At 41.8% G+C, this 72,089-nt stretch overlaps 2 protein-coding genes across 2 annotated transcripts; both read right to left on the reverse strand.

Moving 5' to 3' along the window:
- Positions 1-21,031: 21,031 nt before the first annotated feature.
- Positions 21,032-49,677, reverse strand: LOC118588638 (hepatitis A virus cellular receptor 1 homolog). The gene is made up of 6 exons (XM_036195210.1): positions 49,626-49,677; positions 39,690-39,747; positions 37,235-37,567; positions 31,643-31,712; positions 31,461-31,552; positions 21,032-21,165 (listed from the first exon to the last, which is right to left on the reverse strand). Exons 2-6 carry the CDS (start codon positions 39,736-39,738, stop codon positions 21,032-21,034), a joined length of 678 nt encoding a protein of 225 aa, XP_036051103.1. The 5' UTR covers positions 39,739-39,747; positions 49,626-49,677.
- LOC118590135 (T-cell immunoglobulin and mucin domain-containing protein 2-like) lies at positions 24,255-29,146 on the reverse strand. The gene is made up of 4 exons (XM_036198008.1): positions 29,077-29,146; positions 28,386-28,718; positions 24,487-24,564; positions 24,255-24,346 (listed from the first exon to the last, which is right to left on the reverse strand). The coding sequence occupies exons 1-4, from the start codon at positions 29,144-29,146 to the stop codon at positions 24,255-24,257; spliced, it is 573 nt and encodes a 190-aa protein (XP_036053901.1).
- Positions 49,678-72,089: the final 22,412 nt, after the last annotated feature.

A 72,089-nucleotide genomic window follows, 5' to 3' on the forward strand; every position in this document is an offset into this window, starting at 1 on the left:
TTTGGCTTTCTTCCTGGGAACTTCTATGTGCAGTCAAGGGGCACGAGGTACACTTTGCTGATTTACAAAAGGAACTTTTGAAATTATTGTGAAGAACCCAGAAAAATTCACCTGTTGAATTTTCTCATCCCCCATTTCCTTGTATAATTACAATAAAAGACTGGGGTTGAGTCAGATCAAGAGAAGGCAGAGAAAATGCACATCTCCAGATCTGACAAGACTCATCAGCTTGCAACAACTTGTGTGTCTGAGTCTTTTCTTGTACCTACCAGATATACCTGCCCTTTGAGACCCTTGAAACTGCTGATCCTTGTTTCCCAGCATCTTCAGATCCAATATCTGGATTTCAACATTTGTTTCTTAATTGGCATAAACTGTAAAAGCATGAGTAAGCCTACCTAGTACTTCATTAACTCCACTTCTAGTCAGAAGATTCCATGACTTCCTCTCAGAGAGGAAAGTGTTCCCTGTTACCAGTCTTAAAGGTAGCAATGGCTTTCATGAAGCCTCCATGGCTCAGCATCTTCAGGCCTGGGCCCTGCACCATTCACAGTAACAGCCCTGCACTGAGAAGAGATCAGAAAACTAATGCTGCCACTCCAGTGAAGCAATGACTTTGATGGACATTTTGAAAACCTTACTTCTTTCTTAGAAGACAACTTCAGAACATACAAAACCAACATGAGACACAACTATTTTACATTTTGACGCATAGTTGCTTTAGAGTTCTATTGAGAAAGGATCCTGTACTTGGGCATTCACTGTCTCACACTGTTGGCTCTCTTCTCCTTCTCCTTCTCCTTCTTCTTCTCCTAAGATTTATTTATTTATTATGTATACAATGTTCTGCCTGTATGTCTACAGGCCAGAAGAGGGCACCAGATCTCATTACAGATGGTTGTGAGCCACCATGTGGTTGCTGGGAATTGAACTCAGGTCCTCTGGAAGAACAGTCAGTGCTCTTAACCTCTGAGCCATCTCTTCAGCCCTGTTGGCTCCCTTCTTGACACATGCTCACTCTCACTGAGGCATCTTACAGGGTGTCCTATGGACTACTTGCTCATAAAATGAATGGAACAGTTTTTTAAAATTTTATTTTATTAAGATTTATTTATTTATTATGTATACAGTATTCTGCCCGCATGTGTTCCTGCAGGCCAGAAGAGGGCACCAGATCTCATTACAGGTGGTTGCTGGGAATTGAACTGGGACCTATAGAAGAACAGTAAGTGCTCTTAACCATTGAGCCATCTCTCCAACCGTGAGCAGACAGTTGTAGTTAACAGCTTTCCAGGTTCCCAATGGAAACCTTCTCCACATTCTGCAATTCAACTGAGGCCTACCGTGGAGTAAGCACCTTGCTGATAGCTTGAAATCCTTTTATTTTCTGTCTTTACCTGCTTGAGAAAAATACTTGAGTCCTTCTCAACTACTAAAATTTGAGCTGTAGTTCCCTGTAGAATCCACACTGTGAAGATCCCACAGGGAGACTGTGTGTTATGCCCAGATCATGGGGACCCCCAAAAGACCACCACAGAGACTGAATCCCAAATATAAAAGCAAAGAGCCTTTATTCTCCTCAAGCTCTGAGCTTGGTCTCTCTGTCTGTCTAACGCAGAGGTGAGAGCAGAGAGCCCAAAGCTCAAGTGGTGTAGAGTTTTTATCAGCAGAGGTTGAGGTGAGGGGTAGTCAAAGTTCAGGACCCTGATTGGTTGACAATTGTCTAGGGGGTATCTGTAAAACAAAAATAGGCATGTGCTTGACTCAAGGACATCTGGCCACCTTATCTAATGGTTGGAATGTTTGGGATGTCAGGTATTTCCTCATCCCTGGGCGGATCCATGGGTGGTATCAGTTTAAGACTTTTTCTGGATCTGAGTGTTCCTGCCAGTAACTCTACCACAGAAGCTGTGTCTAGGCCCCTGAGCCCTCCACATGTGGAAGGATGGAAAGTTGAAGTTCAAGAGGCAGAAGTAGTATAAATTCTCTCTGGTCCCCTCAGTAGCCATTTCCTACCAACCTCTGCATCTCAGCTAACATCCTTGTGACAATCAGGAGCAACCTCTGGAATGTACTGCTTCATTTTCACACAGCTAGCTCCTGTCCCCAAAGCTAGGAGTTTTAGAAGACCTGAAATCTATAGAAAAGATTTCCGGCCAAGCTGTTGTGGCACACTGCTATGGGCCATAAAAAAATATATGAAGTAGGAATTCAGCAGATTATGACAAAGCTGTACCTGGAAGAGTTAAGAACTCTTCCAGAAGATAAAGCCAAGGCTCCAGGAGTCTTGGTGATATTCACTTTTGAATATTGGCCTTTCCTGCTATGAATTTCTTGTATACTATTGTAGCTTTTCCATCATTCACTGGGCACAATTTCCCCTATAATTAAAGTATTTGTATAACTTTCTCCAACTATGCTAACAATAGACACAGTCAAAAATCCCCAATTTCAGGCCTTTCTGTAATTAATGTCATTAGCAGCACCCAGCCAGGATCATTGGAGGACCCTTGCCAAGGTCTTATCTGTAGTTTTAGATCTACTTTTTAACAGTTAACTCAGAACTACAGGGTTTCTACTTACAGGTACATCAAGTTGTGACTCAGGCTGCCTAGGCACTGATTGCATTCCCTGCCCTGCCTGAAAACGGCAGTAGCCAAGACAGCTTGGACAGATAAGGGACCAAAAGAAAATAAGGCAGTTTTCTTTTCTTTTTTTCTTAAATATTTATTTATCTATTACATATACAATGTTCTGTCTGCATACATTCCTACACCCCAGAAGAGGGAACCAGATCTCATTATAGATGGTTATGAACCTCCACATGATTGCTGGGAATTGAACTCAGGACATCTGGAAGAGCTGCCAATGCTCTTAACCTCTGAGCCATCTCTCTAGCCCAGCAGTTTTATTTTCACTTCTCACTGGTGGACTCCTAACACTTTACCTAGCCACTTCTAAGAATATAGTTTGAGCACATAAATCCCCTTTTCTTAGCCCTTAGTTGATTCATTTCCCTATTAGTCACCTCCCTTTTGAGTTGCAGATGATGGCTGGAAATTACTGCTCTTTTTTTGTTTGTTTGTTTTTCGAGACAGGGTTTCTCTGTGTAGCTTTGCACCTTTCCTGGAACTCGCTTTGTAGACCAGGCTGGCCTCGAACTCACAGAGATCCTCCTGCCTCTGCCTCCCCAAGTGCTGGAATTAAAGGTGTGCACCACTACTGCCCAGCAATTACTGCTCTTTTGTGTGGATCTTATTGCCCCTCCTTTTGATCCTGAGGAAATTCCAGCCTGGTGACCTTGTCTTAGCCAGAGCATTGCTATTGCATGGGTATATAAGTGTAAATCTCAGAGACTAGAGAGAGAACTAGATTGGAGAAGAACTAGATTAGAGAACTAGAAGAATGAGAAAGAGGATGAGGAAGAGCCAGGTGGGGAAGAACAAGATAAGAAAGAAGGAGATGGGAAAGTAGTAGATGGATGAGAACCTAGATGGGGCCTAACTAGATGAAGGAATTATTATGATAGTACTTAGGGAGAACAGCAGAAAAAATGTAGAGCGAATCAGGCAAGAAAGGAGCTAAATAAGAAAGCAGAATAGAAGCTGTGTAGACAGAGAAATGACCCAGAAGACTAAAGAAAATGGACTAAAGAGTTTCATGTACGTAGATTCATTTCATATCTTCTAAGATTAGATTATCAGCTGGTTGTAGATTCTTCCACAGGTCCTAGGAGAAGGCTGTCGAGGGGCTGGACCCCAATAGACTTTGTTATCACACACCTTTAATCCACAGCCTGCAGAGGCAGGCTGATCTCTGAGGGTTTGAGGCCAGCCTGATCTACATATCAAGTTACAGAACAACCAGGGCTACACAGAGAAGCTCTGTCTCAAAACCACACAATCAATCAATCAATCAATCAATCTCTCTCTCTCTCTCTCTCTCTCTCTCTCTCTCTCTCTCTCTCACTCACACACACACACACACACACACACACACACACATACAGAGAGAGAGAGAGAGAGAGAGAGAGAGAGAGAGAGAGAGAGAGAGAGAGAGATTCTGTGTTCTACTGTGTCCCATCTGCCTGATGGTTCCACCAGTATACTTAGTAAATGTGTTGATTTATGATTTCTTTTTGTTTGGGGACTATAAAAAATTATGTAACCTCTTCCTCAGTGGAACATGATGTTCATGATAAAGTAACCTATCTATACACCATATACTAACCTATACATGATAAACTAACCATGTTCTGAGCCTTGGTCACTCCAATTTGGGTCATAGTAATCCCTTATTTCCTTTGGCATAAGAGCAGCATTTTTCTAACTTTTAGAAATTACATTTAAATAATTGTGTCAGGCAGTGGATGAGCATACTAGGGACACACATCATTAGAGGACAACTATGTGGAATAGGTTCTCTCCTTCTATAACGCCAGTTTGGGGGTTGAACTCAGGTCTCCAGGATTGGTGATAAGAGCCTTTATCTACTGTGTCATCGTCTCCTGGGATCAAGGGCTGCATTTCGCACAGTCAAAAGCTAGTAGAACAAATGTTACGGCGGCTTACCCAGAATTAAAACATGCCTCTTTCATAGGAAAGACAAAATACTCCAACACTAGTTTTTCTGTGATCTATGACCAGGCCAAATCCCAATAGAAGAAGCTTTTCTGAAAAGATTTTTATTTAGGGGTTGGCGATTTAGCTCAGTGGTAGAGCATTTGCCTATCAAGTGCAAGGCCCTGGGTTCGATTCTCAGCTAAAAAAAAAAAAGATTTTTATTTAAATGCAGTTATTAATAAACTAAGTATGGGGGAGTATGATTCAACACAATAGGGATGTAAAATACTCAGAATTGTGCAAGCAAGTTACACGGGTATCTGAGCAACTAACAAATAAATTCACAAACAATGAGACAGAAGGTAAATGTGTAATCAGACCATGTCATGTCCCTCTGACAACCTCACCTCAGCTCTCTCAAGGAGCAGGGAACCCAATTCTTTAGCCAGTGTTTTGACAAAGTCCCTGCCTAGGGCTCAGATTTGCTTTCCTGACTCCTGTCCCACAGCCTTGTGGGTTTTCTTTCCAATTCATCCTGAAGGTCTGCCCATGGGGTGTTCTGTCTTGGCTCTTGTTCCTTAACCCCACAGACAGTTTTAGCTTTTTCTCATTTCCTACTGATCTCTGGTTAAAAGCCTGGGACATTTCCCCTGGATCACCTGCAGTCTAAAGCAGCCATCCTGCCCATCTCCCGGATCTCAGTTGCTCATGACTATCACGTCCTTGTGTCCTGAACATCCATCCGTGTGGCTGTGATGACCTGGTCTCTGCATCTCTTCCCTCCTGGCCAGTGCCACCAAGTAGAAGCTTTGTTGTTTTTCTTTGTTTTAGCAGAGCTAACAAGAATTTATTAAGGAAAAGTGAAAAGGAGCTCCCAAGAGTAGAAAAGCCCCAAATGAGGAATACTGAAATATTCTAGAAGACCCCCTCCTTTTATTTGAGACAAGGTTCCCCCTTCCCTCACTCCTTCTCTGTCTGTCTGTCTCATACAATATATATATACACACTATATATACATATACAAAATATACATATGTATACACACTATATACATACTCTATCTATCTATCTATCTATCTATCTATCTATCTTGCCAGAAACTCACAAAAAGTTCACGTTAAAACTCATGACAATCTTCCTGCTTCCACCTCCAGAATGCTGAGATTACAGGTGTGTGCCACCATGTCCGCTCATCAATAGAACCTTCTCTGATGAAGGTGTCATTTTGTCTGTGCTCTGTACAGTATTGTAGCCTATTTTAGCTCCTAAAATGTGGCTAGTACAAGTAAGTAAAAAATTTTTTTGAGATAGGGTCTCCATATATACCCTTGGCTGTATGAGAACTCACTATGTAGACTAGGCTGGCCTCAAACTCACAGAGATCTTTTGCTTCTGCCTCCTCAAGTATTGAGATTAAAGTTGTGTGCCATCACACCCAGCTAGATTGATTAAATTTTTTAAAGATTCATTTTTATTATTTCTTAAATTATATATGTCTCTGTGTGGCTATGAGCACCTGGCAAGTACCTGCTGAGTCCAAAGACATCAGATCCCCTAGAACTGGCATTACAGGCAGTTCTGAGCCACCTGATGTAGATGGTAGGAACTGATGATACATCCTCTAGAGGAGCTGTACATGTACTCTTACCTGCTGACTCATCTCTCCAGCCTCCAGTTGAGTAAGCTTTCCTTTATTTTTCCAACTAATTTGATTTTAATTATTAAAATATTACACATGACTACAGTGCTGGATGGTACCCAAGTATAGGTTATATATTCCTTTGAGGCAATTTAAGTGTCCATAGAAGAGATGAACAAATGGAAATGTAAGGATATGGAGAGATGACTTCATCATTCAGGGTTAGCAGGGTAAGAGGTTAGGAGGCAATCTCTTAAAAATTGACATGTGAGAGTCAGGTATGATGGGTCATATCTGTGAGACCAGCACTCATAAGACTGAGGCAGGAGGGTTGCCATGAGTTTAAGGGCAGCCTGGTTTACATAGCAAGTTTCAAGCTAGACAAGTTTATGGAGTAAGACCCTATCAATAAAGGAAAAAGCAAAATGTGGTACAGTTCTGTAATCCCAGCACTGGAGAGGCTGAGGCAGAAAGACTGGCAATTCTGAGCTAGCCTGGGCTATAAAAGATGAAAAATACAAAGAAGCAAAACCAAAGCAAGTGACAGGAGAGGCTAAGAGCTTAAGGGAGACAGGTGAAGGGCAGAAGGTATCAGAAATGAGGATGAAGGATGAAGATGGGAGCTGAGGAGCTGAGGCATTAAATACGCACAAATCCTTAGGGGTGTTTTCCCCACACTAGCCTATGGCCTTCCACAAACCAGCCAATGTGCCCTAATGCTCACAGAGGACATAACCCAGGGGAATTTCTTACTAATTACTTATTACTCCTGTCATAAACTCTCTACCACTGTCTGTGAATTGTGCAGCCATGGCACTCATGTGAAGGAGAAAACGACTATCAGAGGTGTTTCTCCCCTTCCACCATTATGAGGATTCCAGGATCAAACTCTGGTGTCTGGTTGGCCAAGCACCTTGATCCCCAAGCCTTGTCAGGATGATGGAGGTTTTCTTTGTTAACTAGAGGTTTGCAGTCTTCCTGAGTCACTACATTTTAGGGTCAGCTTTGGCATCCTCTGAAGGTTACTAATCACTTGCAGGGAAATACTGTATGATGACAGGACTCAGGTATGAGACCAGGAGTCCCAGTCTCTTACTAAAGAGCTTCATTTGTGGGAATGTGGGGATAGCACACAGCCAAAACCACCCCAACTTAGTCTCTGCTGCCCTCTCTGAAATAGTTTAACTGCTTCAATTCATGTTATTTTCACCAAAGAAAGACTCTATTGGCCCCCTGAACTACTAGGTACTAACTGAATCACTCCATTGTTCCTCAACCCTGCCACTTTTTTCTCAGGCCTCTATCCATAACCTGAAATCCCCTCCAAATGGTCTCCTAATGTCCCATAGCCCCCTGCTAACCAGCTTACCATGTAAGCCAGCCATTTTTCTTCACTTCCTACTCACATTAGAATGCTAATATTGAGACTGGAGAGATGGATCACAAAAGAAAGTCTACCACTCTTGCAGAACACCTGTGTATGGCTCCAGCACCACCCTCAGGTGGGTCACAGCCACCCTTAACTCCAGCTCCAGAGAATCTGACAGTTGAGAAGGCTTCTGTATTCACATGAACATATCCATACAGGCACACACATGTACACATAATTTAAAATAAATATGAAATCAGAAAGGTAGATAGATAAAACTATAAGATATTCATGTTTACTATAGCAAACACTACCAGAATACTAAATGTTTACTGATTTTACATTTATTGCATAGCTACAATGAATTATATATAATTCTAGGAATTTTGTATATATTTGGGAATTAAAGACCCCTGATCTCATGATGCTTGTATTTTTTGTTTGTTTGATTTGAGACAGGGTTTCTCTGTGTAGCTTTGTGCCTTTCCTGGAACTCACTTTGTAGACCAGGCTGGCCTCAAACTCACAGAGATCCACCTGGCTCTGCCTCCTGAGTGCTGGGATTAAAGGTATGTGCCACTACCGACCGGCATGAAGCTTGTATTTACGTTGAAAAGTAATATGTTAAGAAAAACATTACAAAATGTAATTCAGCAGGTAGCTCAGAGAGGTTAAAGAGTTCATCCTCAGTCACACAGGAGGGCTGCAGACAGACAGCAGTCTTAACCATCTTCCTCTTGGATGAACACGTGAACAAAGGGGAAAGACACAGACAGCAGACAGCAAGCTGCAACAGCTTTAGTGTAGGGTGGAGGAGTGGGTACAATTTTAACTTGGTTTGCCAGGTGACATGGACTTTCTAATGCTTTCCCAGAGAAGGTGGGATGTGAGCAAAGCTGAAGAAGATGAGGCCAGCCAGAGAGAGAGAGAGAGAGAGAGAGAGAGAGAGAGAGAGAGAGAGAGAAAGAGAGCTGTCACAGGAGAAGAAAGAGGGAGGGCAAAGGTCCAGATGCAGGAGAGTGCCTGTGGCAGGGGAGAGGGCAGGGAGGGACAGCAATGCACAGGATCAAGGGGCAGGCTGGGTATGGGACTCAGGAGATACTTCTTGAGGACTCTCCTAATCACAAGGACACAGTCATTGCTCTGGTTTAGGGGTGACAGGACCTGGTGCCCTCTGGGGACTGCTCTGACTGCTAGGCAAACAAACAAGGACACCTTAGGGTCCATGGCAGGAATTCAGTGTGGAAGAGACAACAGAAGACAACATGATTAATGAAACCAAGACACTCATGTCTGTGTGCCCAGAAGGCAGAGCAAACTGGGCTTCCTGTAGGCTGGCAGTCTAAAGAGGATGAGATTCTCTGGCCTGAGCTGTGTATGATGGGAGGGTCTGTCAGCAGAGAAGGAGGAGATGCTCCCACCTCAGGGTTTGGAGAGGATATTCTGGGTTTCAGTCATGTTCAATGTGAAATATTTGGGACCACATAGAGGAGGAAGGTCTGGGATAAACATACACTTTGGAGTAACAGGCTTAGAAATGGCAGTTGATAGGCAGAAGCCTGAACTAGGTAGGTATACTAGGGAAAACCTGTGCTGATAGAGAATGCCTTTACTGAGGCTGTTCAGGTGTTTTTGTGTGCTGAGGCAAGGCCGTGGGTATGGCCTTCTTTCAAAGAGGAAACAGAGAAGACATGTCCACACACAGGCAGAATCAGCTCAAAGAGCAAGAGCATAAAGACAAGGAGGGCCTGAAAGTCAAGGTTAAACCATGGCAAAGGCACTGGCAATGATCCCAAGTCAGCGCTGCAAAGGTCAGGGTAAGGTTGGTCCAGAGGAACTGGCACCTGCAGGGCCGGTGACTTTCCCATTTTGGAGACATCAGTGAAAATGGATATAAGGAAACAGAAAACAAGGCAACAGCAGGAAACCCAGAACTAAGGGTCTGTGGACTCAAGCTCTCTCCTCTCTACACAGCAGATGTCTACGCAGCTGGACATGAGCTCAAGATCCCTAAGACTGTGAATTTGACTGAGTAGAAGAGCATCCTGATGGGGTAGGGATAGAATGCTGATGGTCAGAGTTATCTCAAGGTATCTTTGAATAGCTATTAGATATTAAGCTCTGCTTCTAGCAATCTAGCATTAGATAAAGCTTGAAATGCAGGCTGGGTTGCCTTCAGCTGGCTCCACCCACTCTGAGGCTGGGAAGGCATTAATTGCAATGTCTTATTATCAGAAATCTCTGTGCCTTGCTGTAACACCCACATTGTGACCCATCAGTGTGGTTGGTTGGTTTTTTATTTATTTACTAATTTTTATATTTACTAAATACAAAATGTGGTACATATACACAATGGACTCCTACTCAGCAGAGAAAAAACAATGACAGCATAAAATTTGCAGGCAAATAAATGGAACTAGAAAATATCATCTTGAGTGAGGTAACCCAGACCCAGAAGGACAAACATTTTATGTACTAACTGTTGGTTAAGTGGTGGCGCTTGTGGCCATGCTGACGAAAGAGAGTGCTGGATATATTGGTGATGTAAGAATCATGAGCCATGGTTAACTTTCTATAGCTTTATTGGAAGAGAGAGAGAGAGAGAGAGAGAGAGAGAGAGAGAGAGAGAGAGACCATCTGGAGGGGAGAGAATATGGAAGGAGAAAGTGGGGAAAGTAGAGGAGACAGACAGGGCACGCCCGATTTTTAGGCTGGTAAGCCGTCACAGGCTAGTGTTGTAATTAAGGACATAATTCTTACATCCCAGACTTCCACTTATTATAAAAAAAAAAAGCAGGTAGATGGGAATAGGGGCATCATTTCTCTCAAAAGCTGCTTCCAGCTGACTATTGGACATCGGTTGGCTCTTGGGGGAATGGGGAAAGGAAGTCTTCTGAGGTAGACAGGCGTTGTGGGATACTGTCTGCCATCTGTTGTTCTGGAAACATGTATCCCTCTTGGCTGTGCCTGGGAAACTTCTGTCTGACAAGATGCTGGTGACACAGAAAAAAAGCTTAGAGAGAAAAGAATCATTATTATTTTATGTTGACATTTATCTGGGGTAGATCCAGCCTGTCAAGATGGATTTTGAAACATGTTAGGCTTTATCAGAGACAGATTATTTTAAAGTACCTGTTTCCTTTACTAGTTCAGCATCCAGGAGACAGGTGATCAAGTGTTAAAAGCATCTCATAGTAATAGATGTTTATATTAAAGTCTTTTTTTTTTGTAGCACCCAGACACTTTTGGGTCTGGGGGTATAAATACCTTTTAGCTGTTACAGTTTCTTACTTAATGATCTCTGGACTCCGGTTCTGTGATGGTCCTGTACCATTAGCTGAACAGTGACTTAGAACAGGGAACTGGGAAGAGAAAAACTTGTGGTGCATGAGAACTTACATTTTTTGAATTAGGGACAAGGCAAAGATCAGGACCCTGTCTGTGTGCATGTGAAAAACACAGGCAGCAGATCTGGAGTGAGGCAATGAGCTCTTATCTTAGCTGGAAATCTTTTCCCATTAAATAACTCTGAAAGTTCAATTAAATCTGGTGAGGTGGGTAAGGCTGTCCTTTGTACCCGACAATAGAGAAAGAAGAGGTGACATCCCCAGACTCCCAGGACCAAGTCAGTGGCTCTGGTGTCCAGAAGGAAAGAATCAGATCGCTTCCCTGTTGTGTTCTGGGTTCCCTGTCATGTCTGTAGGCAAGCCTAGGTCAGCTGGAGGTCTTAGCTTAATGTACCCATGTGTCTTAGTGCCTGGGTGCAGTCAGCTGACTGGTTATCTTTCTAGGCGGAACTTTAACAAGTCTGTTGATGGCCTGGCAGGGCCCTCGCTAGCCCATAGCCTTTTTTTCTCACTTGAAACAGGGACCCAACAGCTTTTGGGAGTCAGTGAGTGTCAGCACTTGGTGATTTTGTTTTGGGGCTTTTATCTCTTCCCTGGAACACCTTAAATGTTGCAGATGACTCTTTTGCCTGTGGGGTCAGGAGCCTTACTCTCCAGATGCTTAAGTTAGTCAGGGAGGTCTGGGGAACAGGAGATGGATTTTACTCGTGTCCTGGACATTTTTCTGATGATTATTGGCTTAAGGACAGCTTTTGGAAGATCTGCCAGGAGGCAGACTATAAACCGATCCTTTTGGAAGACTTGCCTGAGGCTATAAGCTGATTTTTGGCTTAAGAGCCATCCTGACTATTATAAACTTATATATATGGATCTTAGTCACTATCAGATCCATCTGTGCTTCTCAAGGTGTTTGAGAATGAGTGGGTAGAGTTAAGGTGAGTTAGGGCAAGTCAGTAGAAGCCCAAGCCCACCCATTTGAGCCTGCACACTGCCAGCAGAAGTCAGACAGAAAAGGTTGCACGTGACAGAGGCAGAAATGGGGAGGGAGAAGAGTTCAGAGCTTTAGCGCAAAGCTTGGGGATAAAGTAGCTCTTTTATTTGCCTGTTCGCTGGCAGAAGTTTCTGCAAAGCTGTTATGCAGCCTGATTTACTGGTACCTGCCCCTTTGTCCCACGGCTGTTGCCCATTTGCTGGCAGAAGTTCTTGCAAAGCTGTTATGTGGCCAGATTTATCAGTATCTGCCAATGTAAGTGGTAAATGTATCTGCCCCTTTGTGCCATGGCTGTAGCCGAGAGAAAAATAAAAAATTAAAATAACAAACCGGGATCAGACTCCAATCTCAGGCGTCCCCCAAGTTAGCCATTCTCTTCATCAAGGGATGCTAAAAGCTGTGGCTGTGCTGCAGTTGGTCCACCTGGTAGATGCGAGACAGCATTGATCCCCTTGTCAGGAGTGAAAATGTGCCTGCCCGTTGCCAGCGCAGCCCAAGACAACCCCCGGGGTGCCCGTTGCAAAGAATATAGCTCAGACTACTGCTGTGAGAACTGCGGACTCGCTCACTGTGGTCAAGAATTATGGCAGTAGCAGTAGTGGTAGCTGTATGGGGGTCCAGCGGAGGCGAGGGACACATGCGCTCGCAGTCTCAAAGTCTTGTTGGATGGAGGAGGCGGCGGCACGCTGCAGCAGGTCCTTGGTGATCTATCTGAGTCTAATGGCATCAGATGTTGGTTAAGCAGCAGCACTCGTGGCTGCAGCCAGCAACCATGCCAAGAAAAGAGAGAGCTGGATGTATTGGTGACAGAACAATCACGAACCATGGTTACATTTCTAGAGCTTTATTGGGAGAGAGAGGGGGGGAAGGGGGAGGGGGAGGGGGGAGGGAGGGAGAGAGCGAGAAACTTTGCGGAGGGGAGAGAATATGGAAGGAGAGAGTGTGGAAAGAGAGGGCACAGAAAGGGCATGCCCGCTTTTTAGACTGAGATGCTGTTGCAGGCTGGTGACATAATTAAGGACATAATCCTTACACTAACTCATAAGTGGATTCTAGATATAAAGCAAAGAACAATCAGACTGCAACCCACAGAACCAGGGAGGCAACATAGCAGTGGAGACCCTAGGATGACTGTGGCTTATAATAAGTTTTGGTTTTACTCAATTACAGGGCAAGCCTCAGTGAAAGATTTCTTTGTTAGGATAACAGTGTTGTACTGTATCATGCTGATGATAGAAAAATAAAATAAAATAAAATGAAAAGAAATCTCTTTGCCTGGCTGTAACTCCCACCTTGTGACCCACCAGTGTGGTTGGTTGTTTTTTTAATTTAGTTATTTTTGTAGCATCTTACCTTACCTTGTCTCAAAATAAAGTGGGAAATACGTTTGAGAGACCAGATTTCGAGGTCAGTGGCAGAGAGACCCTGGTTTCCGTCTCTGGCACACAGAAAACATCAAAGAACCAACTATGGTGGCACATGTCTTTACTCCACAACAGGGAGACAGAGGCTCACAGTTCTGAGATCCAGGCCAGCAAGAGGTACATATAAACAAATAGATAAACCTAGAAGAGAGAAGGAAGCTCATATAAACTTTTCCATTGTGGAGTGTCACTCACGGTGAATTGATGTCCCAAAGCCATGATCATTCAAATTTGGATCATAATCAACTAGACAAGAGCCCACAATTTTATATAGCCAGAGTTTGAAAACACACACACACACATACACACACACACACACACACACACGCACACACACACACGCACACACACACGGAAAGAGACAGGTAGAGTAGCAGGCCGTGATCAAAAAGGTTTGGTTTTTTTCATCTTTTTCTATATTTTGTTTTTTTGGTTTGGTTTGGTTTTTTGTTTTTCGAGAAGAGTTTCTCTGTGTAGTCCTGGCTGGCTGTCCTGGACTGTAGACCAGGCTGGCCTTGAACTCACAGAGATCTGTATGCCTCTGCCTCCTGAGTGCTGGGATAAAACCACCACCATCTGACGAGTTTTGTGATTTTTGTACAAACTCTCCAGTAGCCCACACAAAAGCACAGTTGATTTTGATCCCCTCCTCCTCCCTCTGTCTCCCAGGGACTGGGATTTGCCAAGCTACTGGGATTAGATTTTTAATGATAGAATGAACAGTATAGATGCCGGGGGAACAGTCCAGCTGGTAGACAGCTTGTCTAGGGAGCAGGAAGCCCTAAGTTTGATCTTCCTCATCAGATGAACTAGGCCTGGAGGTGTATGTCAGTAATCATAGCAGCTGGGAAGGGGAAGGCAGGAAATTCAAGGTCCTATGAGTGTGCACATGGTAAGGTGGAGATGTCTGGCCAAAATGAACTAGTGAACTTGAAAAAAAAATGGCAAGGCAGTTTTGGAAGTGAAGAAACAACAGTTTTTATTAGTGAAAGTGCACACAGCTAAGTCAGACAACTACTCAACATCTCATCTTCTTTTCTCTCACATTTATGCACACAGCTCGCAGAGAAGGACTGCTTCTGTTGCTTCATAAGATGTGCGAAGTTTCACAAAGTTCAAATGCTTGTCCAGAATGGCATGAAGGAGCCACACACTTTTCATCCCAGGTCTTTGGGATGCAGAGGCACAAGATCTTTGTGAGATTGAGGCGAGCCTCGGGTACATAGATACAGAGTTCCAGCCAAGCTGGGGCTACACTGTGAGACACTATTCTAAAAATAAAAAAAGTATAATTGTTAAGTATTGTAATGAGCTAGTCCACAGCAGATTATGGGTAACAGAATCAATATTATCTTCAAAGTTCAAGATTAAAAGAAAATTCAAGCCAGGTGGTGGTGGTGCACGCCTTTAATCCCAGCACTTGGGAGGCAGAGGCAGGCAGAGCTCTGTGAGTTTGAGGCCAGCCTGGGCCACAGAGTGAGTTTCAGGAAAGACACAAAGCTACACTGAGAAACCCTGTCTCGAAAAACCAAAAAAAGAACAAAGAAAATTCAAGGCTGGGTGGTGGTGGCACATGCTCTCATATGGGCTGTAGTCAGGGCTTACTCACACTGACATAGAAATTAATACGCTTACTCACACTGACATAGAAATTAATACGCTCTTGAAAATCTTCTCTTGTCAACAAACGTAACAAATATACCAGCACAGCAGCCTTTGTTAACTCTAGCAAACCAAATATTTCCTTGATTGTCACACACTGATCCACTATGAAAAATGCTTTGTGTTTATGAAATAAATTTAAATCTGAAGACAGGTATAAATTTACAACTCTAAATGAAACCAGTGATAATTCCAAACTCAGTCACTCTTGGAACAGGACTTCCTTCAGGCAGAGAGCCTGGATCCTGCTCCCCCCTTCCCCCTTCATTTCTGCATTGTCTCCTTCCAGCACCTAATTCAGAGTCCAGTGAGTGAGGACAGGACACTGAGCACCAAGTCAGACTGCAGTGGAAACAGCACTGATGAACTCAGTCCTTGTCCACTATCTTCTTCCCTGATGTCTGCCTGGTCCATTCTCACCATGGCAACCTCTCCTGACATGGAACACCCATCCCTATCCTAAGATCAACCACATCATAATGCATCGTATTTCCAGAGCACTGAGAAAGCACAGCCAACTCTAATGGTGACGTTAGAGTTCCTTCTGTTTATCTGTCAGGAAATTAAAATCAGCATGTGCCCATGACTTTACCCCTTGGGGAGGGAGGGGAAGTGACATTTCCAATTACAATATGATAGATAAAACATGATCATGAAATGCTTCTAAATTCAGGATGCCCCTCCCACCTGTGCTCACTTTTTTTTTTTTTAATTTTCAGTCCCATTTCTTTCTTAATAGTTTCAGTAATCAAGGCACGATTTTATTTCCTTTATTACAGATGCTGTATTGACTAGAGGAACAACAAAAGACTAAAAAGTTCATGTTTCAGAGAAAGCACTGTAGTGTGTGGAGAGACTGAGGCAGTGTGAACATAAGAATTAAGATGATGTTAACAGGGAGTTTGAGTACAAACAGCTGAGGGTTGCCCTCTCCATCACTGCTGCATGAACCGACACAGAAAATAGCCCTGGAGCTGTAAAGGGTGTTTGCACTGTCCAATCTGGTTATTGTCTTTCCAATCTCAGGCAGAAGGCTGGTAGAGGGCCACTGGGAATCATTCTGTAGGTTAAGGGACTGTCTTCAGTTATATAGACACTGTCTTCAGCTCTGGACCGCACATCTGCTGTGTTTTGCAAAGCTCCATTCTTAGCGATACTGAATGCTACCACTGCAAAGAGAGATGTTGAAGAAAGAACAAGGGGTCACCTTTCAGATCTGAGCAGAACTTTCATTTATGATGTATGCTCAGGACTCCAGGAGCCCTGATCACAAAAAGTATAACAGTGAACAAAACCACATAGGTCCCTTTTATGAATTCATAGAAAAGTGTGGTTTTTTGAGACAGGGTTTCTCTGTGTAGCTTTGTGCCTTTCCTAGAACTCACTCTGAAGACCAGACTGACCTCGAACTCACAGAGATCCGCCTGCTTCTGCCTCCCGAGTGCTGGAAAAGTTTGTTTAATAGGCATCAGAATAATATAAATTATTTTTTTAAAAGCTCATATTGGAATTTTTCAAGATACTAATATAATAAAACACAAAATGGGAGACTTAGAGAGACAGATATCTAGGCATCAAACCAAGGTACCTAATCAGGTTGTACATTTTGGAACTGGGCTAGGCACTGGACAACTTGAGTACTTTCTTTGCCCTGTGACACTTTAGAAAAGGTTAGGAGAGTTTTTGACCTGAGTGAGATTCTTGGAGCCCTTGGAAAGGCAGAAGGAAAGAGCCAGCTCTATGGTGCTCTCCTCTGACCTCCACAGGTGCCATGGAACCTGAACACACACACACACACACACACACACACACACACACACACACACAATAGTACAAAGTTTTCTTTAGTGAAAAAGAAAGTGTCTTGAAACCTGCGTAGCATCTAAATCCTCTGACATTAAACATGGAGTAGAAAAACATGTCAAGTAACAAAGCAGTGTCTTTTCACTGTAGCTGCTGGTCTGTGGCACAATTTCAAAGACTACTCTATGACACACATTCACAGACGTCACAAGCACACCAGCATCAGACACTGGACTGAAAGGAATTTGTAGAGAGCACTGCAGGTGTTCACAGCTGGCCCATACCAGCAGCTGTGGGAGGGGCATCACCTGCAGAGCTCATCCTGTGCCCCTGTTAGTCAGGGTAGGCACAGTGGACTGACATTTGAGCTTCTAGGACTCACAGAGGGGCAAACCAGAGAAGAAAACAGAGGAACTCATGGATGATGTTTTGACACAGTGTTGTTCTGTCATTTATGCACAGCGGCCATTTCTACACTGAAATGCAGAACCAACGTGAGCATCTCCAGTCGGCCACATAAGGAACGTGCCTGTTTTGAGAATTAAGCAAAACAAGAGAGATCCAGCTCCACTCTGCCTAGGACAGTCACACGTGTAGAGAGATAATGTAGGTTCAGGACAATCATGAGTCAATGTGATAAAACTGACAGAGAAAATAATGAGCGAATTCCCAGAGTGTATTCTGTAGTAGTTAGTTTGGTTTGTGGCTTTCTTTATTGCTTTCAATTTATTTATTTATATGTCATTTATTTAGTCATTCATTCATTTATTTGTTCATTCATTCATTCATTTGGTTTTTGTCAGTGTTTCACTATGTTGCCCAGGCTGTACTATAACTTACTACATAGACCCTCCTGGCTTGGACTCATAGAGACTCGCCTGTCTCTGTCTGCTGAGTTGGATTTAAGGTGTGAGCCTCCACACCTGGTGTTCTTTACTTAGTTTTAGATAGACTGTTGCTAGAAGTCTGGGCTGCACATTAACTGACAGTACTCCTGCCTTGGCTTACTGAGTGTGGAGATAACAGGTGTGTGCCAGCTCCCCCAACTCCTCCCTCTTCTTTATGTGTTGTGTTTTCTCCAGTATTTTCTTTCATATTAAGTGATTAAAACAGTTCCATTACATGCCCAGCAGTCTCAGAAATGATCTTCCTCTAAATCTTCTGCTCCTTTGTGGCTTTCTGGAACACTCCACTCCCTAACACTGTCATGCCCACCATACTTGCTTAAAAGCACTTAAAAGGACCTGTCTACTAGCTTATATGCTCTGTGATATACTTCATAAGTTTTTAATAGAATAGGAACTCAGTGAGAGAAAACACTGAGGAAACAAGAGTGGATCGAATCAACTCCTTCAACACCGGCTCCAGGAAGCAAAGCTTACGCCTCAGGGACTACCTATAAGAGATGAGGACCAAGGGCCTTCTGTTCCTGTCCTACTGTAAATGCAGGAAATACGGAATGCAGAAAATATCCATGTGAAATGAGGACAACAAGAAAGGGACTCATTGAACTTTACTTTGGGATCCAATGTATAGAACGGAGCCCAAGCATTGTGGAACACACTGTAATCCCAGCACAAAAGAGTCTGAGGTAGGAGTGTTCTGAGTTCCAGGCCATTCTGAACCACATAATAAGACCATGCCTCAAATCAATAAACCAATCAACAAATCAAGGCAAAGAGATTTCTGGTCATAAAATGCTGCATTTAGTGCTTTCCCAGCCTCAGAGTGGGTGGAGCCAGCTGAAGCCAACCCAGCCTGCATTTCAAGCTTTATCTAATACTAGATTGCTAGAAGCTGAGCCTAGTAGGCTGAGGCAGGAAGTTTGTGAATTTGAGGCCATCCTGAGGTATGAAATAAGATGATGTCTCAAAGGAGGGGGCAGTTATGGTGGGATTCACTTCTTTTATTTCAGTTCCTGAAACAGAGGCAGGAGGGTCAGGAGTTCAGGGTCATCCTCAGCTATGCAGTAAGTTCAAGGCCAGTTGGACTACATGAGACTGTCTCAAAAAACAAACAAAAGAAACTTACCTTTAGCCTTCATATGTATGTTTTGACTGTCAATAGCTATAAAAGCACTAATTAGGCCATTTGGCCCTATATAGATCTCAACCTTGTCTTGAGGGTTTTAATGATGCTGGGTGGTTTTGGGCAGTTCAAACCCAGGGCCTTGCACATGCTAACAAGGCCTCTGCTGCTTCCAACAGCCAAATAATCCTCACAACCCATCTGGCTTTTCTCTAACCTCAACCACCATTTCTCCTGCAGTGCTTACACATACTAAAACAAATATTGCTTTATCCTGGAGCCAAAAGAGAAAAATCCTATTGATGATTTCCCTCTGCTATTTGTAAAGAAAGACCTCTGACAAGAATCCTGGAAGCAGAGGGCCTTAGATTATTCTTAGAAAGTCTAGAAAAATCATGCAAAATTGAGAATGTCTAAGACCTTAATACCTAATGTGGAGGTTTGTGTGTGGGACAAAATATCACCAGTGGGCTCTCTAGAGAATGGTCAGTGGGTAGAAAACTAGTATTAGGAGACTGTAAATATACATCTTGAATTCAAACATCCTTTGTAAGTGTTTGAAATATAAACCATATATAAATATAAATATCAGAAACCAACTCTTAATTTTTTTATTTTTATATATTTATTAATTTATTTATATACAGTTTTTGAGACAAGGTCTCACTATGTAACCCAAGTGGCCTAATGGTCCAGGATGGCCTCAAACTTCTGATATTTGTTATAACTTCCAGAATCCTAAGAATAAGGAAGATACCACTATAAGTGACTCCTATTTCTTTCTTCTTCTTTTTTTTGAGCTGAGGATAGAACCCAGGGCCTTGTGCTTGCTAGGCAAGTGCTCTTCTGAGCTAAATCCTCAACCCCCTTTCTTCTTTTTTTAATGCAAATATCTGTGAACTAGTTTTACAAACAAAATATTTAAATACCAATTGTTTCCCAGAAGATATACAAATGAACATGGCTAATAAATTAGAAAGGAATATACTTACAGTGTAATTATTCTAAAAGTCCTCTGAGGATGTCAAAGTGTCCTTCCAAATCTGCTCAACAAGAGAGAAAATTAATTATAATTACAAGAATTTAGATCTTTTTCTGCATTGTAAATATTACCCACAAGGCCAATGATTCTTATACCATGTAAGGGTTAATACTGAATATGGCAGGAGACACACTGGACAGCATGTTTTGAACATCATATATTTGAAGTACATTTGAAATATCTATTTTATAACAAGGAATCTATTGTTTTCATTGTTTCTCTGTGTCTATGTATGAAACATGAATTCCTATTTCCACCTATATCAGACATATATAACGTTTGTAACATCCTGACAAGGAGCCCTTCACTGCATTTTACAGATGAAGCAGCAGACATCAGATGACTCCATATTTCTACTTTTATCAAATGACAGACATCTCTGCCGGCAAAGAACACACAGTGCCACACAGATTGGGAACACTACAGGTCTATAGGAGTCCCCAACTACTGCTAAAACAGCCCTGCCCAGCAGAATAAGGTTGGAGGACTCACAGCCCTTCTCATTTTCACATTACTGTGCATACATGTTACTCATTGTGAGAGCTCTTCCATGGAGCCAAAGGCAACATCTACAGTCTAGACTCTGTTGTTTGACTTAGGCCCTTAGTAAGACCTTCCAGGAATAATCATGTGGAACCTGGTATTTCTAACACCTCTCTCCTATTCCTGAATGTAAGAAATATCCCTCAGAAATCTACATCACAACATTGTCTGTAGAAGAAAATTATTCAAATATATTTGCTGTAATTACTTCTTGGAGCAGGATTCAAAACAAACAGAAGCAGGAGAGATGAAGTATTTCTTAGCAATCTCCAGAGACCTGACTTGAGATTCACCACATCACATGTATACTCAGGTAAAGAAACCTAAGTGCTCTTCATGGAGAAGACCATAGTGTGCCTCAGTGTTCTCTATTCCTTCCCTAAGCATCTCTCTTCATAATGACCTGGTGCTTAGGATCTGAGTTAAATATCTTCATCACACCATCACGTTGACTGTCCCTGACATTCTTTTCTTCTGAGAAGCCTCACATCTTAGATTGGCCTGAATGGAGGAGCTTATGGAGGCAGGGACCAACTGAGGATGCTATGTGTGTAGAATGGAGCTGTGTCTCTGTCCCTGCCACCACTGACAATGTGAGATCTGTAATGTTGCAGAGGGTGCCTATTCTTCACCAGCTTCATCAAGATCTGGACCTTCCAAGGGGATAAGGGAGGAGACCTTGTTACCTGCAAGAGGATAGGATGTGGTTTCTGTCACCTCAGCTGTTGTCAGATGTGGATAAATCGTAGTGGGTTCTGGAATGAGAACAACGCAAGAACTGTTTCAGCTTTGGAGTTTGCCCACCAAGGAAATAGAAACAAAACTCACTGCCACCTTCCCCAGTGCCTCCCCGGCCTCTAAGCAGGAATGGCTCCTTCCTACCCATTTCTGCCTCAGCTGACTCCTCTGAGAAATGTATCCAAAGATGGGCACTGTCTGAGCAAGTGATCTGTGTCCTAATATTCTGGACAGCTTTATCAGGATTCAGAATTATCTCACACTTCCCAGTCTAGACTCCTGAACTCCTCTGACACATACAGTCAATATCAACACATGGAGGATCGAACACTCAGTTAAGATCACAATTTATCAAGACAAGGGTCATTTCACCTTCTAGGAGTGGGACCTGGAAGTTTCTCACTACCCTCATACTGCAGGCCTTAGTCAGCCTCAGATTATCCATGATTCTTTCCATGGAGATGAGCTCTCTGAACAACATGGAAAAGATGGATCATTTCATCACTGACTTCTTCTCAAGGTACTGTGGATATCGCTCTGTGTAAATAAAGTTCTGATTGGCCAGTGGCCAGGGAAGTATAGGCGGGACAAGAGAGAAGAGGATTCTGGGAGGTGGAAGGCTGGGTGGGAGGAGACACCGCCAGCCGCCATGAGAAACAACATGTAAAGACACTGGTAAACCACAAGCCACGTGGCAAAGTATAGACTAACAGAAATGGGTTAATTTAAGAGTAAGATCTAGATAATGGTAGGCCTGAGCTAATGGCCAAACAGTTTAATAATATAAGTGTCTGTATGATTATTTTATACATGGGTTGTGGGACCATGGGAGCTTGGTGGAACCTGGAGAGAAGCTCTCCAACTACATCAAGGTAGCAGCATCACTCTGGTGATGAATCCTACTCTGCAGCCTGCTTTGTGCTATGGAATCCTTCTCTCTCTCCTCTTTGTCTCTGTCTCTGTCTTAAATTTATTTACTTACTGGTTGGCAATTGGTTGAATGACTGATTGAGACAAGGTCTCCTTTCCTCCACCCATTCCTGTACTAAGAGTGACTTCCTGTGTTTTCTGACTCATCTTCATCCTCTAAATGCTTCCCCTTTCAGAACAAGGGAGGATCTTGGAGTAAGTTGGTTGTGGCCAGACAGGAATACCTAAACCTGGGCTTCTCATGACCTGTCAGAGTCTTTCTGGATCCCCTACCTCACTACAACCTGATCCTTACACTTGATCAACACCCTCCTGTTCTGCACTACTGTCCTGTTTTTTCCTGACACTCAAACATGTGAGAGGATGTGACTGTCCTTCTGAACTAATGATAGGACAACACAAATGTCAGACAGTCACAGGTTGCCCAATTCAGTTCTTGGTAAAAGGCATCATGAGCTTAAATTCCTTCCCTAGCCTGGGTCACTTTTTCCTTGTTCTTATAACCTCACATCCTTTATTCCATGAATAGTATCTGGGACAAGTGGGATGAGCACCCGAGGTGGATGTGAGGATGTGTGTCCTTTCTGCAGTAGCCAGGGTGTTTGCCCTCTCCTTACAGGACAGTCAACCCTCAACTGCAATTCTTTAGGAAATCAACATTAGAAACATAAGATTATATAAGAAAACCCCCAAGAGGTGATATGGACTCCTGGATCAATTCTTCTAAATCTCAGTTTTCCATGAAGTCAATAACCTGTCCATGTTCTCCAAACTCAGTTTATGAGCCTGTCCTCTGAAGTGGGCAGAAACTAAATGTTGAAAAGTTCTGTCGATCCTGAGAGATCTCACAGTTCTTCAGTGTGTGCAGCTGCCTGGAACAGAGGGTTGTTCTCACAAATCTGTGCTCTAAAATCCCAGTTATAAGCTAGAGCTCTCTGCACACTTGGTGTGTATCTCAGTCCTTCAGAGTCCTCCTGCTTGAAAGTACCCGAAGGCCAATGAGAGGACAGGGAAATAAATACTCCCATCAGATTACTGACACAACAAAAAGGCTATGTGGCTTCTTCTCTTGTCAGAATCCAGCCCTCACTAAAGGATTGGACAGATTTTAGGAAGCTTTGAGGACCCTCTCACAGCTAGCTTTTCACTCCTAGATGTAGAATATTAGCACCTAAACTTGCCTTCAGGATGGCAAACTTTTTTGCATTTGTAAGTCAAGTTACTACCCACTAATATTAACTGTACTTGTAGTAAATTTGAATGAAGTATGAACTACATGGCCTCACTCAAAAGCATGAGCATGTTAAATCATTTCCTAAAGCCTTTGAATTCCATGAGTGTTTTTTCTTTTCATTCCTATAAAGGACCTATATTGTACTTTTCATGCTACATGAATAAATTGAGAAAACCTTAAAGTAAACTTGACAAGTCATCCATTGTCTCTTTAAAAGGGTGGTGTTTGGATGGCTTTCCAGTGAGGATGTGCAAACAGTACAAACCCTCCAAACATCCATGCTCATGACAGAGGTATGAGCCTGGCATCAGAAGAACCAGCTTTGAACCCAAGTGAACAGGGACAGAGTCTAAGCCACTTTCTGTCTTCATAACTTCCACCATGAGCTTTCTGACTCTGTCAGTTCCTGTCACTATAAAATAGGGACAGGTCAAAGTTATATAGGACATAAATGTCTGAGTATTAAACTCTGTATGCATGCTGTTTGGTGCTCATGAAATGCTAAATGATAGCCTCCCTGATTTATGGCCTAAGCTGGATGGCCCAATTTCAGGATGGATGTAAGTGGTCAAGAGTCTCCCTACCCTGACCCTAGTTCTAAGTCAGTCATTAGTTTTTCATCTGATGGACATGTCCAGCGAGACTAGATTCCTACCATCCTCATGAGCTATCCTAGATCAATGATCCACCTAAGCCTGGCTAGTAGTGAATCCTTGGGGAGTCTGATATAGAGAGATGGATGTCATCCATGTTCAAGTTCTTGCACAGCAGAGGGTGAATGTAACTTATGACCGGGAAATTATAGACTTTGTGAAGCTGTTTTTGGGCTCAACTGAGAACTCTTCACCTATATTATGCTTCTGACCTGACTCAGTGTCTGTGTCCTACGACTCTCATGAGAAGGACTCTGGGTCCTGAACCACAATGGGTAGTAACTGTGAGTTATCTATGTATTGGTGTTGGAGGAATACAGGTGGAGACTCGGGGTGATATGGGTACATGGGTGAGTCTTGTTGAAATAGTCATGGTTATTCCTGTAGTTGTGTGTCTTCCTGGATTGTGGGTCTACCTGAAGTAGTGGAACTTTCTGAAGTTCTTGGTCTTGCTGTAGTCATGGGTCTTGCTGTAGTTGTGGGTCTTGCTGTAGTTGTGGGTCTTGCTGTAGTTGTGGGACTTCCAATAGTTGTGGGTCTTCCTGTAGTTGTGGGTCTTCCTGTAGCTGTGGGTCTTGTTGGAGGACTTGTCGAAATTTCTGGATTTGAAAATCAAAATAAACAAGGATCAGTCAAGCAAGAATAGGCAAGTGCTTCTGTTATAGCACCCATGGCAGGCTGTCCCCAGAGAGGCTCCTCCTGAACTTTTGTTCTTTGTCATTGACCAACTAGGACTGGGCAGGACCAATAGGAGGCAGCTGCACTTATCACATGGAGTTGAGCACAGAGCCTATGTTCCTAAGGACACACTGTACAAAATGACAGGTGTCAATCCTCAGATGTCTAAGCATAGCTGTGAGACTGTGAGGTTATGAGGGCCTGATACTGCTCTCAGTGGTGCCTGACTTCACCCACATTTCAGGCCTAGCATGTTCATTTCAGTCAGTCCCCAGAGGACACAACATACAGCCCTGCATCTTAGCATTCAGATCCCACACAAACCCCAATTAAATGAGATTTGCACAATTGGGTAGAGAGTGGACATTGTCTATGGTGCCTTCCAATGTAAGACAGACCAAGTGAATACCCCTTATCCAAAAATGCTTGGCATAGTTTGAAAATTTAAATCTTGTGTAAGTATTTGGAATATTTGCATATAGATAGTATCTTATGAGTAGGGCTCAGGTATAAACATGGATTGATGTAGCATTCATATAATTATACTTTATGTATATAGCTTAAATGATAACTTTAAAAAATGTGGATAATTCTGTACATACTTTCATGACGTTGAGTTTTCAAGGTCAATTATCAAGTCTATGCTCAAAAGGTTCCAGATTTTGGAGCACTGTAGACTTGGAATGTTAGGATTAGGCAGGTTCAACCTAGAATTTCTAAGTCAATGGCATCCAAAGTGCTGTAAGGATCCAAACAGCTACTGATGGTCTCAGTGTGCAGAGTTCCTAGACAGGAGCTAAGGCACAGTGGTGCTGGGATCAAACAGTCATCCAGGATTCATACTGTCTGTGTCAGCAGACACATGTGTTCCCTGTAAGTAATCTCCTTTGATCTTGACTGTGCTGACTACAAAATAAATCCTCAGCAATGAGGAAAAATTGCTTTGAAAACCCTTCTTTTCCTTGAATACAATGTAGTCTCTTAATATAGTGTGTGTTCACCTTGAAATAAAAAAAAAAAAAAAACTATAGTGTTCCCACTATGTGTAGGGAAGTAGTGGGAGTATAGCATCCCTCTAAAATTCAATACTATAATTTATTCATTTATTTGTGTGTTTGTGGAATGTCACAAATGTGGATGCCAGGGAATAACTTTTCAGAGTCTCTTCTCTCCTCCCACCATGTAGGCCCAGGGTTGAACTTAGGTCATTAAGTATAACAGTGGGTGACTTTTCCCACTGAGCCATCTCACAGGCCCTCAAACCTCTTTTATGTAAAGGGTCAGATGAAAGGAATTTTGTTTCAGGGACATAAAAACAGGTGTCCAGGAGCAAGCACTCGTGTCAATCAATCTGAAAGTCACTGCTGACAACTGAGCAAGGAGTGGGTGTGGCTGTGCTGCGATAGAACTATTCCCAGCAGCAGGGGTCTGTTTATAACCTGGTCTGGTTAGTTTGCTGGTCCAGTCTAATGTGTGGGCAGAGGCCTGAGCACAGTACATACCCTGAGAGTATACATCTCTGAGGTAGAGAAAAGCTATCTAATCAGACCAGCCTGATATACAAAGCAAGGCCCAGTATCAAAAATAATAAATCAGTCAATCAATAAACAGAGATCCAGAAAATTGATTCAATGGGTAGAGGCCCTTGCCTTGCAAACCTGGTCAGTAGACTTACATCCCTAGAACTCACATAAAATCATAAAGAGAGTACCAAGCCCAGGAGTTTTCCCTCTGGCAAATTCATCATTGTATGCAATCCCACCATATGCACATCATTTACACACAGTCACACAGTAATAAATGCAGTTTAAAAATCCAATAATTGGGTTGGGGATTTAGCTCAGTGGTAGAGCATTTGCTTAGCAAGCACAAGGCCTTGGGTGCGATCCTCAGCTCAAAAAAAAAAAATTCCAGTTAAACACAAAAATAAATGAATGGATGGATGTATAACAAAATCTAGAAGCTGAAAGACTACAGAATGTTCTTACTTAAAAAATATACAGACTGATTATTTCTAGTATATCCTTTATTGATTACTACCATCTGTGTGAGCCCTTAAATATAAAGAGATTAGGAACAATTCCAGAAGCCATGAAGTCCTCATGAGCCTACTGTTTTAGTCAGTGAAAAAAAAATTGAGGAGGCAGAGGAAGGGGGAGCTCTGTAGGTTTAAGACCAATCTGGTTTACAGAACAAGTTCCAGAATAGCCAGGACTACACAGAAAAGTGTGGGTTAAAAAAACAACAACAACCAACAACAACAACAACAAACAAAACAACAACAATAACAGAAAAAAAGAAAGGATTGAAGGAAGAAAGAAAGAAAGAAAGAAAGAAAGAAAGAAAAATGAACAAAGAAACAAACAAAGAAATAATGAAAATGTAATGATTCCAGAATGGAGTTTTCATAAACTTCTGTGAAAACATGAGATACACCCTTTGACCAAATCCCACAGTTTGAATAGGTCAAGCTCTACCTTACTGCCGCTCTCTGACATAGGTTGAGTCTGTCTGCTACGTGCCCTAAAAGCAGCCCTTGATTTATGGACCTAATCAACATCTGGCTGTTTGATACTCTCTGTCACTTATGTTATGGTGAACTAAATCACATGATAAGAAACTTTTTTTCTGAATGAACAAAAAGAAATAAAAGGAAGACGGTAGAGAAGATGATTTATTGTAGCTATGAGGGTGAAAACTGACAGAGGCATCCAGAAGGATCCAGAGTGAACATGACCAGCAAACTGAACTCTCCAATTAAGGAGAGGGGAAACCAAGGAGCCAAGAGTGGGAGCCAAGAGGTCAAGAACCCAAAGGGGCCTGTCTAGCCAAAATGATTGGGTTACATAGTGAAGAACAGTTCGGGGAGGGGCAGCACAGCCCAGTTTCTGGGACTGAGAATTTAGAGAGAGGATGGGGTGTGCCAGGTACTGGCCTTGCTGAGAGAAGAGCAGCCAGTGTCTGCTTTGATATGTTAACAAGCACCTTAGTTAGCCTTCATCCTGAGACCTAGCACCTAACACCTCCACCACTAAAACATGTAACAAGTCAGACTTTCTCCTTGCTCTGGAGACCAGCCTGAGACTCCTGAGGGAGAATGCTGGGAGGATAATTCTGCAGGTTGCTCTCTGAAGAGGATCCTCTGTAGCTCCATCATTCTATTCATGATCTCTCTCTCTCTCTCTCTCTCTCTCTCTCTCTCTCTCTCTCTCTCTTTCTCCCTCTCTCTGTAGCTCTCTCACATTCTGCTCTTAATGAAACTCCTCTCAGAGTTGTAAAGGGAAGCCCCTGTTTCCTTGGAAGCCTCCCTATAAAGGGACGAACCTCATAGATGGTATTGTTGCTGTCTAATGCTCTCCCTCCCAGCCGGAGGGCTGATCTCATCCTTGAGGCCTCCTCATTGTAATAAGCTCATTGGAGGGAATTGTATGTCAGTGTCATTTATGGACTAGCAGCTGCTGCTCATCTGTTACTACATGGCTCAGTGACAGAGAACAGGTGTTGGAGGGAACCTGCTTCTATATGGACATTTCTAGTGTGCAGGCAACAAATTGTGTGACAAGATATCAGAACTATTTCAAAGGCTCCAGGCAGGGAAGACAGGGAGCAGAACTCTCCACCTATACACAAATATATTTATAGCAACTTTTGATTTCCTTCTTAGAGGGAAAACAGAAAATATTAGCACACAGAGGACTAGGGTCACTTGAAGAAATAAACAAAGGAAATAAAGAAAACTTACCTGGTTTAATTTCCAAGGAATAGGTCACATAACGGAAAGATCCAGGGATCTCCACTATACAACAATATGGACCACTGTCACTCTGAAGAGCATTCTCTATTGTCAAGGACACGTTTCCTCCTGAAATATGACCCTTTAGCTGGTATCGGCTCTTCCTCTGATAGGAGACTTGATATCCATTGGTCCAGATAAGGGTTCTAGCACAATAAACAGATTTACATTCGCCAAGGCCCCAGCATGCAGTAGTGTTTCCCCCATTTGTTGAGTAAGTACATGGCAGTGTCACAGGGTGACCCACCACACCTTCCACTACTGGGTAAGAACCCAGAGCACCTGTGATGGATGAAAGAAGAGAGGGAGAAGAAATGGAGAATTAGTACGAACATTTTCTTAAAATTTTGTTCATATTTCTTTTCAGAAAAATTAAGATAGGGGGTATACAACTGGAATTTAATTTAGGGTATTATGAAAGTGAGGCAAGTGCTGTCCACTGAACTATAGCCCTAGTGTGAGGGCCTTGACTAGACTTTACAGGCTCTACCTTAGGGAAAGGGCCACCATCTCAGACCACCTGCTGTACTCAGTTCCATGAAGGACCTCAGGAATGTGGCTCTGAAGATATCTAGATAATCCTGCTGAGTAGTCCAGAGAATCCTGTTCAGCTTTCTGTAGTTCCCCACCAAAGTCTAACCCAATGGTTTCAAATGTGGTTTCATTCCCAAAGACTTGACCAATAGTTTCAAAAATTCAGCTTGGGCCATATCCCTTCTACCCAATCTCAAGTTGCCAATTCCCAGCTTGTGGTTTTTCCCTATAAAACTCTCTACACCTGGGCTTGTGGCCGCCACCACATTTCCTTCCATCTGCTGTGTGGTGGCCCAGGTTGAACCTGAATAAAAGGACCCTTATGTGCTTGCTTTGGAAACTGGCTCCTTGGTGTTCTTGGGGGGTTTTGAGAATCAGGTACAACACTAGCCTTCTTTATCATTTGTGTTTTTGTGTGAATGTGAGTGTGTGTGTGTGTGTGTGTGTGTGTGTGTGTGTGTGTGTATGTGTGTGAGTGTGCATGCTAGTGTGGTGTTGGGGGGTTAGAGGGAATTACAACTTAATGTTTGTTGTTATCATTTGGTTTTCTGAGCCAGGATCTCACTTTGCAGCCTTGGCTGGCCTGGAACTTGCTGCATAAATCAGACTTCAAACTCCCAGAGCTTGGCTGCCTCTACCTCTCTAATCCCATGATTAAATGTCCAGTTTTACAGTCTGAATTTGAAGACTGTAAACAGTTTCCTCTCAGCATATTCTTCCTTAGTGTGATTATTTAATGGGTACATTTGTGAACAAAACAACTTGTCTGTTGTATGATATTCACAAGACTTTTCTTCTCTTTTATCTTCTTCAGAGAGTGACTTTCTTTGGAGACAGGGTCTTTTTATACCTCTCGTCTGTCTCAAAATCAAGATCTTCCAACTGTGATTCCAGAGTGTTGGGATAGTAAACATTTGCCACTGAGACTAGCTCACATATTTCTTTCTTTCTTTCTTTCTTTTTAATTTAAAATTTTTTATTTCAAATGCCAGGCTGTGGGTAGTGCTTGTAAACCCAGAACCTACTTGTATACCCAGAATTTGGGAGGTAGAGGGAGGAAGATGAGGAATTCAAGGCCAATTTCACTAATGAGTTGAAGGCAGGCCTAGGATTTGGAGACCTCTCAAACCATCCCTCCTCCTCCTTCCCCACAGTGCTATGACAACAAAGTCACTGATTCTTCCTACCTTTCCTAATCAAAGAGCAGAGCCAGGGCTTTGGAAAAGCATTGTTAACCTCAAGGCAGAATCTTAGTAACTTGAAAGTCAATCTTCAGAAAGGAGAGACTGAGGCTTATTCTGAATTTTATGATTGACCCTTAAAACACATATAGATACACACGCACACACATACTCACACATAAACTAAGCTGAGTTCCTTTTTTAAAAGTTGATGACTTTCCAGAAATTGACTAAGACCTACTAACTAGTAAAGTAAGATCACATAGAAAATATGCAACCAATAACATAATGATGCAAATTTAAAACTGAAATGATTAAATATAATTCTTTTGGGGATGATGGGATACAATTTCTAATACCAATATCTTCCACTGTGGCCTTTAAAGGAACTCTGAGGGCTGAGGATGCAGCTCAATGATAAAATGCTTGGCAAGCCCATGCTAACCCCTGTGTAGTATCCCAGCACAGGAACCAACCAACCAACCAAACAAACAAAAGCACAAAATAGTGACCTGTGAGATTCCTTAACCAATCACCTATATGCAGGAGTAGGCTGTGTGGTTGGGACACAATCTAGAAAGCATGTTCCTTATTCTATAATGAACGTATTTCTTACTGGGACACTCAGTACTTGATTTTGCCAAATACTGTTTTGGTTCTGTTCTTACTCTTTTAACCCTTTTGCTCTTTGGGGTTCTGCCCACCAGCTCCCAAATAAATCACATGGAGTCTCATTCTTACTTAAATGAGGAGCCTCAGCTTGGCTTATTTCTAGCCAGCTCTCCTTAACTTAAATGTTTCCTGTCTACCTTTGTCTCTGGGCTTTTTCTTTTTCCGACTTCTGTAAATCTTGCTTTCACTCTTATTCTATGGCTCACTGTATGGCTGGGTGGCTGCATGGCTGGCCTCTAATGTCCTCCTCTCCTTGTTCTCTTGCTCCAAGTGTCTTACTTCCCTGACCCTAGTTCTCAGTCAGTCCTTAGTTTTTTTTCATCAGATAGTAATGTCTAGCTGGACCAGATTCCCACCATCTTCATCAGCTATCCTCGATCAATGATCCACCTAAGCCTGGCTAATAGTGAATCCTTGGGGAGTCTGATATAGAGAGATGGATGTCCTCCAGGTTCAAGCTCTTGCACAGCAGAAGGTGAATGTAACTTATGACTGGGAAATTACAGACTTTGTGAAGCTGTTTTGGGGCTCAACTAAGAACTCTTCACCTATATTATACATCTGACTTGACTCAGTGTCTATGTCCTACTGACTCTCATGAGAAGGACTCTGGGTCCTGAACCACATTGGGTTGTACCTGGTGTGTGACTCTGCCTGTGTGTTGGTGTTGGAGGAGTAGAGGTGGAGACTCGGGATGATGTGGGTACATATGTGGGTTGTGTTGAAATATTCATGGGTCTACATGTAGTTGTGGGTTTCCCTATAGTTGTGAGTATTCCTGTAATTGTGGGTCTACCTGTAGTTGTGGGTCTTCCTGTAGTTGTGGGTCTTCCTGTTGTTGTGGGTCTTCTTGTAGTTGTGGGTCTTGTTGGAGGACTTGTTGAAATTTCTGGATTTGAAAATTAAAATAAACAAGGATCAGTCAAGCAAGAATAGGCAAGTGCTTCTGTTGTAGCACCCATGACAGGCTGTCCCCAGAGAGGCTCCTCCTGAACTTTTGTTCTTTGTCATTGACCAACTAGGACTGGGCAGGACCAATAGGAGGCAGCTGCACTTATCACATGGAGTTGAGCACAGAGCCCATGTTCCTAAGGACAAACTGTACAAGTGACAGATGTCAGGTCCTCAGATGTCTAAGCATAACTGTGAGACTGTGAGGTTTTGAGGGGCTGACACTGCTCTCAGAGGTGACTGACTTCACCCACATTTCAGGCCCAGCATGTTCATTTCAGTCAGTCCCCAGAGGACACAATATAAAGCCCTGCATCTTAGCATGCAGATCCCACACAAGCCCCAACTAAATGGGATTTGCACAATTAGGTAGAGAGTGGATATTTCCTATGGTGCCTTCCAATGTAAGACAGACCAGGTGAATACCCCTTATCCAAAAATGCTTGGCATGGTTTGAGAATTTATATCTTGCTTAAATATTTGGAATATTTGCATATAGATAATATCTTATGGGCTCAAGTATAAACATGGATAGATGTAGCTTTCATATAATTACACTTTACATATATAGCTTAAATGGTAACTCTATAAACTTGGATAATTCTGCAGATGATACTTTCATGATATTTAGTTTTCAAGGTGAATTATCAAGTCCATGCTCAAATGGTGCCAGATTTGGGAGCATTGTAAACTTGGGATGTTTGAATTGGGCAGGTTCAACATGCAAATGACAAGTCAACAGCATCCAAAGTGCTGTAAGGATCCAAACAGCTACTGATGGTCTCAGTGTGCAGAGTTCCTAGACAGGAGCTAAGGCAAAGTGGTGCTGGGATCAAACAGTCATCCAGGACTCATACTGTCTGTGTCAGCAGACACATGTGTTCCCTGTAAGTAATCTCCTTTGATCTTGACTGTGCTGACTACAAAATAAAACCTCAGCAATGAGGAAAAAATTGCTTTGAAAACCCTTCTTTACCTTGAATACAATGTAGTCTCTTTATATAGTATGTGTTCACCTTGAAATAAAAAAAAACTATAGTGTTCCCTCTATGTGTAGGGAAGTAGTGGGAGTAGAGCATCCCCCTTAAATTCAATACCATAATTTATTCATTTATTTGTGTGTTTGTGGAATGTCACAAATGTGGATGCCAGGCAATAACTTTTCAGAGTCTGTTCTCTCCTTCCACTATGTGGGCCCAGGGATTGAACTCAGGTCATTAAGTAAACAGTGGATAACTTTCCCCACTGAGCCATCTCACTGGACCTCAAACCTCTTTATGTAGAGGGTCAGATGAAAGGATTTTTGTTTCAGGGACATAAAAACAGGTGTCCAGGAGCAAGCACTCATGTCAATCAATCTGAAAGTCACTGCTGACAACTGAGCAAGGAGTGGGTGTGGCTGTGCTGCAATAGAACTATTCCCAGCAGCAGGGGTCTGTTTATAACCTGGTCTGGTTAGTTTGCTGGTCCAGTCTAATGTGTGGGCAGAGGCCTGAGCACAGTACACACCCTCCCTGGAGAGTATACATCTCTGAGGTGGAGAAAAACAATCTAATCGGAAGATCACTGTGAAAACAACCCCAGGAAAGAATCACCAGGTCAGGAGCTTTGCTTCTCTTGCCCTGGGCCATTTTTTGATCCCAGGAAAATGGGAAAAATCCTAAGGAGCTGATGAGGATCCCAGCACACCTGATGAGGAAGCTGTGTGTGTTAAAACCATGAGAAGATGTAGATTTGGTTGTTAAAGTAGGTAACAGTTGCTGGCTCACTTAGTGACTATGGGTGACTCTGTAAGCCCTGACCTGCTGATGAACCTCTAAGCTCCACAAAACTTTCAATTAATGAACTTACATTAGTATGAGCAAAAAAATTATTAGAGATACATTTTACAATTGCAAATTGCTGACTTTGCTTCTGTAAACTTCCTTGCATTAGACACTGACCCATCCTCTCCCTGAAAATAAGTAAAAAGTTTCAGAGTCCAGGCGTCGGCCTTGGGACAAGGTCTGTAATTATAGATTAAAAAAAATAATAATAAGTCTCTGTTTAAAAATTCCCCAAATGGGACCCAAGATAAGGACCATCTGGCGAGTCCAGCAAACTAAGTCAAATGTCAGCCAATCATAAGCCTGTAACTATGCGAACTCCCCTCCAGAGTAACCGCTCCCCCTAGATCTCCCCTGAGCCAACCAGTTTACGACAAGTGTTACAAAATTTCCCGCGTAACAAAATGATTGCTAAAATATATGATGATTTTTAAATTGGGCCAAACCCGGGGTACCTGGTATCTTATTCTAATTTTGTAGTTTCTGCCTTTAAAAATGCTTGTAACTGCTGCTCAGTCAGTCAGCCCTGGTCAGTCAGAGAGCCCACTTGCACCAGTGCTGAATACATTTCTCTTGTGTGTTGCATCTGCTGGTTTGGAATCTTGGTTTCTGGGGTGCCCTCCTGCAGACGAGAGTATCCCGGGGTCTGGGGTCTTTCAAGTATGTTATGCTGTAATGACATGTCTATTCCACTTCTAGTGCTGGGACTCTAACCAAGAGTTTTAGGTGGGGATGTGTCTGGACAACTGCCTTCCCAAGCTATAACCACAGGCCTTACTAGGTTATTATTGTGTTTGCAGTTCTGGGACATAACCCAAGGTTTCAGGTATGGTAGACAAATTTCTACACATCCCCAAGGCAGTTTACATTTTTAAGGGATTTATCTGTGTGTGTGTGTGTGTGTGTGTGTGTGTGTGTGTGTGTGTGTGTCTGTGTGTGTCTGTGTCTGTGTGAAGGTGGGTTTATTCTCACATGAGTGGGCGCCCTTGGATGTCAGAATCATTCAACTTCAGCCAAGTTAGTAACATAATTTCACACCTGTGATAGGCACTGGGAACCTTATGTCTCTTCCCCAAAGCTGTCGCCATTAATCATTCTTTCATACTCTATGACTAGCTTCTTCAGGATTCCTTGAGTTGCCTCCCAGCCATAGTTTTGAAAGGCGGCTCCTTGCCCCTTCAGAATGGACTTCACCCTCATAAGAGATGGTGGCACATTTTTTGTTGTTGTTGTTGTTTTTCTGTTTTTTTGAGACAGGGTTTCCCTGTGTAGCTTTGCGCCTTTCCTGGAACTCACTTGGTAGCCCAGCCTGGCCTCGAACTATTAAAGATCTGCCTGCCTCTGCCTCCCAAGTGCTAGGACTAAAGGCGTGTGCCACCCCTGCCTGGTGGTGGCACATTTTTATAATACCAACACTGGGGAGGTTAAAGTGTGAGCAAGAAGTTCCAGGTCAGCCTGATTTACAAAGCAAGGCCCAGCATCAAAATCAATAAATCTGTCAATCAGTAAACAGATATCCAGTAAATTGATTCAATGGGTAGAGGCCCTTGACTTGGAAACCTGGTGAGTGTACTCACATTCCTAGAACTCACATAAAATCATAAAGAGATTACCAAGCCTAGGAGTTTGCCCTCTGGCAAATTCATCATTGCATGCAATCGTACCACTTGCACATCATTTACACACAGCCACAGAATAATAAATGCAGTTTTAAATATCCAATTAAACACAAAAATAAATGAATGGATGGATGTACAACAAAATCTAGAAGCTGAAAGAATACAGAATGTTCTTAATTAAAAAATATAGACACAGATTTTTTTCTAGTATATCTATTATTGATTACCATTGTCTGTGTGAACCCTTAAATAAAAGGAGATTAGGAACAGCATCAGAAGCCAGGAAGTCCTCATGAGCCTACTGTTTTAGTTAGTGAAAAAAAAAATCAGGATATGTTCATCAATGAGACATGAAAGCTGGTTCTGGTGGTACACTCCTTTAATTACAGTACTCTGGAGGCAGAGGCAGGGGTAGCTCTGTAAGTTCAAGCAAAGCCAGTCTGGTCTACAGAACAAGTTCTAGGATAGCTAGGACTACAAAGAGTAACTATAGGAAAAAACAAAACAAAACAAAAAACAGAAAAAAAGAAGGTAAGAAACAAGGAATGGAATCAAGCAATCAAAAAACAAATGAAGAAGCAAACAAAGAAACAAAGAAAGAAAGAAACAAAGAAGCAAACAAAGAAACAAAGGAAAGAATAAGAAAGAAAATGTAAGGATTCCAGATTGGGGGTTTCATAAACTTTGGTTAGAATATGGACTTGCACCCTTAGACCAAATCCCACAGTTTGAATAGGTCAAGTTCCACCTTACTGCCGCTCTCTGACATAGGTTGAGTCTGTCTGCTACGTGCCCTAACAGCACCCCTGATTAATGGTCCTAATCAACATCAGGCTGTCCGATACTCTATGTCACATTTATGCTATGGTGAACTAAATCACATAATAGGGAACTTTTTTCCTGAATGGAAAAAAAGAAAAGAAATAAAAGGAAAATATGAATCCATCTACCCCTGGTGGAGAAGATTTATTGTAGATATGAGGGAGAAAACACACAGAAGTATCCAGAAGAATCAAATGAACATGACCAGTAAACTGAACTCCCCATATGAGGAGAGGGGAAAAGCAAAGAGCCAAGAGTGGGGGCCAAGAGGTCAAGAACCCAAAGGGGCCTGTCTAGCCAAAATGGCTGGGTTACATAGGGAAGAGCAGCTGGGGGAGGGGCAGCCTAGCCCAGTTTCTGGGATTGAGAATTTAGGGAGGGGCAAGGTGTGCCAGGTACTGGCCTTGCTGAGAGAATGGCAGCCAGTGTCTGCTTTGATATGTTAACAAGCACCTTAGTTAGCCTTCATCCTGAGACCTAGCACCTAACACCTCCACCACTAAAACATGTAACAAGTCAGACTTTCTCCTTGCTCTGGGGACCAGCCTGAGACTCCTCAGGCTTAGGAATGCTGAGGGGATTATTCTGCAGGCTGCAGAATCCTCTGCTGAGGATCCTCTGTAGCCCCATTATTCCAGTCATGGCATCTCTCAATCTCTGTCTCTAAACCTCCCTCCCTCTCTCTCTCACATTTCTGCTCTTAATGAAACTCCTCTCAGGGTTGTAAAGAGAAGTCCTTCCTTCCCTGGAAGCCTCTTCACACAGAATCAAGAGATGAACCTCATAGATGGTATTGTTTCTGTCTAATGCTCTCCCTCCCAGCTGGAGGGCTGATCTCAGCCTGAGGCCTCCTCATTCTAATAAGCTCATTGGAGGGAATTGTATGTCAGTGTCATTTATGGACTAGCAGCTGCTGCTCATCTGTTACTACATGGCTCAGTGACAGAGAACAGGTGTTGGAGGGAACCTGCTTCTATATGGACATTTCTAGTGTGCAGGCAACAAATTGTGTGACAAGATATCAGAACTATTTCAAAGGCTCCAGGCAGGGAAGACAGGGAGAACTCTCCACCTATACACAAATATATTTATAGCAACTTTTGATTTCCTTCTTAGAGGAAAACAGAAAATATTAGCACACAGAGGACTAGGGTCACTTGAAGAAATAAACAAAGGAAATAAAGAAAACTTACCTGGTTTAATTTCCAAGGAATAGGTCACATAACGGAAAGATCCAGGGATCTCCACTATACAACAATATGGACCACTGTCACTCTGAAGAGCATTCTCTATTGTCAAGGACACGTTTCCTCCTGAAATATGACCCTTTAGCTGGTATCGGCTCTTCCTCTTATAGGAGACTTGATATCCATTGGTCCAGATAAGCGTTCTTGAACAATAAAAAAGCTTACATTCGCCAAGGCCCCAGCATGCGGTAGTGTTTCCCCCATTTGTTGAGTAAGTACATGGCAGTGTCACAGGGTGACCCACCACACCTTCCACTACTGGGTAAGAACCCAGAGCACCTGTGATGGAAAAAAGAAGAGAGGGAAAAGAAATAGAGAATTAGTATCCAACATTTTCCTAAAATTTTGTTCTTATTTCTTTTCAGAAAAGTTAGGGGGTATTCAACTGGAATTTCATTTAAGGTATTATGAAAGTGAGGCAAGTGCTGTCCACTGAACTATAGCCCTAGTGTGAGGGCCTAGACTAGACTTTACAGGCCCATGCTAGCCCCTGTGTAGTATCCCAGCACAGGAACCAACCAAACAAACAAACGAACAAAAGCACAAAATAGTGACCTGTGAGATTCCTTAACCAATCACCTATATGCAGGAGTAGGCTGTGTGGTTGGGACACAACCTAGAAAGCATGTTCCTTATTCTATAATGAATGTATTTCTTACTGGGACACTCAGTACTTGATTTTGCCAAATACTGTTTTGGTTCTGTTCTTACTCTTTTAACCCTTTTGCTCTTTGGGGTTCTGTCCACCAGCTCCCAAATAAATCACATGGAGTCTCATTCTTACTTAAATGAGGAGCCTCAGCTTGGCTTATTTCTAGCCAGCTCTCCTTAACTTAAATGTTCCTGTCTACCTTTGTCTCTGGGCTTTTTCTTTTTCCGACTTCTGTAAATCTTGCTTTCACTCTTATTCTATGGCTCACTGTATGGCTGGGTGGCTGCATGGCTGGCCTCTAATGTCCTCCTCTCCTTGTTCTCTTGCTCCTTTCTTTTTCTCTCTTTTCCTTCTGTTTATTCTCTCTGCCTGCCAGCCTTCCTATCTTTTCTCCTGACAATCAGGTGTTTTAGATAGGCAAAGTAGTACAGCCTCACAGAGTTAAACAAATGAAACATAAAAGAATACAACACATGTTCACATCATTAAACAAATGTTCCACAGCATAAACAAATGTAACATGTCTTAAAACAGTATTCTACAACAAAATACGTTTTATGATCACAAATGAAATACATTCTGCTTTAATTAATACACAGAAATATATTTTATTTCTCACCGGTGATCTCAGCTCTTTGGAGGTAGAGGTAGAAGGATCAAAAGTTTAAGTGATCCTCAGCTAGCTATAGGGTTGGAGGCCAGCCTGGACTACTTACACTCTGTTTGAAAAACAATTATGTTATTCCTTCTTTCCCCTTTTCAAAGAATACTTTGAATTAGAATGTTTTTAAGTTAAATATATGAAAATTGTTTTATCTTTCTCTTTTTCTTTTTTCTTTTTCTTTTTTTTCCCCAAGACAGGGTTTCTCTGTGTAGCTTTGCGCCTTTCCTGGATCTCACTCTGTAGACCAGGCTGGCCTCGAACTCACAGAGATCCACCTGGCTCTGCCTCCTAGGTAACAAAATCTGAGTGCTAGGATTAAAGGAAAATGGTTTTGAAAAGCAAAACTACACAAAGAAATGTAATGAAGGCTGACTTTGAGTAGTCATCATGCATGGAAAGCACTGTTTGTAATATTTTAACATTTATTTATTTATTATGTATGCAGTATTCTGCCTGCATGTGTCCCAGCAGGCCAGAAGATGGCACTAGATCTTATTACAGGTGATTGTGACCCACCATGTGTTTGCTGGGAATTGAACTCAGAACCTCTGGAAGAGCAGCCAGTGCTCTTAACTGCTCAGCCATCTTTCCAGCCCCCTGTTTGTAATTTTTTATTAACCTTTGACTTTAACATGCATGCATCCATGTGCACTCACCCTTACTTGTCGATAACATGTATGCACATGCAATCAGCTTTACTTGTCCATAGCATCCATATAAGTGCTCTCACCCATACTTGTCTATCACATGAATGTACATGCACTCACCCTTACTTGTCCATCATATATATACGCACATGCACTCAATCTTAACTTGTCCATCACATGCATGCATATGCACTCATTCTTAACTAGTCTATCACATGAATGTATGTATTCTCATCTCTTGTCTGACATGTTCTTGGTGATCATGTTTATTTTGCCATAAGTTTAGAAATTCATAAAGGTTAAGAAAGTTCTTTGGAGCTACAATTTATCCTGGTTCTCTGCTCACGACATAAGCCCAAATCAAAAAGGCCCGAGGATTGTCATCTTTTCTGCCATCTCTAGCCTCCTCAGCATTCCCCAGCTCACCTACTCACTTACCTGGGAGAAGTAGTATGAGGCCTGAAATGAAGACTTGAGGATGCATCATGGTTTTGTCCTGAAGAACAAGAAGAAGACACTGGTTAGCTGTGGCACTCAGCACACTGTGTCGGGGCATGGATTCACTTTGACTATGAATCACACAAGCCTCTATGCTAGAGATGTCTGTCCTCCCAAACAGCCTCTTCTTTTCCAGTCCTTCCTGACATTCAGCCAGCAATCTGACTTCTGGTCATGAGATAGATAAGGCAGCAAACAGAGAAAATTGAAGGCAGAGACAAGAGTGTGTTCTCTGGTAGAACTACAAGCAGAGATCAGCCTTCTAATGGGAAAGATGCACTTGCATCTCAGTGGATTCAGAGCAGTGTCTGCTCAGCCACAGTGGTTAGTCCCTGAATCTCAACCAAAAAACACCAGTAAGATGGACTGAGAGAATATGAAGCATCTCTCACAGTTCCAGACACTATGACTGAGATCAAATCTTCCTGGCACAGTGTAGATCAAAACCTGCCAATTCCAGAGCCCCTCCATGCCTAGATTTTCTCCTAGGTAACATATTACTAATGTTTGCTCAGATTTTATAGAATCTGATGTGAAGAAAGTGATGGGCTATTTACTCACAGGCACCTAATCCTCCCAGAACCTCTAGAGCTGCTACTTTTAAGCCCATTTATGAATGATGTTACCTGTCTTCACGCCAGAGACGGCATATGAAAAGCCTGACATCTTGCCAGTGAAATCTCTGCTGGAGGTATCTGAGAATGAGGACATCAATCCTTTTGGACCTGCCCCACTGGATAGTTTATGAAGCCTGCCTTCTGTAGGCAAGGGAGAAAACAACCCTTTTGTTCTGAAGGCATACTTTATGGCATATGCATGTCTGTTGGGCCCTGACCCCCAGTTCCTTGGGTAGCTGTTGCCTTGCTTGCTGACCTTGATCAGATGTCCTCCCTATGCTAATTCCCTGCCACTTTCCTATCTCCTGAACAGCCTACCAGAGGTTCTTTGTTTGTGTATCCTGCATATTGGTGTAAACAGCTAGGATGCAAGAATGTAAAACATCTGTAGCAAACTTTTGTCCTCCGGAGTTCTTCCACTGTGCTGTAAGCCTATATTTAAGGCCTCTTCCCTCCTTCAATAAAGGGCATTCTACTGAGATGAATGACCAAGTGTCTTGTCTCTGTTTTAATCCTCAGCCCCTCTCTTGGACATGGTGAATGGGTAGTAGTGCGGGCACTACCCATGTTGTGTTCTCACCCATCCAACTGTTACTTCTTCTTGTGATCCTCATACTCTGTTTGCTCTTTATGATTTTCTTTCTCTCTCCTGCAGTGGTTTCCATTAAATTAGAAATGATATTGAGGTTATGACAATGACAGGGGTTAAAGCTGTTATGTGGGTCATGGGAAAATCCCAGAAGGCTGGTGACAGAAAACTGTAGATGGAAGGACATATAGATGGGATAAGAGACAAGAGTTGTCCAGAACTAGTCAGAAGACAACGTGAAGAATTACAGAGTGATGAAGAAGGACTTAAGCTGAGAGGAAGCTGGCACTATGGTACCTTAAACCATTGTTTGTATTTCTGTGCTTTTTAAGAAACCGCAAGTAGATGTCCTCTGAGGTAATTACCTCAGATGTTCTGATAATTTATTAACCTGCAAAAGAATAAGCTGCTGTGATTTGGCTTTCTTCCTGGGAACTTCTATGTGCAGTCAAGGGGCATGGGGTATACTTTGCTGATTTGCAAAAGGAACTCTTGAAACTATTGTGAAGAATCCAGGAAAATTCACCTGTTGAATTTTCTCATCCCCTATTTCTTTGTATTATTACAATAATTACTGGGTTTGAGTCAAATAGAGAGAAGGCAGGGAAGACACACATCTCCAGATCTGACAAGACTCATCAGCTTGCACCAACTCTTGTGTCTAAGTATTTCTTGTACCTGCCAGACATCCCTGCCCTTCGAGACCCTTGAAACTGCTGAGGCTGGTACCCCAACATCTTCAGATCTAATATCTGGATTTCAACTTTTTTTTTTTTTTTTTTTTTTTTTGGTTTTGCGAGACAGGGTTTCTCTGTGTACCTTTGCACCTTTCTTGGAACTCACTTGGTAGCCCAGGCTGGCCTTGAACTCACAGAGATCCGCCTGCCTCTGCCTCCCGAGTGCTAGGATTAAAGGCATGCGCCACCACTGCCCAGCCTCAACATTTGTTTCTTAATTGGTAAACCATAAAAGCATGAGTAAGCCTACCTACTACTTCATTAACTCCACTTCTAGTCAGAAGATTCCATGACTTCCTCTCAGAGAGGAAAGTGTTCCCTGTTACCAGTCTTAAAGGTAACAATGGCTTTCATGAAGCCTCCATGGCTCAGCATCTTCAGGCCTGGGCCCTGCACCATTCACAGTAACAGCCCTGCACTGAGAAGAGACCAGAAAACTAATGCTGCCACTCCAGTGAAGCAATGACTTTGATGGACATTTTGAAAACCTTACTTCTTTCTTAGAAGACAACTTCAGAACATACAAAACCAACATGAGACACAACTGTCCTACTTTTTAACATGGTACCAACCATTCTGTCCCTTTAGAGTTCTATTGAGAAAGGATCCTGTACTTGTGCATTCACTGACTCACACAGTTGGCTCCCTTCTTGACACATGCTCACTGTCACTGAGCCATCTCACAGGGGGTCCTGTGGCCTACTCGCTCATAAAATGAAGGGACAGACAGTTGTAGTTAATAGCTTTCCAGGTTCCCAAAGGAAACCTTCTCCACATTCTGGAATTCAACTGAATAACTATGTGAGATCTATCATGAAGTAAGCACCTTGCTGGTAGCTTGAAATCCTTTTATTTTCTATCTCTACTTGATGCTTGAGAAAAACACTTGAGTCCATCTCAACTTCTAAAGTTTGAGCTGTAGTTCCCTGTATAATCCACACTATGATGATCCTGAAGGACGACTGTGTGTTATGCCCAGATAATAAGATATTGCACATGACTACACCGCTGGATGGTACTCAACTGTAGGTTGTATTTTCCTTTGGAGCAAATTAAATGTGGATAGAAGAGATGAGCAAATGGAAATTTAAGGGTAGAAGGAGAGATGACTCCCTCACTCAGGGTTAGCATGGTAAGAGGATAGGAGGCAATCTCTTATAAACTGACATGTGAGAGTCAGGAATGGTGGCTCCTATCTGTGATCCTGGCACTCATAAGACTGAGGCAGGAAGACTGCCTTGAGTTTACAGGTCTACATAGTAAGTATCAAGTTAGACAAGATTATTGAGTAAGACCCTATCAATAAAGGAAAAAGCAGCAATTGGTACAGTTCTTTAATCCCAATACTGGAGAAGCTGAGGCAGGAGGACTGGCAATTCTGAGCTAGCCTGGGCTATAAAAGATGAAAAATATAAAGAACAAAACCAAAGTAAGTGACAGGAGAGTTTAAGAGCTTAAGGGAGACAGGTGAAGGGCAGAAGGTATCAGAAATGAGGATGAAGGATGAAGATGGGAGCTGAGGAGCTGAGCCATTAAATACCACTGATCTTTAGGGGTAGATTTCCCAACATTAGCCCATGGGCTCCCACAATACGAGCCACTGTGCCCTAATGTTCACAGAGGACATAACCCAATGGAATTTCTTACAAATTATTTATTACTCTTGTATTAAACTCTCTACTACTGTCTGTGAATGTGTGCAGCCATGGCACTCATGTGAAGGAGAAAACGACTATCAGAGGTGTTTCTCCCCTTCTACTATTATTAGGGTTCCAGGATCACACTGGGGGGTCAAGTTGGCCAAGCACCTTGATTCCTGAGCCTTGTCAGGGATGATGGATTTTTTCTTTGTTAGCATTCAGGAGGAGGGCTGCAGACAGACAGCAGTCTTAACCATCTTCATCTTGGATGAACACATGAACAAAGAGGAAAGACACAGATAGCAGACTGCATGCTGTGGGATCTTTAGTGTAGGATGGGGGTGGGTGGGTACGATTTTAACTTGGTTTGCTAGGCTACATGGACTTTCTAATGCTTTCCCAGAGAAGGTGGGATGTGAGCAAAGCTGAAGAAGATGAGGCCAGCCAGAGAGAGAGCTGTCACAGGAGAAGAAAGAGGGAGGGCAAAGGTCCAGATGCAGGAGAGTGCCTGTGGCAGGGGAGGGGGCAGGGAGGGACAGCAATGCACAGGATCAAGGGGCAGGCTGGATATGGGACTCAGGAGACACTTCCTGAGGAATCTCCTTTCACAAAGACACAGTCATTGCTCTGGGTTAGGGGTGCCAGGACCTGGTGCCCTCTGGGGACAGCTCTGACTGCTAGGCAAACAAACAAGGACACCTTAGGGTCCATGGCAGGAATTCAGTGTGGAAGAGACAACAGAAGGCAACATCATCAATGAAACCAAGACGCTCATGTCAGTGTGCCCAGAAGGCGGTGCAAACTGGGCTTCCTGTAGGCTGGCAGTCTAAAGAGCATGAGATCCTCAGGTCTGAGCTGTGCATGACAGGAGGGTCTGTCAGCAGAGAAGGAGGAGATGCTCCCACCTCAGGTTTTGGAGGAGATATTCTGGGTTTTGGTCATGTTCAATGTGAAATATTTGGGACCACATAGAGGAGGAAGGTCTGGGATAAACATACATTTTGGAGTAACTGGCTTAGAAATGGTGTTTGATAGGCAGAAGCCTGAAATAGATAGGTATACTGGGGAAAGCCTATGCTTATGGGGAATGTCTTTACTCAGGCTATTCAGTTTTTTTTTTTTTTTTTCTGTTCTGAGGCAAGGTCCTGGGGCCTCCTGGGGATTGTTATGCCCAAATAGCCTGGAATAAAGACTCTTCGCTTTTACATACAGAATTGTAAAAGTAAAGAGCCTTTATTTCCAGCTTAGAGCTTAGACTCTCTGCCCGGTACAGTGGTGAGAACAGAGAGCCCCAAGCCCAGGCTGGGTAGTGGTTTTAATGATAGCAGAGGTTGGGGTGAGAGGATTTCTAAGGTTCAGGACTGTGACTGGCTGACATTTGACATTTGTCTAAGGGTGTCTGTCAAAGGGAAATAGGTGTGTCCTAGGCTCAGGGACATCAGGTGATCTTTATCTAAGTTTTGGAAATCTGGTGATCATATCTAATCATATCTAAGGGTTGGAAGGTTTTGGGATGTCTGGTACTTCCCCTTAGATGCTGGCCCATCCCTGAGTGGATACCTGGGTTGTGTTAGCTTATGGCTTTTCCTGGATCTGGGTGTTACCTGCCAGTAAGTCTGTCACAGAAGCTGTGTCTAGAATTCTAAGTCTGTCATGGCAATTGTATGGTCAAGCTGTTTTGCCACCCCACCTCCCCACAGGAATGACCTTCCTTCAAAAGGGCAACAGAGAAGACATGTCCACACACAGGCATAATCAACTCAAGGAGCAAGAGCATAAGCACAAAGAGGACCTGGAAGTCAAGGTTAAACAATTGCAAAGGCACCAGCAATGATCCCAAGTCAGAGCTGTAAAGGTCAGGGTAAGGTTGGTCCAGAGGACCTTGGACCTGCAGGGCCGGTGACCTTCCTGTGTTGGAGACATCAGTGAAAATGGATGTAAGGAAACAGAAAACAAGATATAGCAGAAAACTCAGAACTGAGGGTCTGTGGACTGAAGCTCTCTCCTCTCTACACAGCAGATGTCTAAGCAGCTGGACAAGATTGTGACCTTGACTGAGTACAAGAGCATCCTGATGGGGGAGGGATAGAATGCTGATGGTCAGAGCCAAAGTTATCTCAAGGTATCTTAGATCTTTGAATAGCCATTAGCTACTAATCTCAGCTTCTAGCAATCTCACTTCAGATAAAACTTGAAATGCAGACTGGGTTGGCTTCAGCTGGCTCCACCCACTCTGAAGCTGGGAAGGCACTAAATGCAGCATTTTATGATCAGAAATCTCTTTGTTTTGCTGTTGCCCTGACCTTGTGATCCATCAGTGTGGTTTTTTGGTTTTATGATTTTTTTTATTTAGTTATTTTTGTAATATCTTAATGTACCTAGGCTGACCCGGAGCTTGTTCTATCTCAGATTGGTCTCTCACTTTATAGAGACCCTCCTCCTCAGAATGCTGAGATTATAGGCATGACCCAACACATGGGTAACTTAGTAAGACCCCATCTCCAAATAAAAAGTGGGAAAATGAGTCTGGGAGACTTGAGTTAGAGGTCAGTGGCAGAGACTCTGGTTTCCATCTCTGGCATACAGAAAAGTGTCATAACAAAGACACAGAGCTAGGTAGGTGGCACCTGCCCTTACTCCACCACCAGGAGGCAAAGGCTCACAGATCTCTGTGAGTCCCAGGCCAGGCAGAGGTACATAATGAGACCCCATCACAAAAAAATAAACAAATAAATAGATACATCTAAAAGAGAGAAAGGAGCTAATATGATTTTTTTCATTGTGGAGTGTCACTCAGGGTGAATTGATATCTCAAAGCCATGGCCACTTAAATTTGGATCATAATCAACTATTTTATTGCCACCTTTGACAAGCACTCATATTTTTATATGGCCAGAGTTTGAAAATACACACACATAACATGGACCCAGGGAAACATGTATGCACACACACACACACACACACACACACACACACACAAACACAACACTGTTAGAATTCCTACCCATTCCCCCAGCTACATTACTGTACATGCACTGCCCAGTAGCAAGGCAAGAGGCTTAGTAATCCTGTGGCCTTTAGTAATCCATAGGCAGTGTGATTGTGTAATCTATGCCCACGCATAGCATAGCTATGTAAGCCCATATTCAGCGAGGGGGAAACCTATGAAAGTGAGTTCCACCTACTCCTTCTCTCTCTTCCTATATGGTCATTCCATAGGTCTATGCACACCCTTTCTATTTATTTCCCTTAATAAACTTTTATAGTGGGTGTTGTTGTGCCTAGTGGTTTATCTTGCACAGTAAACAGAGCTGCTTAATCAATAACATTGGTGCCGTGACTTGGATGTAAGGTAACTCTTTCCATTTGCCTGTTCACTGGCAGAAGTTAGATAATTCCCCTAAAATATTGAGGTCCAGTGAGCCATTAGGTGACCATTTTTTATTGTTATCTAAGGGATATTTAGGTCTTTTTTTTTTTTTTTTTTTTTTTTTTTTTTTAGTGCACAGACAGACAAGCTTAGAGGTCTCTAAGTAAGGCATTAAGATTAAGAGTTTCCAGAAGACATCCCAGAGGAGAGGTGGGGCAAAATAGGACTGGAAACCTTGTTTTCAATGGCTACAGCAGAGAGAAAAAATTTAAAAAAAATTAAAAAACAAACATGATCCAAATGCTACAATCTTAGGTGTCCCTGAGATCAAGCAAAGACTGGCAATTTGCACACGTCATACAACGCTTCATCCAGCAAAAGAATGAGAGCCATTTACCCTCACCCCAGGAAAATTCCTCTTCATACACAGTGACACAGACAGGGCCCTGCTTTTTTTAAGTTCCTAAGGACACCACTATCAACTGCCTTGTTACCAATTCCAGAAGAATAACGTTTCACCCCGCAAGTTTTTCCTTCCTGGCTCCCTCTCCTGTCTTCATTAACCATATTCTACTTTATCAGTTTCCCTCTGTGTCTCTAATAACATATTCACCCTTCTAATTAACTATTCAGGTAATTGTTACAGGACCACCATAGAACTGGAGGCCAAGGACCATCAAATATATCCAGGCAGTAAGGAACAGTAACAGTCCAGAGGTATTCACACTCACAAACTCAAAAGGGTCTGGACTCTGGAAACAAAACAAAACAAAACCAAAAAACAAACAAACAAGCAAACAAACGAAAACCCAGACTTTAATGTAACAATCTATTACTGTTAAATGCCCTCAGCAGTTGATCACCTGTGTCTCCTGGATAATAAAGAAAACAGGTACCTTGAGGTTTGTCTCAGATAAGGCTTATCTCAGGTATCTTAGCTGTCCTGGAACTTGCTCTGTAGACCAGGATGGCCTTCAACTCACAGAGATCTGCCTTCCTCTGCCTCCAGAGTGCTGGAATTAAAGGTGTGTGCCACCACTGTCTGGCAAGTTTTGTGATTTTTGTACAAACTCTCCAGTAGTCCACGCTGGCCTCTAGCTCACACTGAAGCACAGTTGATTTTGATCCCCTCCTCCATCTGTCTCCTATGGGCTGGGATTTGCCAACATGCTGGGATTAGGTGTTTTTGTTTGTTTGTTTGTTTTGTTTGTTTTGTTTTTTGAGACAGGGTTTCTCTGTGTAGCTTTGCACCTTTCTTGGAACTTGCTTTGTAGACCAGGCTGGCCTCGAACTCACAGAGATCCACCTGCCTCTGCCTCCTGAGTGCTGGGATTAAAGGTGTGTACTGCCAATGCCCGGCTAGGGTTTTGTTTTTTATTTAAATGATAGAATGAACAGAATAGAAGCTGGGGGAATAGTCCAGCTGGTAGACAGCTTATCTAGGGAGCAGGAAGCCCTGAGTTTGATCTTCCTCATCAGATGAACTGGGTCTTGATGTGTATGTCAGCAATCACTGCAGCTGGGAAAGGGAAGATGGGAAGTTCAAGATCTTCCTCAGCAATGCTTCAGGTCTGAAGAAAGCCTGGGTTACAAGAGGCCCTGTCTCCCCAGGTGGTGGCAGCCCACTCCTTTAATCCTAGCACTCAGGAGGCAGAGTCAGGCACATCTCTATAAGTTCCAGGCCAGCCTGCTCTACAACTACTCCATACTATCTGGAAAGTGAGGGGAAATGCCAGGTCAGACAGACAGACAGACAGCCCAAGAAGATGGACTTTTCCAAGCACAAAAGCCTGCATTCTGGGGAAGGAGTGCACCAGTTTTCAACATAAATAAACACCTTTTTAAAATCTTCTCAAACTTTTCTCTAAATGTCTTCCTCAACACTTACAGAACTCAGGGACTTCCCAGTCCTTGAAAGATTAAATCCAGGAGCCAAAGAGATGGCTCAGTGATTAAGAGCACTGGCAGCTCTTCCAGAGGTCTTGGGTTCAATTCCCAGCACCCACATGGCAGCTCACAAGTGTTTGACTCCAGTTCCAGGGAACTTTACATTCTCACACAGACATAACATGCAGACAAAACACCAATCAATGCACATGAAATAAAAATAAATAAATCATTAGAAATTTAAAAAGAAAAAACAAAACAAGACAACCAAACACCAAACTCTAAAAGCTGCCCAGCAACCCACAGTGGCCACCTCCTTTCCCTCTCCAACTAAAGCAAAACTTTTCTGCTTCTGGCCAGGCCAAGCTCTCAAACCCAATACACAACCTCAACTCCAGCAGCTCTTATGAGTCTCTCCTTTTCCACCAAACAAATGATTTTTTACATATATTTTTACTTTGTAAACCACAAAAGTCAAGGAACAAGATTGCAAATATATCTATGCCCTAACTTCCCCTGTCCCATTTCCATGTTATATATAATATTACACATCACTTACAGACACCAGGAGTACCAGATTGTTTTCTACAGGTTTCTTCTTATTTCTCATGTTAACTTTGCTTAATAAAGGCTTTAATAGGGGGCTGAAGAGATGGATCCGATGTTAAGAGCGCTGGGTTCAATTTCCAGCACCCACGACATAACTCCAGTTGCATGGAATATGGCACCCTCATTCATGTAGCCAAACATCAATGCACATAAAATAAAAATAAATTATGTTTTTAAAATAGAAGGCTGCAATAGCTCATCTATGAAAGTCCATTATTCCATTTAAATGAGGCTTTACCTTCCACTAATTTGAAGAACCCTCTTGGATGCTGTTTCCTTAATGTCTAGAGACTCACCCCGCATTGTCCTAATGTCCCAAGTACAATCCCATATCATCCGATATGTAATTCCATATGGTCCAGAAACTCCAAGGAGCACTGTCCTGATTGCATCTCTCTGGCATGAATCTGCAGAAGACTGTACTTACCACTTAGGTAGGAGAGCCACAGCTTCTTATTACTGTTATGCCTAGATGGTGGGGACCACCAATAGACCACCACAGAGACCGAATCCCATATAAAAGCAAAGAGCTTTTATTTCAAAGCTGAGAGCATGGACTCTGTCTGACAAAGTGGTGAGAGCAGAGAGCCCCAAGCCCAGGTCGGGGTAAGGTTTTTATCATAGCAGAGGTTGGGGTGAAGGGACTTCTAGGGTTCAGAACCCTGATTGGCTAACGTGTTTGGCTAGGGGTATCTGTTAAAGCGAACTGGGTGTGTGCTAGGCTCAGGGACATCTGGAGTTCTTACCTAATCTTATCTAAGGGTTGGTACATTTTGGTGTCTGATACTTCCCCCTAGATGCTGACCCATCCCTGAGTGGTGCTAGTTTATGGCTTTTCCTGGATGTGGGTGTTGCCTGCCGGTAAGCCTGTTACAGAATCTGTGTCTGGGCCTCTAAGCCTGTAATGGGTGCTGTGTGGTCAAGCTGTTTTGCAACCTCTCTTGCCCCAACAATTAGTCTGTTCTTCAAATTTTGTGCTGATGATGGACTTCCAGTGCTGCCCATGTATAAATATGGGTCTCTCCCGGAATTCCATCCCTATCTCCTGGTTACACCTTCAAGTATTTTGTTTGAAAACTGAGTCTCCCTGGTTCTACAGTCTTCTGCCAAATAGTATCTATTCACTGACTTAAGAGACTTAAGAAAATATTTAAAATAGCACTCAGGAAGCAGCGACAGGTTGATCTTGTCAGTTTCAGGCCAGTATGGTCTTTATTGGAAGATCTTGATTCCAAAACCAAACAAGCACAAAGAGCAAGAATGAAATTTCTGCTAGACTATCTCTACAGCTTCAGCAAAGGCCTTCACTGGAGTTCAGATTCCAGGCTAGAGACCATGCTGATTTTCAGATGGTTCCTGCATTAAGGAATTGAAATACCTGGACAAAATCTGCAGATGAAGGACACTGAAAGGCAGAAAGAATAGAGTATAGATAGAGCCCAGTAAGGGTCCTGGTGCAGAGGCAGAAGTGAAAGCTGACTAATTATGCCCACTGGTCTGCCATTCAACTAAACCATCCTGATAAACATTTATTTGCAGCCCATGGTAATAATGCAACTGTCTAAGCAAATGAAGCTAGAGTCTCTGCTTGCAGAAGTGCAGGAGGAGAGGATGCCAGCTTCCAAAACTGAGCTTCTCCATGCCCTGATGCCCCTTTCCAGTGTACTAGCTGGCCTATGCAGGCTTTCAGAGTTGAGTAGTTGTGCATGACTAAGTTGTGGGGTATTCACCAGAGAACACTGCTAAGACATGGGCTTAAGCCAATAGAAAGTCTTTATTAGCTGGTCTGTGACTATGTTGGGTACTCAGGATCCCAGGGCAGCACAGAGCCTTTTTCTGGATGAGTTTTGAAGTACAAAAACCATGCACTGGTGTCGGAGCCAGCCGAAGAGTCAACCAGGGTAGCTGAGTAGGGCGTGAGGCTGAGAAAGTTACAAGAACAGAATAGATGGAGACAGAAATCAGAGGGGACTGTGCTCTCAGTCAATACCAAGCAGCCTTGACTTTATTTCACAGCCAGCTTATACACAAATTGAAAGGCAGAAACACAGCAAAGCACGGTACAGATAATTAGACTCTATAACCATATTATTGGCCTGTCCTTGAGTCACACAGCAGACAGTCTTGTTGTCTCATCATGTGCCTCTGGCCAGCAGCAGTAGCCTATCTATATTTGTGCATTAGCTAGATAATATGTTCTTTCCCATGAGCTTACTCAGAGCATTCTCACAGCTTCTCAGGGAGACTGGAGCAAGCAAGCTTGAACTCTAATGACTTATAAGTCAGAATGGACTCCAGATGGAAATGGAGTCACTTATGGGCTCTTACACTCTGGGTTGACATGCTTCAGTTAACAAGAACAGTTAGCCAGAAGTAGGACTACAAGGTTAGCACAGTTTGAGACTTTCCCAGAACTGTATGGACTTTGATGGATTAGTCCTCTGTTTTAGTTTTGGCAGGTGCTGTTGTCTATATGCTGAGTTTTACAGCCTGAATGGCACTTCCATCATGGAGTCAGTTGTGCTAAAGTCTCAGGCCCTGCCAAGGTCTGGATCCCTGTTACAGTCCCCACTGGTCTTAGTGAATGAGTCTAATTGTACACTCACCCTGTGTTAAAGAGATGTTCTTGGTCCTTAAGGACAAACTTATGGCCATAGGAGTGGAGAGAATCACCATGTAGAGTCCTTTTCAAGTTGGTTTTAGTGCCCCTTTTGCTACCTGCTTGACCCAGACAGAATCACTAGACTGGAACAAGGGGAAACTGGTGGTGGACTTAGAGGTAAGATGGGTCTCTTGGATAGTCTTAATGAATAGCCTTTAGGAAGCACTAGAGTGCTTGGAGTTACTTGAGAAAGCGATGGTGAGACAGTTCTGCCCACTACTGGTCTCAGAGCATGGGAAGCAGGGGGAGAGGTCTTTCAAACAAAGTCTCATAGTGGATAAATCCCTCCCAACATGGAATGCAGCAGTTCGATGCAAGCCAAGCCAAGCCAAGCAAAGAGGCCTATCCATCTTTTATAGGACTCTAATGAGAGTTTTGTTATAGGTGTGTGTGTGTGTGTGTGTGTGTGTGTGTGTGTGTGTGTGTGTGCATGTGTGTCCTGTTTATTCTTTTTACCTGGCCAGAGCTCTGAGGTCTATATGCACAACAATGTTTTTAATCTATGTTTAAGGCTTTAGCTATTAATTGAGAGGTTTTGGCTACAAAAGACAGACCATTGTTGAACCCCATGGTTAGAGAGGCCAAATCGGGGACCAGATTCTAGAAAAGCTTTTTAAGCTACTATTTGAGCAGTTTTAGTCTAGGTATGTAATGCTTTTACCCACCCTGAAAAGGTATATTTAAAAACTAATAAGTACTTTTAGCCTCCCCCAGCAAGCTGGATCTTGGTGAAGTCAGTTTTCCCAGTGTGTGTGTGTGTGTGTGTGTGTGTGTGTGTGTGTGTGTGTGTGTGTGTAATTGTGGGAAACAAATGCTACTAAAAGATTTAATTTAAACATCTACCCTAAAGCATGATATGTACAGCCAAGCCTCTACTTCCAGACTTACTTCCAAGGCCATCTGTTTCACCGTTTCCCAGACTTACTTACTAGAAAAATGGAAAGGGAACTCATGTTCCCTACACCATGGCGATGTGCTCAACACTGTGTCTTGTTTACACATGAACTCCAAAATAAACTTGTAAAGGGTGCAGTGGCTTCTCCATTATACATACCTGGAAAGAGGGATTGAAAGAGTAGATGAATGGATTTATATCCTGAGCCATTAGGTGGAGGATATGACAAAGTAGAACAGTCAAGAGAGACTGTTGGGAATTTTGGCAAGGCTTGACTTTAACTCTGAACTTCACTGTTTTTTTTTTTTTTTTTTATCTGTAAGATACAAATGAATAATCTTTTCCCCCAGAGAAATGATTTAAGAAATGAAATTGCTGATGGGTAAGTTATGCAAAATCCCAAGGAACTGGGGAAACATTTTGATTTATAAGCAAAGGAAGTAAAGATGTGAGGAAACTGATTTGAGTCATGTGGTATTAGACACTAACCTCAGAGAGCAGGAGCCAAGAGGTGAAAAAGAGAAATGGAGCCTGGGTGGGCCCATGTTCTGGGTGCTTCAAAAAGTCAGTGTGGCATCTATTTTCCTCTCTGAATTGGAGTTTCTATTTGAGGGTTTACAGAAAATGCTGAAATGTCAGGAAAGGAACTCCTACACTAGACTGCTTCAGGACATTGAACGTGGGACAAATCATTGTAAGAATGAAAAGGTATGGCATTCATTCCTTTGGTTAGAGTCTAGCTGGTACAACTATAGTGTAATCAGTTCTTCCAGGTCATACAATAGTGAGAAATCTCAGATACAAAACTGGAGGTCTTTGGTAACTATAATCAATTGATTTTATATAGATTAGTGATAGTTAAGTTACTGGTAGAATTTTTTGTTTGTTTGTTTTGGGGGGGTTACTTTCTTTTTATTTATTTGTTATTTATTTATTTGTGTGTATGTATGTTACAAATTTTCCAGTTCTTTTTTGGGCATGTGATAGAATAGCATTTCTCATTCCCCTTAGCATCTCATTCAGCATCACTACATGATTCCAGGTAAGCAGGTCATTTGCAAGAGTCTTTTTTTTTTCCCCTTGAAAAGGTTTCTTTGTGTAGTGTTTTTTTTTTTTTGTTTGTTTGTTTTTTTTGTTTTTTGTTTTTTTGTTTTTTGGTGCCTGTCCTGGACCTTGCTCTGTCCAGGCTGGCCTCAAACTCACAGAGATCCATCTGCCTCTGCCTCCCAAGTGCTGGGATTAAAGGCATGCACCACCATCGCCGTCAAGAGAGAGTCTTTAATACAGAGATTCTCAACTTTCCTAATACCTCATGTTGTGGTGACCTCCAACCATAAAATTATTTTCATTGCTACTTCATAACTATAATTTTTCTACTATTATGCATAATAATATAAATATCTGTGCTTGCCAATGGTCTTAGATGACCCCTGTTAAAGGGTCATTCAACATGCCCAGGGTGGGAACTTCTGCTTTAGGAGTTCTATACAATGACTTGTTTCACTTTCTCTTGGCAGAAACTTCATTCTATATGGTGAAAAGCTCCCAAACCCACAAGGGAAAGGCATCAAGTAGAGCCTCATCTTTTCCACTTCCACCAACCCTTAAGAGAAACAAGAAAACCAGAAACAGGGCTGTGTTGTGGAATATTATTTTAAGATGTGTTTATGTTTGTTTATGCTGTGGAATGTTTGTTTAATGATGCAAAGGTGTGCTGCATTCTTTATGTTGCATTTGCTTAACTCTGTGAAGCTGTGTTCCTTTGCCTGTCTAAAATACCTGATTGGATTAATAAAGAGCTGAATGGCCAATAACAAGGCAGGAGAGAGAAATAGGTGGGGCTGGCAGGCAGAGAGAATAAATAAAGTGAAGGGTGAGGCATGAGAAAAGGAGAGGGAGAGAAGATGCCAGGGACCAGCCCCACAGCCAGCAACGGAGTAAAAAGTAAAGAATGACATATAGGATAGAGAAAGGTAAAAGCCCAGAGGCAAAAGGTAGGTGGGATAATTTAAGTTAAGAAAAGCTGGCTAGAGACAAGCCAAGGTAAGGCTGGGAATTCACAAGTAAGAATAAGTCTCCATGTATTTATTACCCAACTACAGAGCTAGAACAGTTAAGAGCCCTTTCTCTTGCTGCTCTCTTGTGAAGGACCCAGCTACAGTTCCCAGCACAAACATAAGTCAGCTCAAAACTGCCTGTAACTTCAGTTCCAGGGGATCCAATGCCTTCCTTTGGTCTCCCTGTAAGTACCTGCACAGACACAGTGCACATACATGTTGCACAATACTTGTTTTACTCTGTAAAGACATGTTGCATTTGTTTAATTATTTAAAGATGTGTTGCTGTTTTGCCTTGCCTACCTAAGGGACCTGATTGGTCTAATAAAAGCTGAATGGCCAATAGCAAGGGAAGAAGTATAGGCAGAAGTTCCAGCAGGGAGAGTAAGTAGGAAGAGGAATTTAGGCTTAGGGGAAGAAAGAAAAAAGGGAGAAAGAAATAGCCAACTACACATACATACACTCAGTTACACATATACATACAAAATAAAAAAATCTTTATAGAAAAAAAGTCTTAAAGCTCTCCATTCCATATATATATAATAAGTAAATCTTTAAAAAAGTAACCCATTGTGAATAGGAAGCTCTGATGCTTACAAGCCAGTTTACATCCATGTATCCTAGCTCTTGTTCCTCTCTTAGCCTAAAGCTCCAGCACTCAAATATCATGTACCTTACCATTAGTAGAGAAACTACAAGCTCACCTCCAGATGTAGTATTTTGTTACTCTTGTATAAAGCCAATACTCAAATATACACATAGCGGTGGGAAGCTCTTGTTTAGAATCAATTTTATTTGCTTGATCTGTCCTTTACCATTTAGAATGTATCATTCCCTAAAGCTTTCCTAAATCCTAAGTTCCAACTTGGTATCCAGTAACAACTTGGGAAAACCTTATCCCTGTTACTAGAACATCACATCAAGATCTCCCATTTCTAGTGCAGGCAGACAAAGCCCTGCTCCTTCCTGGAGACCTAGAGGTAAGTTGATGGTTGCTGGGGGAAGAAGAGATGTTCCTTTCAGTGGAATAGCCACTGGCAAGTTGTCCATTGTGTAAAGAATCCTTCACCCATGTTCTTGTAAATAACCACAATCAAACTAATTGGTTCACACACAAAAATGATTACCTATCTCCAACTATAATGTAGTGGATATTTGAAAAGCCAAAAAGAAAGGGTTTTGAATGTTTTCCTCATGGAGAAATGATAAGTGGTTAAGGAAATAAATATGAGAAACCTATGTTGAATTTCAATCACAAATATATCAAAATATTATATGAAGGGGGATGGTGAGATGGCTCAGTGGGTAGGGCCTTTGCTGTGCAAGCCCAGGGAACTGAATTTGATCCTCTGAACTGACATAAAGGAGGAGGGAGAAAACTAACTCCACAGAGTTGTCATTTGACCTCTACATGGGCACTATGGCATGTAAGTGTATACTCATAAGCTGAACACACACACAAATTATATGGCATCCCACAAATATTATGTAACTTTATGTGTTGATTAAAAACTTAGCACATAGTAAATATAGCAGTGTAGAAATAACAACTTAAATATGGTAAATTAAAGAAGCATTAAAATGATTGTCTTTTCCATTATATATTTTCTAAATACAGTATGATCTCCTGGGTGCCAGAACTGCACTAGAATCACTCAGCCCACCTCAGCCCTTGGCACAGAACTGTGCATCAGGCTATGCAGCAAGGCATACACCCAATAAACACTTACTAAGCAAAGGAAGCACCACTTACAAAAACAGCTTTAAGGAAAGAGTGAAAATAATTGGCAATGATTCTAGGCTGAGAAGTTTTTAGGAAAGTTGGTTTGCTCAAAATCTTGAAGACATTTTCTAAAGGTAAGATATAGATCAATTATAAAATATTCAGGAAACTGTTTCCGTTAAAATGAATTAAAGAAGGAATTCAGAAATGAAAGACAGAAAAGAACACCGATGCACAAAATGTCAAAGGTCAAAGATTATTTCTAGGTGGTTGGACTTGGTAGTGGCTGTGTTCTGCTACAGCAATGTTCATTGTGAGATTCTTAAATAAATAGATTTTCTTTTTCTTTTCTTTTCTTTTCTTTTCTTTTCTTTTCTTTTCTTTTCTTTTCTTTCCTTCCTTCCTTCCTTCCTTCCCTCCCTCCCTCCCTCCCTCCCTCCCCCCTCCCTCCCTCCCTCCCTCTCTCTCTCTCTCTTTCTTTCTTTCTTTCTTTCTTTCTTTCTTTCTTTCTTTCTTTCTTTCTTTTTATATTTTGAGACAGGGTTTCTCTGTGTAACAGTCCTGGAACTTACTCTGTAGAACAGGCTGACCTTGAACTCACTGAAATCTGCCTGCCTCTGCCTCCTAAGTGCTGAGATTAAAGGCTTGTGCCACCACCACCCAGCCATGAGTGAATGTCTGTATTTTTTCCTAAGTGCAGCGTTGAACTGATAATATAGTGTATACCATCAATGGTCTGTTAAGAGTCTTCATGTTTTCTCCAGCATCTCCATACATATTTGAACTTTAATGTTTTGGGTAAATGTCATTGCATATATAAGTATCTTTGAAAATTGCATAGTATGGCTTTGCACATTATATTCTAAGAGTGTGCAACATTTCTGTTTTCTTTTTCACTCAACCCTAAGTTGTCATAACCTCACTTTACTGCTACACATTCTTGATTTATGGCTTCACATTGCTACATACTATAGTCTTTGGGTTATATTCCCTGTAATATGTAGCCATATTATTAATTGTGGATCTCTACATCTCCAAATCCCTACTAACACAAAAGTTTGGTGAGCTGCCAGGTAGTGGTGGCGCACGCCTTTAGTCCCAGCACTCGGGAGGCAGAGACAGGTGGATCTCTGTGAGTTCAAGGCCAGCCCGGGCTACCAAGTGAGTCTCAGGAAAGGCACAAAAAGCTACACAGAGAAACCCTGTCTCAAAAAACCAAAAAAAAATAAAGTTTGGTGAGCATAATCTTTTCATTGACACTGAACAACCTCACAGGTATCCACCAAGGAGATGAGGGAGAGTTTGTTAGAAGTATGCATCCAGAGAGGGGATGATTAAATCATAAGCAACTTGCATACTGATTTCAAAAAGTATTATCAAATCTCCCCCTAGAAAATGCTGACAGGTTCCCTTCCTACCACTGTGTATCAAAGTTCTGACAGTAATCACTAATTGTAACATCTGCCATGAGTTTGGATGTGATATGCTTTCTTGTTTCTGATCTCTTTGAATTTCTTTGTTCAGAAGTCAATTTGCTCATCTCTTCACAAAACTATTCACTGTTTGTTTCTCCTTCAATGAATTCATTTCTCAATCTTTGCCTAATTCTCTATAGGTTGTCATCTTCATTGCCAACTTGACTGGATTTGGAGTTACCTAGGAGACACATGTGGACATGTCTTTACAGGCAGATCCAATGCCCTTAACTGTGGGAAGAAGATCTACTCTGAATTTGAGTTATGCCATCCTGTGGGATGGAATCCAGAAGTGCAAGAGAAGAAACAGTTGAGTGCCAGTTGAGTTACCCTTTCTCTACTTCATAATCTACTCAGCTGTCAGCAAGCAGACTCATTATCTTGTCACTACAGCTTAAAAAGAATCTTACCACCATGATGCTCTGTACCCCAAATTATAAGCCAAAATAAACCCCTCTTCTCTTGAGTTGCTTCTTGTCAGGTATGGACGTTATCTTCTTCCTCACTTGAAAGAGAATATAAATAGACTATGGATGATTGATAGATGGATAAACAGATGATAGGTGATAGATAGAGAATATCTTCTCTAGACATAAAAAATAATTTTGCTCCATTATTATCCCTCTCCTGTTTTGTTTCTTTAATAAGATGAACATAAGAAAATACCAATTTCTCCACAGTGTAAGACTTACTACAGACAATTGGCTTATTCATAACTTTAGAGCAATTTCAAACTAAACTAAATGCTTCTGCAAAGGTCTCATAAGGTTAACCTCCACAAAAGATACACAAAGACATTTTTCCTAAAGGTCTATTATAGAACCAAGGTTATTAGCACAAAGCAGTCTAAGATATGGTGCCAATTCTTTGCTTGCTAAAGTCAGGCTGATAACTCACATTAGTGGCCACTGGCAAAAACAAAACAAAACAAAACAAAACAAAAAACAAAGCCAAGTACCCTGTCCCAAACTACGCATTGCCGTGATAAATGGCTTTGTTCCTTATCATTTATTCAAGGAATGTATTGTGACTTCAGAGGGCTTTATAACTATTCTTATTATTGCAAGAGTCTCCTGTTAGATGTATGTACATAGCTATGTAGAGAGAGGAGCTAGGGAATTATAGCTGAGAATTATAACTAGAGTAAAAGAAATTGACCCTCAGAACGTGGATGAGTCTTTCTACCCTCAGATAGAAACGTATTCGTAAAAACCCTCAGATAAAAATGTTTGATACTCTAGAAATACCCCTCTGATAAAAAAAAATCCTAAATTAGATTTCACTGAACTGTGGTTTATTCTACAAACCTTGTCTGTAGCCTTGGAGAAGGACTCCACACAATGTAACTCCAGTTACACTGGATGTTTCATTCTTCTGCCAGTATCACAGCTTTTGATTGTGATGGGGCAAGACAGTGCAGAGGTTCCTCCATCTTGTATTCTTGCTGAGGCCATTTCAGGTTTAATTAGAATCAGGTCTACTTGATAGAGAATATCATGGAAAATTACACAATTCTATTCTAGGAGCCAAAATCAGAATGTCCTAGCTAACTTATCTTAGCTTTCCAGCTAACCTCTTAGTTTACTTTAAAACCGCTTGCTTCAAAATACCTACTCTACAAGGCCCTCCCAGTATCTGCCAAGCAAGATGCCTAGAAGAGGTTTCTACTTTTAAAGACTTCATGTTCTGGGGCTATACCCAGGTCCCTGAACACTTGAATGTTGTCCCCGAAGCTGGAACAATGACCTTTAATTGCCTGTACACTGTCTCTTGGGGATCTTCTCTGGAAAGCTCCCCGAAACATTTTAATGCTTTGTTCCAAACTTTGATGTTAATAAAGTGAGTCTAACACTTCTAATTTTAATTTTTTAAAGATTTCTTTTTACTTTATATGTTTAAATGTTTTGCCTGCATGTATGCCTGTGCATCATTTGTGGACAATGCCCTCAGAGGCCAAAGAGGGCATTAGATCCTATTGAACTAGAGTTACAGATGTTTGTGAGTTACAGTGTGGGTGCTGGGACCAAATCCAGTGTGGTAGTTAGAAAGAAAATTGTGCCCTAAGGAAGTGGGACTATTAAGAGGTATGGCTTTTTTGGAGTATGTGTGGCCTTGTTGGAGAAAGTGTGTCTCTGTGAATGTAGGCTTTGAGGTCTCATGTATGCTCCAGCCACACTCAGTGTCTCAGACCCCTTCCTGTTGCTTGTGAGTCAAGATGTAATGACTCTCAGGTCCTACTGTAGCACTATATCTGCCTGCATGCTGCCTTGCTTCTCACCATAATGAAAATGGACTAAACCTCTGAACTGTAAGTGATCCACTACAATTAAATGTTTTCCTTTATAAGAGTTGCCATGGTCACAGTGTCTCTTCACAGCAATAAAAACCCTAACTAAGACACTCAAAATCTCTGTAAGAACAACAAGTACTCTTAACCACTAAGCCATCTATCTCTCCAGCCCCAACACTTCTATTTTATAACTAATTTGTGCTTGTAATTTAAAAAAAATGTAATTACAAAGGAACCAGGCTGTTTCCTCCATTAAAACAGGAAGGAATAAACTAGGAAAATTTGAAGACATAGAAAATATCACAGGTTATAGGAGAGATGTAGATGAATTTCTAAGTGGTCTTATTAAATAAAAAAACATGGAGTCAGAAATAGGGGTGAAAATCTGACAAAGATCAGAGGAACTGGAACAGCCACCAGCTAACCTTTCCACCCTACCGCTTCCAAAGTGCAAGCTACTTCCTGTCTTACCTGTGCCTTTATTGCCTTGCTGTCTGCCATCTCATTGTCAATCTTAGCTCAGCAACCTCACTTCCTTGCCACTGCCTATCTGTGTAGACGTCCAGGTCTCTATGGTTGGTACTGGGATTAAAGGCGCATGTCACCAGCTTGGTTCTGTTCCCTAGTATGGCCTAGAACACACAGAGATCCAGACGGATTAAGGGTATGTGCTAACATTGCATGATTTCTGATTTTACTGATAGTGGCTGACCTTTATTCTCTGATCCTCAGATAAATTTTATTGGGGGACACAGATAAATTATCACCATATTTCCTCTTTTTGTCTAATAAAAATGAAAGAAAAACTATATACAATTAGTACAATAATTATATACAATATATTCAAGCAATAAATACATCAACAATATCTAGTCCATTTACATTTGACAAATTCAGAGAAAATATTCCATTATCTATTCTATTTTGGTAAGTCCAAAATGTACCTGATTCATTTTCTATTCTAACTTATATTACTAACCGAAAACTATCTTATAATGTCTTTCCAATTTATATACTTTACACCTCTTAGTGACTTTTTTCTGAAATTCTTAACAAAGAAAACTATAACTATAACTATCTAATCTTCAACTCCCTTAGAAACCCAAGAAGGAAATAATATTACTTAGTAAAACAGGAAGTGCAAATAAGTGACTTTCAAAAATGGTAAGTTGACAGAAACAGCCATCTGCCTGGATGGTCACCTGAGGTTTCCCCACAACATTGGGACATATTTTTTCAGCCTATAGGCTCAGTGTATCTAATAGACTAATTTGTGAAGCAGGATGTATGCACGGTTTACAGCTCAACATTACATTTGGTGCAAGTATTCCATATACCAGATAAACTTGAATTCTGCTAGTGTCCTGTCATGATTCAGGATTTTAAATTCTGGAAATTACTGGTATTTTTGAAATTCAGTTTCCCATTCTTCTCAGTTTGGGGGTGGTCTCATTGAGAAGTTAGACTTCTTCAGCCTAGTTACTCCTTCAAGAATAACTGTTTCAGCTACTGTTCCACTGTACTCCAGAAGTCATTGGTCCATTGCCTGTTCAGCTGCCTTCAAAGAAAGGGTCATTGTACCTTTTCCAGATTGCAAAGCCACTTCAGAGATGGTGCCATATTGTCCTGGCCTCAGAGGACACCTGTTGCCAAAGCTGCAACCACATTTGTCTTGGTAGATCAGTAGACCTTTGTTTTGTGTCCTGTTTGTCCATTTTGGATAGCATACTGTCACCAGTTGATGTGAGGACACTTCGTTGCCTGATTGCCACAATGAAAGTTAACTCAGTGTGCATTTTCTTCAATGCCCATCTCTTCTCTGAAGTAGATTGGTGGTGTCAGGAGCCAACATGTCTCATAGTCATAAAAAAAGAAAATTTCTATGTTATTAAAACATTTTGAATGTCATATTCTGTAGTTTCTGAAGGGTTTGAAGATGGCTTGTCTATCTAAAATATATCTCTGCTTAACCTTGGAAACATCTAATGTGACTACAAGTTCAATTGTAATGACTAACTACTAACTCTCATTTCTCTATATCCTAATAGTTGATAATAATAACTTTTAAGGATTAGCAAATTGCATTACATTGTTAAATGAACTGTATAGGTATAATATCTTGAGCAAGATTAGAAATATACAGCATTTTCTAACAATATTAATTTCAATATATATAATTTGTATAAATATATAAAAGTCCAATCCAATGTAAAGTATTTAAAACTGGTAGTTGTCTTTTAAAAGTAGGATCGATAATTGACCTTTTCATCTATATCATATCTATATCCTCTCTTTTTTCTTTTCAGAGTAGATTCAATAATCTTGCCCTTTATTCTATCATTTCTATTTTTAAAAAAAAATTTTTTTTGAGCTGAGGATTGAACCCAGGGCCTTGTGGTTGCTAAGCAAGCACTCTACCACTGAGCTAAATCATCAACCCAATTTCTATATTTTTTCAGAGTAGATTCAATCAATAATCTTCCTATTATGTATTTCCTCTTTTTTCTTTTCTTTTCTTTTTTTTTCAGACAAGAACCTTAAATCTAATCTCCTTTGTTTAGCCCTTTTCCTCACCATTAACAACAACAACTTGTAACCAACCATCCTAAACAATGACAGCTACCCCAAATCCGAAACTCACTGAAAGACCAAAACCACCTGCCCCACCCCACCTCTTGGGAATGTGGACATCGTGTTCTTAAAATTGCTTCCTGCTATTTGTGGGTGAAGGCATCTTTAGGGTATCCTGAAAAGAACATTTTTGGGTTAATTGTCAAGTTCTAGGAGAGGTAGCTAGATCATTTGTTGTCCAGTCTCTACATAATGCCAAAGTGCAGGGCTTAGCTCAAATCCTTGTTCAAGTAGACTGTGAAACTGGATTATCTCAGCTAGCCATCCTGAAATTGTCCTGAGCAGTTTATAGTCCAAAGCTGATATTTGGGTGATGTTTGTCAGCTTAGTGGTATTATTATTGTATGTGTGGAATCATCATTGTAGGGCCCCATCATCTTTCTGGAGACTTCAAATTCACTGTTAGGCCTTGTCATGATTCCCTGCAGAGAACTGATAGAGACTCCAACACAAAAACATGTGTAGGCAGCTAACTGAAGCCTTTTTTTCTAGAATTAGTACTTTATATGACCATTAATATCATAATGAAAGGTTAAATAAATATATGCATTAATCTTATAAATTTTGATATAAAATTCATACCTTAAGAAAAATTTAAATAATCAAGATAGAACCAAAGAATTGAGATTAGTGGCAATAGAATAGTCCCTTATTTATTTATTTTTTGTTTTCTTCTGTCCCATATCAGAACATGGCTTTTTTCTGACATGATACAGAGATTTTGCATTTTCCTTTTAACAACATGCTTGGGTATAGAGAAGGAGAGAGCCATTCTCCAACTCCAAAGCCAGCTTTATGTTTTAATTGAAGTGGGACTACAAAAAGACCATTTGTGTTAAATGTCTGTAGAGAAGAGCAGAAACAAATATTTAGGAAGACTTATGAAATTTTATATGTGATATATCAGTAGGGCAATTTACTCTTTTTTTTTTTTTTTTTTGGAGGGGGGTAACATTTTTTCTAGATGATTTGTCCTTTTCTTCAGATGTATCATTTGCCCAGTGTTCATATTCTTTAGCCTTCATTCTCCTGAAAGACAAAAACAAAAGCCTTTCCCAAGCCTAACTTTGGGAAGGTTCCCTTTTGGCAAGTTATATCTGACTAAATGAAAAGCATTTGTTGCCGGGCGGTGGTGGTGTACACCTTTAATCCCAGCACTCGGGAGGCAGAGCCAGGCAGATCTCTGTGAGTTCGAGGCCAGCCTGGACTACCAAATGAGTTCCAGAAAAAGGCACAAAGCTACACAGAGAAACCCTGTCTCGAAAAGCCAAAAAAAAAAAAAAAAAAAAAAAAAAAAGCATTTGTTAGTGATATAAGTTAATTTTAAATGGTCATGATAGTTGATGAGCTATCACCTCTGTGGCAGGAATCTTAAAAGTACTTGTTAATGAAATCAAACCCGAGGCCAGTTATTGGGGTGAATGCTGGAAGATCAGAGATACAGAACAAGCCATGGCTACCTCACCTTGCTAGTTCCTCAGGTGATCCTGTTTCCTCAGGCTGGAAGCTTCTGAGTTCTCATCCCAATGGCTCTCAGCTGGACTGTGCTGCTCCAAAGCCTGAATACTTCTCAAGCCAAATGCTTAACTAACTAAATGCTTAACTCACTACATGCTTTTCTCTTTAGTTCCTGGTCCTCACGCCATATATACCTTTTCCTTTCTGCCCCCACTCCCTGGGATTAAAGGTGTGGGTCCCCATGCTTAGCTGTTTCTAAAGTGGTCTTGAACTCAGAGATCCGGCTAGCTCTGCCTCCCAAGTGCTGGGTTTAAAGGAGTGTACCACCACCACCCAACTTCTGCTATGGCTTACTCTTCCCATTTTCTAGCCACCATTTTTGGCTTTGTTCTAGTGGATGTCTGTTCTTTAACCCCAGATATGTTTATTTTGGGGAACACACAATATTTCAGGGAACACAATACCCATCACACACCTCTTCTAATTAAGAGGTATCTCTTGTTCAGATGAAATCTTTATCAATTGTGATGATATCCACAGCTTATCTTCTCCTGAAGAAACAAAATCAAAACCTAGTCCCCAATGTAACACATATCCTGGTTTCCATTCTGAGGTCAGCACATCCTTAAAGTATATAAGCTGATTTAATTCTGTAATTTTTTCTCTTATCCAATGTCTCTCTGCAGCTGTTGTTCCTTTCTCATTACCATTGAGAAAATTCAAAGTCAATAGAGCATTATATAATCTATTTCTGAGTGTTTTTGTTACCCCTTTCTGTTTATTTAGCATAGCCTTTAGAGTTTGATTTGATCTTTTTATGACTTCTTGGCTTGTAGGATTATGTGGTGTACCTGCAATATGCTTTATATCATAATAAGCAAAAAAATGTTTCATTTTACCAGAGACATATGCTGGAGCATTGTCAGTTTTAATTTGTGCAGGTATACCCATGATGGCCATAACTTCTAGCAAACATGTAATTACCAAATCAGCCTTTTCAGAACTCAGAGCAGCTGCCCATTGAAATCCTGAATAAGTATCAATGGTATGGTGTACATATTTCAATTTTCCAAAACCTGCAAAATGAAACACATCCATTGCCCAGATTTAATTTTCTGAGTGCCCTTTGGGTTATATCCTGCTGGTAATTGAGTCTGATTGTAAAAAAAAAAAAAAAACAAGTAGAACATTTCCTTACAATTTCCTTGTTGTTGCCAGGTTATGGAAAAATCCTTTTTTAAACCTTTGCTTTTGACATGATATATTTTTAATGAAATTCTGAGGCCTCCAGCACATTTCCTATCAATAATTTATTAATCTCATCATTACCTTGTGCTAGAGGGCCTGGCAGACCCGTATGGGCTCGGATGTGAGTTATATATAAAGGATGGCTCCTTTTCCTGGTTGTATCTTGTAACTGAATAAATAATGAAGTTATTCTGACTCATCAGGGATAAATTCTGCAGTCTCAATATGTAATACCACTCTTTCAGCATACTAAGAGTCAGGAACTATGTTGAGAGGTTCTGAGAAATTCATTAATACCAACAGAATAGCATACAATTCTGATTTTTGAACCAAATTATAAAGACTTTGAACCATTTTACTTAAACTTTCTGGTTTGTAACCTATCTTTCCTTGTTTGTTTGCATCTGTATACAATGTACAACTGAGATACAAAAGATTATACAATCTTAATCTTTTAATGTCAGAAGAACATGTAAGCACAGACAGAGGGCTAATTAGATATTCCAAGTAAGATTATCCAAGTTTGGTAGCATGTACTTGCAACCCCACCAGTCAGGAAGTTGGGCCAGGAGGATCACTTGAACACTGTTGACCACGCTGGACAATATACCAAGACCCTATCTTAAATAACCCTACACAGTAACATATTTATATTCTTTTAAAATTATTAATTTATTTTTATTTTATGTGCCTTGGTGTATTGCCTGCATGTATGTCTGTGTTAGCGTGTCGTGTCCCCTGGAACTGGAGTTAGGGACAATTGTGAACCACCATGTCGGTCGTATAAAAGAGCAGTCACTCTTAAGCACTGAACCATCTTCCCAGCCCCAACCCCAACCTATTTTCTTGAATAAAACAAAAGTTTTTAGCCAGAAGAAATAATAATAAACCAAAAGGGAAGTGAGCATTGGAGATCTACATCCCAGTCTCAGCATGTCCAAAGTTCATTAGTAAAAAAGTCTGAATAAGTCATCACATGTTCCTTGTGTCTCAGTTTACCCATAAACTATCTTCATCATCTGGCACAGAGTTTTTGACAAAATATCACCCCACAGTTTAGCACAATGCTCAGCAATTTCACTGTTTTGTATTTTCTTGAGAGAAATGAAAGCATGCCACTCAAGACTTAGCTCTTAATGACCATAGCAACATTATTCTAAATAACCACAAACTGGAAATGACCCAAATGTCTATACAATAACATGTCATGCACTAATAAAAGAGAACAACATGCTGGTACACACAATACCTCATACATGTACACATATGTGCATACTATATGCTAGTCAAATTTGATGATGATAGTTATATTTTTGAAAACACCATGCCAGATGGAAAAGACAGACAGGAAAAACTACATTGAGTACTATTATATTCACAAAAAATTATGGAATGTGGGATCCAGCTTAGTTGACAGAGTACTTATCTACCATGCAACAAACCATGGATTTTTTTTTTTATAAAAAAATTACTTAATTATGTGTATGAGTGTTTTACCCACAGGTATGTAACTGAACTATGTGTGTACAGTATAAGAGGAGCCCAGAAGAGGACATCAGATCCTCTGGGAATTCAGTTAGAGAGGGTTGTGAACACCCTGTGGATTGTAAGGATCAAACTCAGGTCCTCTGGAAGAGCAGTTACCGCTCTTCACCTCTGAGCCACCTCCCCCAAACCATAAATTTAACCCCAGCACTGTGTAAACTAGGCCTAGTGGCACACATCTATAATCCCAGGATTCTGGAGGTAGAGGAAAGGAGATTAAAAGTTCAAGGTCATCCTCAGAGATAAATGTAAGGCCAGTCTGGACTATATGGGACTCTGTGTCAAACAATTAAATAAGTGAATACATAAATTAGATTAAATACACAAATGAGATTAAAGTTTTAAGCATGTGTACACTCTACTCCTTAATATTGATAAGGGTATTTCCTGTGAAAATACCTGTTAAATTTAACAACAGTACCCTGTATTGTTGCTAAGCACAGGTATAATTGTTCCCTGTCCCTTTCAGCCATGCTAAATTTGACATCACATTCCAGGCTTGCAGAATATACACCTTCTAAATTACTTTTGTATTCCCTTCTTCTGAATATTTAGTTGAAAAGTAGAGAAAGAAAGAAAAAAACAGTTTTAGCCTGAAATCCTGCCAGAAAAGCCTGGCAACACAACCATCAGATATGAAATATTTAGAAATCTTTCAGATTTACCCTTCACATGAGCAAGGACATGTTGGATTAACTGGATGTTGGCATTGTGAATAATGTGCCTGAGGATGTGTGCTAGGATATGGCAGGGTGGCCCTCCCCTGACTCAGACAGCATCTGCACAGAAGGTTATAGTTTGACTCTCCTGTGGGATAGTGAGCAAGGCTGGAGGCTGGAGGAGGAAGTGCTTTAGAAATGAGAAGTGGTAAAGGTGTGGTGGCCACATAAGAAGGAACCCTGAGAAGTGGCAAGGTGCCAGAAGCCAGGACTGCCTTCCCATCTGTTGCCCAGCTGGCTTCTGATATTCCTTACCACAGATGGGGGAGGGGTGGCCACATGACATAGTCAGGACTGTGTCTAGGGTGACTGCCCAGTGTGTCTGTCAATGGGTGGAAATCAGCATGCTGGGGGCTTCCTGAATGTCTGGTCGGGTGGAGCAGCAAGCAGCTCTGCTTGTCACCCTCACACATTCCTGTGCTTCTTTTCTTTTTTTTTTCCTTTGTTTGTTCAGAGAGTTGTTTTTTGTTTTTTAATTTTACTTTTGGTTTCCTTTGGGTTTTTTTGGCAGGGGTTGTGCGGTGGAAATAGGGTTTCTCTGTGTAGCCCTAGCTGTCCTGGGACTCCCTCTATAGACCAAGCTGGCCTTGAACACAAGATATCCATTTGCCTCTGCCTCCCAAGTGCTGGGATTAAAGATGTGTGCCACTAATATCCTCCCAGCTTCATCTGCTATTTCTAATTCAAAAGATTTATTTATTTCTGTATTTTATGAGTACTCTGTCTGCATGTATACCTGCATGCCAGAGAGGGAATCTGATCCCATTGTACATGGTTGTGAGCCATCATGTGGTTGCTGGGAATTGAACTCAGGACCTCTGTGAGAACAGCCAGTGTTCTTAACTGCTGAATCATCTCTCCAGTCCCTATGATTTCTAATAAGAGGGAGCACTGGCCTACACCAACTCTGACTGCAAGACTGGGCAAGCGTTTTGTTAGTATTCATGTTTGGAGCTTTTGTTTTTTCTCTGTACATAGCATAGCTGGCCTGAAACTCACTATGTAAGCCAAGCTTGCTTCAGAGTTGCAGCCATCCTCCGGCCTCAGCCTCCTAAGTGTTAGGAGTACAAACTTGAGCTACTGAGAACTCTGAAACAAGCATAATTAGAAGGTGTGGAAGAACCTAAGAGCCATGGGAGTGTGCACCACCATCATTGTTAGTGTCTGGTGGATGGTTTTCTCAACTGCCCTCCACCATTACTCTGTCAGCATTACCATAAAGTAATGAACAACTGTTGTTCTGCTCTCCTTCCTCTATTTCCACTGAGGAGAAGGGGCCACAGTTTCAGATCCCAGTTCTAATCTATAGTGTGACACCATCCCTAAGTGTCATAATTGCACAATCAGTTAGGCAATCAGTGACCGAAAGTTCTAAGATATGAGTTCAAGGCGGATGCTAAGATGGATTGTTGGGGAGAGTTATTGACATCATAGAAAAACAGAGCAGAGTCCAAGAGACAGAAATGAGGAGATCTCTTTTTATAGCTCTTGGAAAAGAGGGTGGTTTCACAATGTTGGTCTAGAACTCATTTCTAAGCAAGAGGTAGGAAAGAAACAGATTTTAAAGATAAACCTGCTTTAATATAAACTCACTTCCTCAGGTAAGCAATCCTTGCACTTAGAAGTCTTTTAGCTAAAGACTCACAGACAGTGCCCTTTGTCGGGTGCCTGTTTGGTCTGGATTCTAAGGTTGCAATCATTATATTTAACTTAATGTGTTCAAAAGACATGCTGGAATCTTAACTTAAGGACCTCAGAATATGACCTTCTTTGGCAGTGGGTTATTGCAGACATAATTTTCTGGGCTGAGGTCACCTGGAGTATGGTAGCCTCTTGATCAAGCAAACCCAATGTCTTAGAAGAAAGGAGAATAAAGGCTGGCCTTGAATGTGCTGTGTAGTCCAGGATGGTTTTGGTCTCCTGAACCTCCTGCCTCCACCTCTCAAATGCAGATATGACAGGTGTGAGCAGACACATCTGTCAACACATCTGCTTTTCATCAGATTTTTTAATTTCTTATACCCACAGCTATATTTAATGCTCTTAAAATTTTCATATAATCCCTTTTTTCTACTGAACACTTGAATGTCTTTATTGGTTATTGACGCTACTGGTGTGTGATGTTTTATTTAAATAAGTTTGCTTAACTAGATAGACTTCTCCTACAATTTTTCTACTATTAGAAGCAGCTCTTTTTTTAAATAAATAATTTTTTTCTTTATTATTATGTGTTTTAAATTTTATACATCAGCCATGGGTTCTGCTGTCCTCCCCACTCCTGCCCCCCCCCCCACCTTCCCCCCAGCCCCTCCCCTCCATTCCCATGTCCTCCAGGATCAAGGCACCCCTGGGAATTCATTTAAACCTGGTAGATTCAGTACAGGCAGGTCCTGTCACTTCCTTCCAGACTGAACGAAGTGTCCCTGTGTAAGCCCAAGGTTTCAAACAGCCAGCTCATGCACGAAGGACAGATCCTGGTCCCACAGACTGGATGCCTCCCAAACAGATCAAGCTATTCAGTTGTCTCACTTATCCAGAGGGCCTGATCCAGCTGGGGGCTCCACAGCCTTTGGTTCATAATTCATGTGCTTCCATTCGTTTGGCTATCTGTCCCTGTGCTTTTTGCAATCTTGGATTCAACAATTCACGCTCTTGCAGACCCTCCTCTTTCTCGACAGTTGGACACCTGGAGCTCCACCTGGGGCCTGGCTGAGGATCTCTGCATCCACTTCCATCAGTTATTCGATGAGAGTTCCAGCATGAGAGTTAAGGTGTTTAGCCATCTGATCACCAGACTAGGTCAGATCAGGCTTTCTCTCAACCATTGCCAGCAGACTAGAGAGGATATATCATTGTGGATTTCTGGGGACCTCTCGAGCACTCTGCCTATTCCTGGTCTCATGTGGTCTTCATATATCATGGTCTGTTATGCTTCATTCTCCCTTTCTGTTCTTGATCCAGCTGGGATCTCCTGCTCCCCTAAGCTTTCTTTCCCTCAAATCTTGCCCTTCATTACTCCCACTGTCATCCAGGTTGTTCATGTAGATCTCATCCATTTCTCTGTCATTGGGTGATCCTTGGGACTTTCCTAGGGTCCCGTTTTCTAGGTAGCCTCCCTGGAGTTGTGTAGCAATCTAGTCATCTTTGTTTTACATCTAGTATCCTCCTATGAGTGAGTACATACCGTGTTTGTCCTTCTGAGTCTGGGTTACCTCACTCAGGATGATTTTTTCTAGATCCATCCATTTGCCTGCAAACCTCATGATGTCATTGTTTTTCTCTGCTGAGTAGTACTCCATTGTGTATATGTACAATATTTTCTTTATCCATTCTTCAGTTGAAGGGCATCTAGGTTGTTTCCAGGTTCTGGCTATTAAAAACAAAGCTGATATGAACATAGCTGAGCAAATGCCCTTGTGGTACGATTGACCATTCCTTGGGTATATGCCCAAGAGTGCTATAGCTGGGTCTTGGGGGAGATGGATTCCCAATTTTCTAAGGAAGCGCCATATTGATTTCCAAAGTGGCTGTACAAGCTTGCATTCCCACCAGCAGTGGAGGAGAGTTCCCCTTGCTCCACATCCTCTCCATCATAAGCTGTCTTCTGTGCTTTTGATCTTAGCCATTCTGACAGGTGTAAGGTGGTATCTCAGAGTCGTTTTGATTTGCCTTTCTCGGATAGTTAGGGATGTTGAGCAATTCCTTAAATGTCTTTCAGCCATTTGAACTTCCTCTGTGGAGAATTCTCTGTTTAGTTCTACAGCCCATTTCTTAATTGGACTGTTGGGCATTTTGATGTCTAATTTCTTGAGTTCTTTATATATTCTGGATATCAGCCCTCTGTCAGATGTGGGGTTGGTGAAGACCTTTTCCCATTCTGTAGGCTGTTGCTTTGTCTTGTTGACCGTGTCCTTTGCTCTACAAACGCTTCTCAGTTTCAGCAGGTCCCATTGATTGATTGTTTCTCTCAGTGTCTGTGCTACTGGGGTTATATTTAGAAAGTTATCTCCGGTGCCAGTGCATTCAAGAGTACTTCCTACTTTCTCTACTATCGGGTTCAGCGCAGATGGATTTATGTTGAGGTCTTTGACACTTGGATTTAAGTTTTGTGCATGGTGACAGATATGGATCTATTTGCAGCCTTCTACACATTGACATCCAATTATGCCAGCACCATTTGGTGAAGAT

The sequence above is a fragment of the Onychomys torridus genome, chromosome 8 (assembly GCF_903995425.1).
Source record: "Onychomys torridus chromosome 8, mOncTor1.1, whole genome shotgun sequence".
NCBI lineage: Eukaryota > Metazoa > Chordata > Mammalia > Rodentia > Cricetidae > Onychomys > Onychomys torridus.

What these genes read in the sequence shown, in the direction of transcription:
- LOC118590135 (XM_036198008.1), bottom strand. Translation starts at nt 29,146, where the DNA reads ATGGCCCAAGCTGAATTTTTGAAACTATTGGTCAAGTCTTTGGGAATG. An exon ending in ACCACATTTGAAACCATTGG is followed by an intron (nt 28,719 to 29,076) that starts GTTAGACTTTGG and finishes CATCCATCACAG; the next exon opens with GTGCTCTGGGTTCTTACCCA. An exon ending in AAGACCCACAACTATTGGAA is followed by an intron (nt 24,347 to 24,486) that starts GTCCCACAACTA and finishes ACACAACTACAG; the next exon opens with GAATAACCATGACTATTTCA.
- LOC118588638 (XM_036195210.1), bottom strand. Translation starts at nt 39,738, where the DNA reads ATGATGCATCCTCAAGTCTTCATTTCAGGCCTCATACTACTTCTCCCA. An exon ending in TTCCTTGGAAATTAAACCAG is followed by an intron (nt 31,713 to 37,234) that starts GTAAGTTTTCTT and finishes TTTCAAATCCAG; the next exon opens with AAATTTCAACAAGTCCTCCA. An exon ending in CAGGCAGAGTCACACACCAG is followed by an intron (nt 21,166 to 31,460) that starts GTACAACCCAAT and finishes TTCTCATTCCAG; the next exon opens with AACCCACTACGATTTATCCA.